General features: G+C 34.1%; 1 protein-coding gene across 1 annotated transcript; it reads right to left on the bottom strand.

The window, feature by feature from the left end:
• Positions 1-47842: 47842 nt before the first annotated feature.
• Positions 47843-71696, bottom strand: LOC147071722 (uncharacterized). The gene is made up of 29 exons (XM_085946387.1): positions 71342-71696; positions 68835-68914; positions 67721-67918; positions 66797-67021; positions 65416-65490; positions 64716-64826; positions 64484-64619; positions 64268-64392; positions 63486-63683; positions 63230-63346; positions 63050-63140; positions 62838-62935; positions 62362-62523; positions 62235-62279; positions 61935-62141; positions 59437-59688; positions 58310-58490; positions 56703-56845; positions 56241-56457; positions 55545-55705; positions 55198-55467; positions 54639-54800; positions 54280-54495; positions 53962-54197; positions 53617-53861; positions 50950-51131; positions 50749-50852; positions 49120-49237; positions 47843-48340 (listed from the first exon to the last, which is right to left on the bottom strand). The coding sequence occupies exons 1-29, from the start codon at positions 71655-71657 to the stop codon at positions 48197-48199; spliced, it is 4815 nt and encodes a 1604-aa protein (XP_085802513.1). The 5' UTR covers positions 71658-71696; the 3' UTR covers positions 47843-48196.
• Positions 71697-72089: the final 393 nt, after the last annotated feature.

Genomic DNA, 72089 nt, shown 5'->3' with positions numbered 1-72089 from the left:
TATATCAAAAGATCAAAACACGTACCTATCTAAATGAGATAAATAAACACGTAACTCCTCATCTACCTGTAAACTTTCATGTTTAAAAAATCATATATCTGGACGGTGAGAAACCTAATTCGCAAAGATACGCTGATTCAAACGGCAACAGAAATTCAATGGTTGTAGAGTTGATAATAGCGGATATTGACTCCACACCGAGATCCAAAATGATGATAACTCCACCTCAGAAGACGAGGTTTTGTACACTGGATCGTTGTTAATTTTCTTCCACTGTTAATTTCAGATGCGTATCCTTGCGAAATGATCTTATATCAATATGATTGAATACGCGTTAATACGGACAAATTTACAGAGTTCTTCTTTCGCGGCACACCTGTAACCTCACGCATATTATAGCGTAAGGCACACAGTTTGGCGGGCACTGAATTGGAAAAAAAATCTTACCGTTTTAACTTTATCATATTCAAAGACCCAATGGGTATGGAGTTTGTCTACGCCTTGATATTTTAATTAGTTAATTAATTTAATATTAAAAATTTTAATTTGAGATTAACCTCCCCATAACCTACTAAATTGATATTACAGGACGCCAAAAAATCTCACGAATGGATATATCACCACCATCATCAGCAGCAGCCTATATCTGCTGAATGAAGGCCTCTCCAAGCTGATTCCACTTCTCTCGGTCATGTGCGTTGCGTTGCCACGTACTTCCGTAAGAACTTTATCATTTCATCGATCCAGCGGCCTCTAGGTCTACCTTGCGGACGTTTTGTATCTCTTGGATACCACTGGGTGACTAAATTTTTCCAACGATTGTCCCTTCTTCGAGCTATATATAAGTATCTCACAATATCAGCAGTTTGGTTATCGGTTGAACAGCGATGACAATATTGCCAATATTATTTTGAAAACAAAATGACTGTAATTATTGCCAACAATATCGTGACATTGATCGATTTGGTGATCATAACCTTCGTATCGAGTAATTTTCGGGCGTCAGTATATTACTTTAACGAGCGGGCAGAAATAAAACCCAATCCGTTTTTTAATGCTGTCATTTTTTTTGACAAACTGTCGAAAATGTATGGAAAATAATCAAAACGAAAAAGAATATTATCTAATTGCGTTCTATTAATATTAATGTGAGAACATTTATGTTTCAAAGGGAAATATATTATAGTTTCGTTGTCAAAGACGCCGCATCTAAAACCGGTGTTTTTTGTATGTAATGCGTTGGTTGATGTTATTTTAAAAACCGACAAATAATCACGTTTAAAAAGCCATAATAATTTCATCCGATCCTCTTGTCCGGGTTAGAATGTTTAACGCAGTCTTTCCCAAACTTTTTTTAGCTACGGAGCATTTTTTTCTCACAAGCATTCACTCAGCACTGCATACAAATTCAGCGCATCTATTTTATACACATAAGACTGCTCTCGCCCGCTATTGGCAGCTATCGGGGGTAGTTTTGTACCAAAGTATTAGAATTTATTGTAACAATTACAATAAGTTAGTTGTAATTGTTACAATAAGTGCTATGTTTTAACAGGACCTCTCTTAGGTGTGCTAAATTTTAGAGCGAGTTTTGACAGAGGCTAACTTATTGTAACAATTATAATACTTCAATACAAACATATGAAAATCTACCCTCGATAACTGCGGATAGCAGTCTTGTATATAGAATAGATCCTCTGTATTAGTTTGTTTTGTGAGTGGTTTATTATGAACGACCGCCCATGATGGCCGAGTGGTAACGTGTCCGCCTGGGAAGTCGTGAAAATTCATATGTTGTTTTTCAATGTGTGCTAAAACACAGAGCATAATATATCTAATACGTTGAGCAAGTGGTTAACAACCATTTCTCGTAAAAAATGGGTGACCAAGATCTACATTGGGTTGTAGAGGTAGTAATAAAATAATTCTGAAAAAATGGCAGGTAGGGAGGAGGGGGGGATAACCTGTGTTGATATCTCATAAATCTGCCGATGGCTGCGTATAATGGTGACTCTTCAATTAAGATGCGCAGATACCATTTCATTCAGTTTATTGTCTATGGCCGCTATCACTGATAGTCTTTATATATTGTCTTGGTCGGCACCTCTTCTACATTTTCTTATTTTATGCTGAAACTATCGAATACTTCTACTTAATATGCAGGTAAAGAAATAAGTGTAGTACAACTTGGTATTGAGCTATGAATAAAAAAAAAAGAGTGAGCATAATATGTACAAATCCCGGCAATCAAAAAGGCCGGCAAATATGGCCGACATTGCGTGATACACAAACATAAAATACACAAAATTACACAACACATACGAAGTTTACGCACACGTACAGACCACGTGATATTTGTTTACGCAAAATCGTCGCTTTCCAAAATGGTGAATTTGGTTGTGCGTTTTTATACTGCAATGAATCAGTATGTTTCTTCCTTTCTTTTTATTCGTTGGTATGGAGAGACAGTGGCGCACCCAGGGGGGGGGGGGGGGGTGGCAAGGGGCCCTGGCACCCCCCAAAAATGAAAATTATCAGCATGATTTTAAACATTGAAATTGAAAGCCAATAAACTATACCTTTGGGCTTAGACAAATAAAAACACGGCAAAAAAATGATTTGTAATAATTCTACAGCACCCTTTTTAGAAAAATTTCTTAGATTTTAATTTCTAACACAAAATTTCGAAACACTAATGTCAGTTTTTTTTAGAAACACAATCCCTAATGGAACTGTCAAAAAATTCTCGGTGTCCACCCGAATTCCGGAGTGGTGTAGGCCATGGCTGGGGAGGGCTGACAAAGCTCTAGCCTGGGGGCCCGGGCTGTGGGGGGCCCGGTGTGTCGGGTTGACCAGATAAGTGAGATAAACACACATCATAAATTAGCTTTAATAGTAAAAAAAAGTCGCCTGCGGCGCTATTATACTTCATAGCCATGAACATTTTCAATTACTTATATAATTGTGCAATATATTTTTTGATTATTATGTAGCTCCATTATTAAAGTAGATATATTAAAAATCGCCAATAATTCACTGTATAAGTACCCTTAATTTGAACTGAAACACAATTTGAAGAACGTTAATGTAGTGTTTCACACTGCATTTAATCTTAGCGGTAGGTAGGGGGCCCGCCAAATATCCTAGCCTGAGGGCCCGTTTCAGGATGTGGGGACCATGGTGTAGGTACACCGAGTGCAATAGACAAAAGACCGATAAACGAGAAATTACGCTGTGAAGAAGAAAAATATCTTATGGGACTAATTTACATTCTCCTCCTTGGCCCCCCCCCCAATATATTATATTTGGGATATTGCATATTGGGGATAACGCACAGTAGCAAAAATAGAATAATTATATAAAGGAAAAGGTGGGTAAACGAATCAGCGTGGAAAAGTCTTCATCCTGGGGTGGATTGATCTAGGTGTATACTGGATAGTGATGATATTGATATACGTGCGTAGTGTTATAACTTATAATGATGTTTTTGATTTGACTAATGTATATTATATTATGTTTATGAAAATTATCAGTAATTATTGTACATAATAATTTGTGCGAATAGTGTGGCTTTTTATTGCTAAAACCGTTTACAGTAACCGACAAAATTACAGTAACCGTTTGTAATCGTATTTTTGCTTGATGGTCAAGTCATAAGTAATGTGTGAAAATTATTTCCGCTATGGTAGGTACACCATTGGTGTGACTTATTATTAATAAACATTTCAAAGTCGCAGAATTTTTAAAAACTTCATTTTAATATAAATAAAATTGAATACTTACCCATAAATTAAAATCGTAATAAGTAATTTCCAAAGATATAGAAAATGGGAAAAATTCAGCGCTAGAAATGGAATATTTTACGACCCGGAGCGCTCGATAATTTTACGAAAATATTAATATAGTTAGCACTCACCTGTATGTGTATTTTATAAAAATAAATGTGTTAGGTTTCTTTTTTATCATAATGGCATATCTAGCTTAGATAGATGGTCAAATTAATGTTTCCATGAGACCGAGCGATAATTTTGAGAATTTTATGAAACTGAACAGCGCTCTGGTGCGCTCCCGGAAAATTGCAAGATTGGCTAGTTGCTAACTTCATCCGTCAAGGGTCCACTTTTGCTTTATTTCCATACATGGATGCTCCGTTTGTAGAAGGTTTTCTTAGTATTGGGATATATGTGTCTAATATTTTTCGCCACGAACTTCCAATTTCGAAATATGTGCATTATTTGGTGATATAATATTTAAAAAAAAAATGAATGTTGTGTGGTGTTGTTGTTAAATTAATAAATAAATAAATAAAAAAGCCTTTTTATTTCTTACATACAAAAAAAGTAAATGACAGTGAATTGACTATATCTAATGTATATAATATGACCTATGATTATATCTATTATGTATATATAATCTATCTATGATTTTTTTTATATTTTATCTATGATATTTATATATATATATATATATTTTTTATAATACATATATATATATATTACGATTTTTATTTTGTATATAATACTAATAAATAATGTTTATATATTAAACAGTGCTATGTAACGTTTATAATATTAGTATATATTTTTGTATTTGTAACTTAAATAATATTTTTAATGCTAAGATACTAGTTTGTTTGGTTTGTAAGAACCCCTCTTCGGGTGAAGGCCTCCTCCAAAGAAAGAAGTCTCACTTTTCCCAGTTTTTATTCAAAGCTTTTAAAGCCAACGACAGAGTCCAGTGGGACTTCTTTCTTTGGAGGAGGCTGTTACATTATTAGTTATTAATTAAATTATACGCTCAAATGGGTGACGGTGGGTGCTTTCTTAAAATAATGAGGACTATTTGCAAACATGAAAAAAGTCCTACATCGCACTACATTTGCTCCCGTATGAGACAGTGCCGGTTAGATAGTATAGATTTTAATAATATTTACCTAATAATTTTGAATAACAACACTGTTAGACGAATTTAATTTTATTATGGCACTTTATTAATACTAATAAATAATAATTAGAGACATTTGATGCGTTACCCGAATACTTATGTTATGTTAGTATTGAATGCAATAATGCATACCTATCATATAACTGCCAGTGTTTACTAAATTGTAGTATGCGAAGAATTTGAAGTGGTACGTGATTGAATTTGAGCTATGGCATTAACGGATGAGTTGTATTCGACCATATTCACACATACGAAATTCGATTAAGTATAAACATACGACATAAACGTGTAGTGCGATAGTTTTGACAGAAAATATGACGTAGCTAGAGCGACGCCGAGCGAGAGAAAACGTACGAGCAGTTGGATACAATAAAATTAAATTTATCCTATGTAATTCGTGCGCAGTAGAAGAAATCGCAGTCTGCGCAATTTTAAGGCAATTTTATTCCAGTATACCGCGATAATTCATAGTAATGCACTTATTACAAATTTTGAAATAACAATTGGATAACTGACAGAAAGATTTTCGAATGTTTTTTTTTCTGAATAAAATTGCATATTTAAATGAAGTAGAAATAATTACTTCCTTCTGTTTAAATTATTTTTTAAAAGATAAATTAGTCAAGGCAATATTACATGTTACATGCATCAATATTTATGTGTCATTAAAAATCAAAAAAGGAATAAAACATACCTAGTGGGATTTAATTAATTATTATCTAACTGTGTCAAAGTTAGAATGATTAAATGCAAATAAAATTGTTATGCTAATTATAATCGTTTTATACATATGCAATTTACACCAAATAATACAAGATAAAAATAACTTTTTATATACAACGTTTTTAAATTTTCTGTTGAATCATATAAACTTGACTTGACTAGCTTAAACGATCAAAAAATTTGTACTTGATAGAAATAATACTGAAATGTCATTTTGACATATCATATTGATTTCCAAAGTAACGCACGTATATATTAATAATTAAGTTGCTAGGACCCCAGATCCCTAGCAACAAATAATAGTGGATTGGATTACGGATTTCTTTCGAAATAACTTTTCACACAAAACAGAATTAACTGAAAATGAATTCAATTCTACTTAAAGATGGCTAAAAGTACTAAAAAAATGCATTGGCATCGTCTTCATTTAAATGTCTAGCTAGTCGGGAAGTTAGTTAAAAATCGATTGCAAGATTTGTACTGGATAAACAACCACCGGACAAATAAGAATACGACCCAATAAAAACGTTGTAATAAATTCTTATCCTAATTCATTTCTCATATATAGTAAAAAAGTGATTTTTTTACAAGTTGTAGGTATTATATTATGTAGATACGTGAGAAGATCGAGCATAAAGCCTTGGATTTTTTTTATTAGGGACCTATATCATAATTATTTATATTTCAAAATGGTCTCGACATGAATCATTAAAACGGATAACTGTGACTGTAGCAAATGGTATTCAATTCATAAAATGGCATCTCATCAAATGAAAGTTATAATTGAAAATAATATACTCACATTAGAATAGAATGTTATTTGCTGCAAAAAAAAAAAACGTATCAGCTGGCTAGTACCCGAACCGAGTTACCGTTGGTTAATCAACTTTTTCAAACAATTTTGTACGTACTAATAATAACAACAAGGTAATTATTATTCGAATCTCTATCTAAAGAAATAACACACTCGCAAAAAAATCTTTTACGTTGTTGTTATATTATACGTAAGTACCTACTAGCTTATCTAGCATAAAAAACGAAGTTCGAATATTCGGTGTCAAGAATTTGAGCACATATTGTTGAGTTAATTGTATCCCATAGATTCACCATGGCTATTAAACACAGAAATATGCATAGTTAATTTTGTAGTGAATTTAGATTGGTGGCTTTGGGTAAACATCTCCTTTTTGCGAAACTTATTGTCAAATCTTGTATTGTTCACTTTTCTTGCCGTTTATTAAAATGTGCCGCATCTAAGCAGTGTATGTCCAGCCTACCATCATGGGACGTTACCGTATCGTTTGTTGTGTTAATTAGAAAACGAAATGCCTGTTCTATAATAATTTGTATATATGTCAATATAGTATTAATAGGTAATTTCAATTAAAAAAATAATGAAAGGAAGAGTATACGTTTTATAACACTTTTTTGCACTCTTTACTATATCTAATGATACGCCTTTTTGCCTGATTGATTACCTCGCATAAAATTAGATCAAATAATATTTACTTGTATTCATGTTATGCCGAATGTATGAAATTGTGTATTACATAAAATCGGCAAAATTTTGCTATTTCATGAAAAATGCAAGTCCGTTGCCTTATTCATTAAGTAGGCAAAATATCTGCCGAGTGCGTGAATTTGGCAGTAATTTCTCTGCTTAGTTCATGCATTGGGCAAATTAGATAGTAGCGCTACGGTGGTGTTCTTTGCAACTAAGCCAAATGTGTCAAATGCTCATGCATTGGTCAAAATAGATGGTCGCGCTACGGTGGTGTTTTTTTGCAACTAATCAAACTAACTAAATGTGTCAAACGTCATTGATTATATAAAAATATACCAATCAATAACTACAATGACGTTCACATCCATTTACTATGCCCAAAAAAAATCTAGAACATTAATATGATAACGGAAGAATTTTATTAAAAGGTATTTTCGCGGTTTGATTCGTGCTTGGGTCTCAGGCATTGGTCGATTGTTTGTTTGTGATAGTATGATTTGATAGTTTGTTGACACTTGTTAGCTAACCTCAAAATGGACATTCAGTTGAATTCAGAATTAAAAAACCTAACCTAACCTAACCTAATAATAATAATATTATATTATGTCCAACTATAACTAATAAAACCATCCGTATTAAATTTACTTTTTCTACTGTCATGTTTGACAGTTGAAGAATTCCATACCCTGCCAAATTCACGCACTCGGCAGATAAATTGCCTAATTCATGAATAATGCAAGCCCGTTACCTTATTCATGAATTAGGAAAAATATTACCGATTTCGTGTAATACGCAATTTCACACAGTCGGTGTAGCATTCATATATTATGTAGTAATAAATAAATATACAGATAATATAAGTATAAAATATTTTTAGAATATAAGTACCTATTATTACATCATTTTCATCTTAGAGTCAGAGTACAAAATTATGATAATGTCTAATAGGTTATCAGTATTTCCATGTTTTTATTTGATAGTATGACGCTGTTTTGAATCTTTCAAAATTTAAGCATTTTTGGCCTATCTCAGGGAAAATTATAATACTTATAACTATTTTTCATTTTTTTCGGAATCTAAAATATATAGTGTTGTACAATGTTTATAGTTCGGTTGTCAACACTGTAGATTATGCAGTTTTTTGAGTGGCTTAGTTGAGAATAGGTTTTCCCTCATTTTTCAGTAAATAATAAGCGAATAATTAATTGAAGAATTTATTTCAAATTAAACATAATAGTGGTATAAAATTGGAGAAGATTAATCGATTAAATGTTTAGTCCCACAGTCTGCCGGATTAACCAATAATATTGTTTTTAGAAACACGACTTGCAAGAAATAAATTCACAGTAAACAATACGATAGAATGTGTATTGTTATTATGCAATGTAGTTATTTATGATTTAATGCTATTTATTATGCAAAATTATGCGTATTAATAAAAAATATTCTTACTTTTATAATATTTACGTATGCAATAAATTATGTTTAGAAAAATGTCTTAAAAGAATTTATCGCTAATCTGTCAAAATGTTATCTAAAAATAATATTGTAGGCCGGTTGTATAAAAATGGTATAATGAATAATAATTATTATTAGACTTAATTGTATGCGTAGGCCTCAAAATTCTTCAATCGTGCGTGGGTGATAAGGTCCGTATCATCGGCTATAATAGCATAATAATAGTTTATGAAAGATAATGTTGTCCCTTTAATAGACAATGAGTGCGCCGAGAGGGAGAGTGTGAAAGGAAAATGAAACAAAGAGAAAATAATTGTGGAGACATACAAAAAGCGCGGGAACTCGCGCACGATTCTCTTCGGCGTTCCTTTTTAGAAGTCAAACAAATCAAGATGGTCGCTGTTCCATTGTTAACCACTAATTCAAGATGCGTTTCAAAACGTGACATGACGTCATTAACGCTTCTTGAATTGTTGTCGTTTTGACATTTCCTGTAGGTATGTAAGTTCATAACGTAAACATAAACTTTTTAAGTATGTTTTCTTTTATACACGTGCTGTAGATAATGGTCGTGTTCAATGTGCTCGTAAATCCCTCACCGGGAATAAAACGAATGTTTTTTTTCCGTACTATCCGCCACATTTCCATATGCATCGGGTTTATATTGTGCGGTAGAGAACGAGAAACGCCCGTTAAAATTGTGCTGAAGCTTCCTAGGAATAACCTTCAATACCTTGTATTCAACGAATAATTCACAAGATTTAAGAATGTAGATACTATTCTAATTATTGAACATACATAATTCTGAAAACACTAATAGTTAAAATTTGTCGCAATTAAGCATGGTAGCTGTAGGATAGTGGCAATACACAGGGCGTGAAACCCAAGAGACGTAGATTGGATCCTGCCGGGTGTCTTACTTTTTTCGAAAAAGATTTTTTCTATTGGCTATATTTTCTCATGTTTTCAGAATTATGTATGTTCAATACCTTGGTTGTGAATTGTGTGTAAGATCTACTTTGATTTATATTGTTATCATGGTTGAGTCTAAATGTGAAGAGACTTTTCTTGTGGTGCTACTCCCGGTTCACGTCCTGCGAATTTTATCGCGGCGACAAAAACCGCACGATAATTTTCTACCAAGCGGTTGTAATGGAGTGAAGCATTAAAGCTTTTACAGTAAACATCGGCGAATAATAGTCGCGATATTCGCTGCGTGTGAAACGGGGGTAAAGTAGAAAAATGCACTAGAAGCTACCTACTTATTATCCCCTCGTAGAATCGTTGATTATTGTAATTTAAGGTTGGGCAGGTTTGAGTAGGCCTGCTCTTCCAAATTCCATTAGGGGACACTCTCAGGAGACTTCTTGATTGGCATTTTGCAATTCGCCACATAAGCATGTGAAGGAATATAACAACAGTAATATCCCTGATGTTTTTGTGTCTATCATTCGCAGCCATTAATATATCTACAGGTTGCATCATTGACATTTTTCCCAAAAAAATGTTGAGTAATGTAGACAGCTGACAAAAATCCGTAAAAATGACCATAAGGGTCAATGCAATGAAGGTAGAGTTTAGTTTTAATATACAATATGTATTTCGGCTGGCTAATATAATACTAGCGTTCGGATACAGAATCGTTGTTAAAAAGCCATAATGACGTAAACGTCGTAAACATATAAATGCAGGTTGTAAAATGGTCATTATTACAATGCATATAGAGTTAATTTTTGTGTCACTTTCATTTGTATTAATCTATTTATTACGAAAGAATAAAACAAAAATGTCATGCTTGTTACAAACTAAACTTTAGATCTTGCCCAGATGGCGTGGTTTGACTCGCACGCACTCTAGGTACATGTGACCTCATAGAGCTGTCCACACGTTCTCGCGCCATGTCATTGGTCGCGCGACAAGCGCAAGCACTTGCTAGATTCTCGAGTACGCGCGTATTACGGGTGAGTCGAGGTACTATATGCGACAATAAATGCCGATAGTTGAAACTTTAATTTATTTAATTATTGTTGCGTCTCATTTTGAATACTATCTAGTACAGTGAACGTTATATGGATGCAGCACACATTTGGTACTCGCACATAAAGTGCGACGAGACACGCGCCGTCTGGACAAGGGCAGACTAAAACTTTGTAATCATTTTATTTTTCACTACATATTAATATGTCATGATTTGAGTTACCCCATCTCCACCCGTCATGTATATGTAGACGCAATTTGCTCACGGCCGCCTTCCATGACACTATAAACGAGTCAGAATGAAAATATTGTTGTGTGTCCCTTGACCCAAAACGAATCTGCATGGGAACAGAGGAGTCAGGAGTTGAATGTGATACATCTAAGGAGGGATCGGAATTATTCTGTCATGTATGTTTAGCAATCAACGGTAGAAGCATCTGACGCGAGTTGGGAGCAGTATCGATCTATAGAACAATGAATTATTGATAATTATTGTTCACTAGATCGAAAAATTGACTTTAAGGGATGGAATAAGCTCGAAGAGGCATTCATTCAGCAGTGGATTAAACTCATGATGTTTACAAATTTAGGTTTACCCAATATTAACACCAAGCTACAAGAATAGGTGTTATGTAAGTAAATTTGACGAAATGACATTGAGAGGTTACCTAATAATAATAATGGAAAATCGTAGGGGAAAGAATAATAGAAACTCTAAAATATAAATCATTGTATAAAATAAATATTTCTATACGGTAAATAATATAATAAATATATCATTCTACAATGCCCCATATGGAGTTTATATTCATTTTAGTATCATTCGACAGGCATGCCTAGCTGAATGGGCTTCCAGCAATTTGTTAGCATCAATTTTGAGATGTCTATAAATAATAGTTAATAATAATTTATATCAATACAGATTCACTGTATGACACAGATAAAAGACGCTGATTTGTGAGTAACTAAGTGCAGTAGGGTTTGATATTATTATTCAAGTGCATTTAAAACTCATTATATTTTATAAATTCTAACTCAGAAACTAAATATTGTTTATTACAATATACACTAAGCAATATAACTAAGTAATTGGCAGTATATTGGAGATTTGAAAAAAATGTTTTTAATTTGGCATGGTAGAACACTGTGGGGTCCTGTGGGGTTAGGCAGGGCATGCGATGCTTTGTAGCTATTTATTTATTGAAGTTTTTCCCATTTTTTGTCGCTTTACTAAGTACCTACTACATTTTGTGGATGAATAATTGTTTAAACTCGTTTGACGCGGAAGACACGGCTGCAGTGTCCCCGTTAAACGGCCATTACATATCCAATTAGCATGTTATTTAAATGTGGTAATTAAAAAATAATTAAAAGGTACGCAGTGATTGTGTTAATACACATAACTGATTTCGGTTGACGTATATTGTTTGATTGTTCAAATGCGACTGAAGTTACAATGAAATATTAGTAGAGATTATAATGCTAGGCGTTCGTAAAATTATTTTCCTTCGATGTTACTATAGTACACCCACGATGGCCGCGTGGCTTAAGCGTCGGACTATAGGTTCGGACTATAGGATCAGGTTCGAATCCTGGGTCTGGCAAGTATACATGTTGTTTTTAAATCCATGTATGAGTCTTATTATGGACCTATTAGGTTGAGCAAGTGACTGACATCCATTTATTTATTTATTTATTTATTTTATTTATTTATTTTAGGCAGATTATAAGGGGCGGCGAATGAACGAATGAAAACAAATTTTACAACTTATGAGAGCAGTGGCGGTTTTCAATGACATTTTAGTTTATAAAAAAATCTAAGCATAAAAAAATCTGACATTAATACTGTATTTTATATGAATACAAATTGGAATGGCAGTTTATCTTAATGGATTTTTTACAAACGGGTGCCTCCAAACTTGTCAGCGATACTAACCCACGTACCTACCTAAAACCGCACAGTTTGAGAGAAATTTTGTTTTGTGGAAATTCTTTAATTCTCAGTACACGGTGTCTATGTTAATTTAAATATTTTTGTTTATTAATTTTGTGTATTTAAAATAGCCGAAAATAAATAATAATATAGGTAAGTAGGTAGGTACCTACCTAACAATTTTTTAGATACCTAATTTGAAACAAAAAATGAAACGGGACGGCATTCTAAGTCTGCTTAAAAGCGGCACTTTGCCTAGGGACGTCAACTAGTTGTTCAGAAATTACTATAATTATTAAACTACATGGATTATACTAAAACATCGGAGGAAATTAATAATATAACGGCACTTACTCACTAAAGACTCCACCTAACCATAATTGTAATTAATGTAATTATTCTATCTTACCAACTTTTATAATTAAAATTATCTTTATTAATATATAACTTAAAAAAAATACACAACATGCAATTGAATTTAATTCATAATTAATATAGGATACATAATTTATGTACGTTCCATAACAAAATGTATCAAAAATAAAGTTTAGTTCCAATTTAAACATTATTCACTTATCAAACTATCATTGGTTTAATAGTTACTAACATAATCACATTGTAAGAAAAAACAAGGATATATATGTTCATAATATTTTAAAATATAAACTTATATATACTTACATGCATTTTATACAGTAACGTTAAAATCAAACAATTACCTACCTAATAAATGTGGCATTTACCTACAATGCAATGGAACTATTTGTTTATATAAAACTTACAGAACTATTAAGTATATTAATGATTGAAATAGTAAATAATGCTATGTAAGAAAATTGCTACAATCATTACAATAAAAATGGATAGTTATTTAGTAAAGTTCGAGCTTATTATAGGTAAAATAATAACAGATTGGTCCGCGTATAAAGTTGAGAGTCATAGCTTCAAATTCCGCATCCGGAAAAGTTAATCATACTGTATGTTTCAACGTGTGTTTGATTCTGAAGAAGGATACAGAAGGACCTTAATTTTTTCACTAACAATAATATAATGGTATTCTTCAGGCGCGCACAACGGGGACGGGTTCTCCTCTCGGCATTATACGACACGCAAAGTCTGTGACCATTATAATACCCTTGACACTCATGAATTGACATGTATCTGGGGCATCCAATGTTTGCTTTAAGATTTTGATGCCGCATGTCCAAAAGACAACACGGCGCGGACCGTTAAGTCACGCCTATTCCATAACCACATATGGACGTATGGTTGCGACAACTCGCAATAACTCGTACGTTAACACCCTTAGTTCTACCTGTAGGCCAAGTGTATATAACCACCAGTCTCAACGTGCGGAGTATCTGGGTATGGGGAATATATCTTAAAAGTGCGATTAAACCGACGAAATGCTATAAGTAATCGGCGGGGTAAGTCAGTGGCACCTGTTAAATTTTCACAACCGCTCCTTTCGCCTCTTAAATTTATAAAAAAATATTATGTCAAAATGGACCCCCTTACACCGTTTTTCTGTGTTGGCACCTGGTATTCTTATTTTTAACGTGTTACTTATTTGAAAGTCAGAGATCATTTTTGCGATACCCATCCTAGACCCAACTGCCGGGAGTGTGTTGCATTCAATTCAAAATAATAATATTGAATAATGGTTCCTGATTTATGTTTGATTTGACATCATATTTTATATTTGCACTGTGCCTATATAATAATCTATGGTTATTTTATAAAAGGTAATTTCGATTCCGTTTCCTGTTGTAAAATTCAAAAATAGAGTCATAATAAATTTCCCCAAAGTACTTTAAATGTGTTATACAAAACGTTTTTTCTATTGTTATGAATTCAATAGATTATGACATCGCCCCTCGAAGTAAAAGTGTTTCATTCTATACAATGCCAAAGAACATAAATTGTTGTGAAAATATATGCATTTAAGATGGCACTACATTCTCGGCCACCGGCGTGGATAACAAAAGATATCAAAACCCAATGGGGTAGGTAAGTCAGAGATTTCGTTCTTCCAAGGAATAAATTCATATGTGGTTGCCAAAACGTGGAATATTTAATTAATCGGTAAATTTTATTCTCAAGAGAAACTCTCAAAAGAATCATTAACACGGATACTAGGTTAATTATTATTTATTTTATGTTTGTGATTAAGTCACTCGAAAATGATTATCAATATCCTTCTTTTTTGACACAACACGGCGCATCCAAGAATCCTTGTCGCCTGTCAGTCCTCTTGCATCATTCCAGGTCATGCCAGCATCTCATCACACAGCTCTGCCAATTATAGTCTGTGGATGGTATCTGGTCGGCTTGAGGAACATGCAAGCTAGGTTCTCTTGAGGCATCCGCAGCACGTGGCCGATCCGGGTCCAACGTCGTATCTTTACTCTCAGCGTGATGAGATGCTGATTGGTCCACCCATATCTCCTCGTTACTCCTAAAGTTATACCACCACACATACAGTATCCGCTGCAAACATCTATTCTCGAAACTCAGTATACGGTTGCTCTGACCCATCACAAGTTGCCATGACTGCCGTAAAGCACCACCGTTAGAATGGCGTAATAATATTAATATATCACTAGTACTATGGCCATTATGTTTTTCATAGCTATTTGTGTTTCGAATCAGAGTATGGACCTGATATCTAGTTACCTAGTATAGAAAGTCTGTTAATACAAACCTCCACTCCGTGGAGGCCCATATGATCATATTAGGATCGAACATGGCAAAAAAAAAGAAATGTGATGGACATAATATCTAGATATTACATAAAGGATCCACGTTTTACGATTTGCATACACGAGCACTGGTAGCAGATATTGGTTGAATAATTTACGTTTTATGCACGATATGAGGTCACTTTAAAGGTACTATCCAAGCGGCCAAAGGCGCTCCATGCCGATTTGGAGTAATCTGGTCATGATATAGGTACCTATATCCGATCGATATTTCTTATAGACGCATTTGTTGATTCAAAGATTAATAGTTTACTGTGGCATGAGCATGTTGTCCATGAAAAAAAACCAATGGACACAGATGCAGATGAGAGTACGCGACGTTTTAGAAGTCGTCAGCTGCTGCAGTCATACAATCAGTGACGCCCCTAGACAAAATGCCGCAATATTTAAGAAATGTGGATACATTACTAACAAAATATATACCACTAAATGGCATCTCTACTTCAATAAATAATATTACGAGTCCACGATTTCAGATACATTTAAAAATACATTTGACAACTTTCAAAACTCGCGAGTGAATTACAAACATATTTGGATAAATTAATTACTAGGTAAGTACCTATGTACCTACCTATATTTCAAATATAATTTCCAAATCTGCACGTGTCATTGCTGGTCATCAAGGACGTGACGTCCAAGGTAAACGGAAGTAAACTAGACATCGCAAACCGGACAAAAAACACAGCCCTGTTAAACCTTTTATGTAAATTAATGTTTTGTTTCCAACCAGTGAGCTGATTTTTTTAATGAAAAGATATTTTCGTTATTAGGTTAGTTAGATTAGTTAATGTACACATTTCTATATAATATACCTAATGATTCTCATCGATTTGCCGCTCTTCGAGTAACCGCCGCCCCCAGGTGACGCTCAATCTGCCTACCCCCACGGGACGTCACTGCATGCAATGGTATCCAAGAGGCACTAAACGATGATACGGCCGCCTCAAAAACCGCCGGATACACTGAATAACTGCTGAAGGTAGGCCTTCCCTGGTTTCTCCCATTTGTTAAGTTGCTAGTAATTCGTTGTCTCGTACTTCTGCAGTCGAATGAGTCGAATCAATCTAGCGACAACGTTCGAAATAGAAAATTTTACGAAGCGAAGCGGTCGATAATTTTCAGAAAATAATAAAGTGTGTCCGTTTTTTGTTATATACCTACCTACCTTGGACGGACAAATGCAATATTTTTTTTTTAAATAAAAAATATATTGAAATAAAGATTTGGGAGGCAACGCTTTTCAGCGCTGTAGTTATCTTCCCCTGCGGTATTGTTATCTCATTATCTGCCTCATAATTCATTATAGGTTTCTTTTCTGGTCTTTCTGCGTTGTGTCCAACATATAGCTATTAATTAACTATTTTTTTTATTCAACGAATAATTCACAAGATTTAAGAATGTAACATTCTAATTATTGAACATACATAATTTTCTAAAGACGTCTGAGAAAATATACTATCACCAATAGAAATTTTTTTTTTGAAAAACGTAAGACCCCGTAGGAATCGAACCTGCATTTCTTGGGTTTCGCACCCACGCACATATACCACTATGCTTCATTTTTCAAAAAGATTTTTTCTATTGGTTATAATATATTTTCTCAGAAGTGTTTTCAAAATTATGTATGTTCAATAATTAGAACGTTACATTCTTAAATCTTGTGAATTATTCGTTAAATACAAAAAAAAATATTAGCAAGTTCAAGTAAATTACTATAAAAACTCTTGGAAGTGATCCGTGAAATCGGTTAGTAATTATAGTAATACCTACTTTGATTTAAAATACAAAATCCGATCGCCAATAGTAGCTCAATTTGGAAAACGCTTCAGAGAGTATTAAAAGCCATTAGTTAAAATTTGTAGTAATTAAGTATGGTACCTTTAGCATAGTGGTCTATGTGCGTGGGCGCAAAACCCGAGAGATGCAGGTTCGATTCCTTAGTCTTACGTTTTTCAAAAGATTTTTTCTATTGGTTATAATATATTTTCTCAGAAGTGTTTTCAAAATTATGTATGTTCATATACAGTTATATTATGTTATGTGCGCATAAGTGACAAGCCATGAAAAATATGATGATTAACAATGTGTGATAATAATATTATATTTTAGTAGCAGGGTGATATTAAACTTTAACTGGTACTTCTACAAATTATATTACAATGTATTCCGGATGAAACAAACCATACAAGCCCCTAATCCCCTAAGGCAGGTACCTTCATTTTAGAACCGCTGATATTTATTACGAGATTTAAGATATAGACATTAATAATATGAAAAAATTGTCATAATGTCTCTGCGGGATGCGGGTCGAAATACCCGTCATCATTTTTTTTCTCTCGTCTAAGGGTTGAATTATTGACGTGGGACTAAATTCGTGAAAGGTCGTTGGAGGGTTTTATCAAAGAGATAGCATTGTAAGTTTTTTGATTAATGACAATAAGATTTACGTGAATTAGATCCCGTATTTAAAAAAAACAGACCAGCATACAATGTACCATTAGTTTTACATTTAAATAAATGTATATTTAAGATTTAGATAATATGTACATTAGAAAAGTATCATTAATATAAATGATGTATCACTAGACCATACGTTCCTTACTATGTTTATATCAGTAGCGAAGGGTGGAGGTAGGCTGTTAAGATGCGCCATAAATAGTGCATATTAAACTTAGTCATACGTATTTGTTTTTATTGAACTAAGACTACAATTTACAGACGGTGTTTGTTAGTTTTTAAAAAGCAATTAAACCCTGCCTAACCAAACCATACTAGTTTTGGTAAGTATATTTTGGGCTACACGACAAAATTATGCACACTTTTTCATTCATAATTATTTATTTTCGTTGAATTAAAAATACATATTACATGTTGTTCGTTCATTTATTTTAATTCATTAAACCTTGCCTAAACCAAACTATAATACATAAAAAATAATATTCTATCTATAAAAAATCTAAGGTTATCTATGATTTAATTGCATAATTTTATATATTTTATAGATAGGCGAGTATTTTTTGACTATTATCTATTATGACATGGTTTTCGGAGGGTTCAATTGAATTTTAAGAACAAATCAACACCATCTGCAAATTGTAGTCTTATTTCAATGAAAACAAATACGTATGACTGACAAAGTTTAATGTGCATTATTTATGTGGGATCTTAACAGCCTACCTCCACCCTTCGCCACTGCTATAGACATTGTTCCATATTATTATGAGTGTTAATAATAAAAGTTTATTTTTATTTATTTATTTATTTAGAAAGCAGTATTATGGCATTACAGTTATAATTGTACATATTAAAATAAAGAGTTATACTGAGGTGAGTCTCTTTACGCTTGACAAAATAACAATAAAATCGAAAAACATGCATCTCATGGAAAGTATATCACGTACTGGGTGACGCATACATGCCATTGGGATATCCTTCTATCTTTCCGTCCTATCCTATCTATATGTTATATTGCAGATGGTTGATTTGAAATCCAGTCCCATCGTCGCAATTCGTATTAGCCATCAATCATTTTCACTTGAACGATTACCCGCTCTCCCCGAGAGAAATGTTTCGCATTACTTACATGCAGGGCTGCCGCAGGCAACAACTGTAAAAATATAATGATATTTTACGCAAGACAGATTCTCCTTTTTTTCGCTGACAGCATGGTAGATATTTCAGATAATACATCTTTATTTTTTTCTTTCTTGGTGGCGTCTTCTATCGAAGGTAGGCGACCAAATTGTAGTAAATATCCCCTGAGGCAATTACCAATGTCTATAAGAGCATACTTCAGTGAAACGGCAAATAATTTTCAACTATAGGTGCGACAAAATTTGGGACTCGCTGCCAATCGGAGAGCGAAAGTCGAGCTGTACGTCAATTTGTTTTGTGATGGCGTCGGGGAAATTAATTTTTATATCGTGTAAAGATGACTAAAAAACGTTATCCATTTATTTGAAAAAAAAAACATGTCAATGAATATATTATTATTATTACTAATATAACAATAAACATAACATTAAATGGACGTATGTTGAATTTTTTATGACAAATTATATTTTGTTCCGCTTTAGACCGTGCCCCAGCTGAAGTATAGCCTTAATATTAATCCACATACGTAGGTTGTGTAGTACAACGAAACTGTTTATGCCTACGCCTCTTCCACCTTTCTCTGTATTACAAGTCGCCGTGTAATGTAAAAATGGCTATTCACTTCTTCGCGCCACTAATGGAATGTCGCCGTTCGATTTTTGCCGTACGGTCAAAACCGTATAATGCGAAAGGAGCTTTAGTAAATCATAATTAAGTAGGCAACATTTCTGTGTTTATGTTTTCTTCTAACATTGACTCGTTTTGAAACTTTATCATTGGTAACGTAATCATTGATCAATTCAGGAAATCTTCATCGTACGCCGATACAGCCACATCTCGAAAGTCTCCAGTCTTTTGGTGATCCGTTCCGTTAAGGTCCAGGTTTCTAGCATGCATGAACTCCTCCTAAGATGAAATAATCCGATTTTTTAATTAATACAAGATATTACATCTAGGTCATAATAGTTAGTCTCTATCCTAGACTATACTACGCCCTGAGATCGATGCCCAGTCGATCAGGTCATTCTAGGTAAGAATAACATAATATAAATCAGGTCTCAAGAGATATACGAAAAAAATTAGCTGGAGAAGAGACTCTTGATAACTTTTAAAGTTCGTGATTTTCTTTTCTCAATATAATAGGTGACACTGGTAAAGACTGTGTGTTGGATGGAGGTGTATAAATGATTACAATAAACCGAAAGAATACCTATACAAGGTTAGTGACAAATGTGTTACTTACACTTAATATACCTAACTGCGCATCTACTCTATACACAAGACTGCTATCGGCAGCTATCGACGGTAGTTTTGTATCAAAGTATTAGCACCTATTGTAACAATTACAATAAGTTAGTTGTAATTGTTACAATAAGTGCTATTTTTTAACAATACCTCTCATGGGTATGCTAAATTTATAATACTTCGATACAAACATATAAAAAAAACTACCCTCGATAGCTGCCGGTAGCAGTCTTGTGTATAGAATAGATGCGCAGCAGTCTATAACAACATGCGGAAATGTATTTGATCATAATAAATTCGCCCAGGGAACTCAGTTCTCTCTTCGGTGTATGCGCCTTAAAATATGTATATATTTAGTTTATTTAAAATATTGTTTTGAATTGAAAATTATTATTAATTTGTATTTAAAACGCAGTGCTAAGTTCATAAAAATATGAGGTACGTACTAGATTAAAGACTCAATGGCGATAATTTGCCCAATTGTAAGTTTAGTATATACGGATGGAATAATTACATGTATGCTGATATTCATGGCCCCCACAAGGGGAGAGGGGCTGACAGGGCTCTAGCCTGCGGGCCCGGGCTCAGGAGGGGCCCGGCGAGGCAATTCGACCAGATAAGTGAGATAAACACACATCACAAATTTCCTTTAATAGTAATTGCTTTAAGCTTTAAGCTACGAGGGTGGGTCAATAAGTCCTTAGAAAAGCCGACAGGTGGCGCGACTAGTACTGTAAGCGGTTTGTTTTCATGCAGCGGCACTACCGATTCAGTATGCTGCGAAGTTTCAATCAGATTGGTCGGGTTGTTGTTTTTTATTTTCGTACATTTAAAAAAAAAATTTGCTTGTTTACAAAAATGGAGAAAATTGAGTTTAGAGCTGTTATTAAACATTTTAATATAAAAGGGTTAACAGCAAAGGAAATAAAAAATGAGTTGGATTTAGTTCACGGCATATCTGCTCCTTCACTTGCAACTATTTATAACTGGTTAAATGAATTTAAACGTGGTCGTACATCAACAAAGGATGAACCACGCTCAGGACGTCCTGTAGAGGTGACTACACCAGAAATGATCAATAAAATCCACGATATGGTGTTAAGTGACCGAAGATTAAAGTTGAGTGAGATAATTGAGGTTACAGGGATCTCAAAAGGTAGCGTCATTTCTATTTTACATGACAAATTGGGCATGAAAAAAGTTTCTGCAAGATGGGTGCCGCGTTTGCTCACAGTCGACAATAAACGCAATAGGGTGGTGGCCTCTAAAGCCCTGTTGTCGCTCATGCAACGCAATCCGGATGAATTTTTTCGTCGCTTTGTAACTGTAGATGAAACATGGATACACCACTATACTCCCGAGACGAAAGAACAGTCAAAGCAGTGGATTGCGAAAGGCGAACCATGTCCAAAGAAGGCGAAAACCGTAAAATCAGCTGGTAAGGTTATGGCTACTGTATTTTGGGATGCACGTGGAATTATTTTCGTTGACTATTTGGAAAAAGGAAAAACAATAACAGGGGATTATTATGCATTTTTATTGGACCAGCTAAAAAACGAAATTGAAGAAAAACGGCCTCATTTAAACAGGAAAAAAATCCTCTTTCATCAAGACAATGCCCGTGTTCACACATGTTTACGATCAATGGCTAAAATTGAAGAATTGAAGTTCGAATTGGTCGACCACCCACCGTATTCGCCAGATTTAGCCCCCAGTGACTTTTTCCTTTTCCCAAACTTAAAAAAATGGCTAAGTGGACAACGTTTTTTTTCAAATGAAGAAGTCATCGATCGGACAAATGCTTATTTTGAGGACCTTCCGAAAACTTATTTTTCTGACGGTTTAAAAAAAATTGAGAAACGTCTAACCAAGTGTATTGAGCTCCAAGGAGATTATGTTGAGAAATAAAAAAAAAATACAAAAATAAAAACTGTTTTAATGCTTTTTTCTAAGGAATTATTGACCCACCCTCGTATTTTCCGTCAATAATATAATTATTTAAAAATATGTGGTTGTACGATACAATTTTTATTTGTTTATCGATACTCGACAACTTCGTAATTCAAATGGATGTAATTTTTACCGCGTACACCTTTAGGAAAACACTTCTGTAGAGTGTCACACTGCCTTTATCCCTAGCGATAGGTAGGGGGCCTGCCAAAGATCCTAGCCTAGGGGCCCGCTTCAGGATATGGGGGCCATGCTGATATTATGTTATATGAGGAACCCTTCCGGAAAAGGGTTAACGTGGAGACGGAAGCGTTGGATCTGGAGGAGTGTAGAAGTCAATGATATTCTTCAATATCATAACATTATACAATTAATAATGGTCTGACAACGTGATGAAAATAAAGTTATGGAGTAGGTAAGCAGGTAACCCTAAATAAAAGTCGTTTAATCGTGACTTTATAAAATCCTTGCGGGAGAACATCGATAGGCAAAGACTCCTTTGTCTCTGGAATGGCGGGAAACAAGATGGCGGCGACGGCACGCACGACACAACAAATTCCCAGACATTAAACACAAATAAACAGGCCCTGGCTAATGGCCGTGTAATTCTCCTGTCAAAGGATGAGGGAACGCTGCGTTTCCTTTGCGCCGCGCATGACCGGACATCATGAAAGCTTGGCTACTCGTGTTGATCTTTTTCGAAGTCGAATTTGGTGGATAATCGGAAAGCGCGGGAATAAACAGCCGTAGAGAATTGAGGTGACGGATGACTGTGATTGGTGCCTTCCAAGATACATGCAAATGGTATGTGTACATTTCTTTTGATTGCAAATAATAATTATAATCACAGATATATATATCTATAATATATATAATCACAGATTGATAACATGTACCCTTATTGTGTTTGAGTAAAATTTTTATTATGCTAACACATAGAAATTATGGGATGAAGCGAGGTCAGTGCTAGTCTTTCGTTAAGCAGATGAAGGGGTTGTTTTGTTAGAAAGAAGTCCAGAGCACAGATCAATTGAAAATGCGGTAACTTTTAACCATGCCATTGGAATGGTCGTAAGACGGTTCGTCCCAGTTGAAAAAAAATAATATAATAGGGTGCGCGAGGTTTTCAGCACTGTTGATTCTTAGAATTGGCTAAAATTCTCTGGCAAACTATTTTATAGTAGTATGTCTGTATATCTATTTTTTTAACTTAGGTACATAATCTGAGATAAAAATTTAAAAAATATATACGTATTTTTCGCAATCTGAGTATAAAATAATCTTGGTTCATCAATGATGGTTTATACAAAACATATAAAACAAAATATTTAGTACCAACCACACTTAAGTTTAATACAAATCTGGACCGGTTTCATCCGCGTCAGAGTAATATTTTCAACTGAATAATCTTTGTGAAACAGGCATTTATAAAAACGAATTCAAAAGGCGACACAAATAATCTACGCACGACACATTGCATAATCCCTCTAACAATACTTTGTCAATAACAATAATTTAAATTAAAGAAATTGGATATTAATATTTCATACTATGTCGCCGAAACCGGTCCAGATTTATTTATTAAAAGTGGAAAAAGTTCTTTAAAAAAAATATGTTTTATTAAATTACATTAATAATACAATGCATTTCCACCATGAATTGACAGTAAAATACAAGACAATAAAATACATGTATAAATTAGTAAGGTTTTTAAGGTTGGCACTGCTTTTGTATGTCACTGTCATGGCCCCCACATCCTGAAGCGGGCCCCCAGGCTAAGATTTTTGGTTTGGATACCTATCGCTAAAGATAAAGGCAGTGTGATGATGATTAAATATGTCCATTTGAATTTTGGAGTTATCGAGTTTTGATACACAATTAAAAATTAAATCGTATAACCACATAATTTGAAATATTAACTGACTTTTTTTACTATTAGAGAGAATTTGTGATGTATGTTTATATCACTTATCTGGTCGACTCGCCACGCCGGGCCCTTCTTGAGCCCGGGCCCCCAGGCTAGAGCCCTGCCAACTCCCCCTTTGTGGGGGCCATGGTCACTGTATACTGTGTTATGTGTATTGTTTGTGTTTTTATTTACGTTTATGGACCCCCAAGTGTTCCAACAAACATAAACGATTTTAAATCACTGCTAATTTCATAAACTGTTTAAATAAGTACAAAAGTTAACTGAACCAATCCAACAGTATTTATTTTACGTGCATTTTAATATTTTTCCTGTGTGTGGGTAGATAGTCTTGTATTATTTTTTTTATCACGCTCTAGTAGTTTTTAGTAGCAAAATTACTATTAAACAAGCAATGGCCATTGAAACCGTTTAGTTTTACCAATTTATTTTATTATTGTCAGTTTAGCTTCTCGCATGAACGCGCAAGCATCTTCTTTATTTTTGCTCAATTATCAACGATCAATTTTATTTATATCGTGACAATAAGTTTCCTGGGAACCATTTCTATTATAACAGATTGAACTATCAGCATTTCTTTTGAAGCTAAATATTTACATACATACCCCACCCCAGTGTATAGTGCTAAATAAAATAATGCCCGGTAATTCTTCTTCGATGGCGCTACAGCTCAAGTCGAGCCCTGGCCTCCTCCAGCCGGTACGGTCCTCCGCACGTCTTTTCCAGTTCCTGATTTTTGTCAGCTGGTTGGCATCTTTTGTAACGTTATAACCCCATCGTGTGCGTGGCTTTCCCACTGGCCTTTTCCCCCCTGAGTTTCCTTCGAGGATCTTCTTCGGTATCCGTGACTCAAGCATGCGCTGGACATGGCCTGCCCAGTTTAGCCTCTGGAGTTTTATGAAGGTGGAGAGTTTTGAATCTTGGTATAAGCGGTATAGTTCCGTGTAGTACCTAATTCTCCACTCCCCACCATCATTCATGGGTCCGTATATCTGCCTCAGGATCTTTCTCTCAAAGCAGTCCACCATTTCAGCTGCTTTCATATTTAGCCCCGGGTAATTGATTGATTTTAATATTTTTAGTAAGTCTCCCCTCTTCATAAATTTACATTTTAACGTTTAATCGCTATTGCAAATTTTATAATATTCGATGGAGATATGAACAAAAAGAGATAATATGAGGATACTAATGATAAAGCAGAGAGCTGCGGGTATATTTTCATCCAAAGAAATCTTATCAGCTGTTCTGTGGTTTCATACATACATACATACAATACATCTAGCTTTATATTATCATTGCTATGTACCTACATTGCACAGGATTCAGGTTGAGGCAACCAAATACAATATGTACCGGATACTTTTCTAACTTTGACATGAAATAAAAACTTGTATTCCATAGTGAATAAAGATAATCCAAATTGAACACTGGGGTGGTCAAAATTTTTTTTATTGTCGGATTCAAACTGGTTCGTCTTTATTAAACTAAATGTTTTTATGCCCGCAGAGAAATAACTTTAAAGTTGTATCATGGGCCGTTTAAAATACTCATATAGTCACAAAAGCGATATTACAATATAGCATTCGAATACTATTATGTTATGGCAGTAAATTTATAAAAACAATGTTTTGTGTGTTTTAGGACTAGGAAACTGTTTTCCTCTTATATACCGAAGTAAGATAACTTAAAAATTATTATGAGCATTTATGTAATAATCAGTTTATTGACATGACAGAAAAATATTTCATTTGTTTCGAATGTTCTATATTTAAAATCGTGCGTTTACCTCAGAACCGAATACCTCCTCGCGCAGCATACAACCTTGATACTAAAAAATATTTAATGATAAATCAAATTGCTTTCAGACACTGCTTAAGAAATTTTATTTCCGTTCAAGAAAATGACCATTGACCATAATTTTTAATGCAAAACTAATTCTTATTAATATTACTTATTGTAGGTACTAAACAATTATTGTTAATAATATGATTGGTTGAATTATGTTTTTGAGGTTCATTAGTGTGAGTGGATTCATCACTGTACAGGCCAATAATTATTGTCGTAACTCTCATTTTTCACCAAAGTGACATTTTGGTGGTAATGTACTTATTGCAAACTCTTACACGAACTGGCCATGCCAAGTATCATAAATCCCAAAAAAATATTTCATATCAAAATAATTCAAAACTATTTTTTAAGCCATTTGTAACTTGACAAAAAATATTCCAGCCAAATGCTGTAACCCTCTAAACGTAAGCCACTGGTGTGTAAATAAAAGAAAATTCTCAATTTTTGTAATAAAATAATAAGTAAATCCAATGCCCACAGCTTTTTTCACTTCCTGAAAAATTTGATTTTTGAGGATTACGGCAATTGGCTTGGATAGTGACGATATATTGATAAATAAATATACCTAGTTATGTTGTGTATCTTGTTGCTTGTCTTTTGTTTTTGTGTTATAATTTATAATATGGAAACTATGGAAAATGTATTTATAATTTAAAAAAAATAAGTTGGTATGTTACTAACAACATAATTGTTTGTTATGTCATTCAATCTGTAACAGTAGCGAAGAGTGGAGGTAGGCTGTTAAGATCCGTCATAAATAGTGCACATTAAACTTTGTTAGTCATACGTATTTGTTTTTATTGAACCAATTCTTCAATTTACAGATAGTGCAAAAATCAATAAACCCTAACCAAGCCGTAATTGTTTTGGGCGATACGATAAAATTGTGCACATTTTTTCATTCATACTTATTATTTGTTTATATTACACATATTGTTGGTTCATTTTTTTAAATTCATTAAGTCCTGCCTAAGCCAAACTATAATAGATACAAAATATTATTCTATCTATAAAACATTCAAATTTATCTATGATTTAATTGCATAATTTTAGAAAATTTACTGTTAGACCAGTATTTTTTGACTATTATCTAGTATGGCATGGTTTTCGCAGGGTTTAATTTAATTTTAAAAACGAACCAACACTATCTGTAAATTATTGTAGTCGTATTTCAATGAAAACAAATACGTATGACCGACAAAGTTTCGTATGCACCATTTATGGCGAATCTTAACAGCCTACCTCTACCCTTCGCCACTGATGTTTACCATGTCTTTCCACCAAGAAATAATAATAATAAAAAAATATTAAGTTTTACTGCAATAATTTTCAACTAGCGTGGTTGTACTCGTATCTTTTCTCGTAGTGTTGTAATATCCACTCATAATTTTGTGAGTAAGCACTTATAAGACCTTATTTCAAACGTCAAATAATAATAGTAATAAAAAAATCCTACGCAATACGATCAACACAAAACACCCCCGGGGTTGAAGTAAGTTTTAAATTACATCCATTCCCGCGCTCTCGGGTCGACTTAAACGATAGTTAAACGGACAGGCAACATTTAAAATCGTAACATTACTTTTAAATGATGCGCCGGGCATGGGTTGTCTTTGTGGAACTATGACCTCGATATTCAGTTAGACTCCTATAAAATTGTTTGACCTAGCGCCCACTACCCGCTAACCGAATTTTGAAAAAGGAATGATTCAATTAATTGTGATTCTTTGTATTTTACAATCCAAGATCAGTGTTACTTCATCATACTTTAAATATATGCTTCAAAAATACGTATATCTCCCATATAATATACACATATTAATCAATATACTACATATACGTTTTAATTTAAACGATAGAATGTTCCGTGTGGGTCACTTGAAAATTATACTAGCAAAGGTATATTGTGGATACTGTGTTACTTAGTACAGAAAAATGGTATGGGGGGTCATCGCCTCAACCGCGGGCACTGCGTACATTCCACATGCCCAGATATTCTATAATTTTAGTGTAGCGATAAACACCTGGAATGCAACTTTAAAAAATATTGTCGCGCCCAAGAGTGGTTGCCGAATGTGCGTGATAAATAGATATATACGGGTGTTGAGGGGAGTTTCGCATGTATACTATGAGAGACGCAGCTTCTTTTATGATTCGTCTACCCGAGATGATAGTATACACAAAAACGCACAGTGCCAGTTTTGGAAGTGGTCGTGGATCTCACTCCTCACTCACTTATCTTGCTATTTCAAGGGCACCACGAAAGGGGCTCAGTTTTCTTATTTCTCTATGAGAGATATTGATCGCATCATATATACTAGGTATATAGGAAGTTAGCCATAAACAAACCACATTAGCACGTAGCTCGATAGTTTTGACAGAAAATATTATAGGTTTGATGTAAATGCAAGTTAGCAACTGTAAAAATAATCACATTCGCCCTGCCTAGGTGCGCACATTAATAAGTAAAATGTTCCACTATAGGTAGGTGTACTTTCTAAAATTAAAATGTAATCCAATGACCACGCTACAAAACAACAACATATTATTTAAATATATATTTTAAAATAATATTAGCTGCACGATATAATTATTATATTTATCTCGGAGATCTGCCTATTATGATGCCGACAACTTATTTCTGGATTCTTTTAAAATATCATTATACGAGTATGTTGTATGAGGCATTTTTTAATATTTAGGTACAGGTATGTAAATCTTTCCGTTTTTTATATTTCCCTCAGGCTAAACATCTGTCGCTCGGTCTTTAGGTTTAGTGATTAGTCCCTCTTCAAATTACACAATTCCTTTCTACCTTGGGAATAAGGTGGGATTTTTAAAAATATTAATCAGAATTCCAATTAGAGGGTTAAGAAATTATTATAATTTAGCTACAAACTGAATAGAAACTATGAAATTACATTATGTATTTTATTTTTCCATCCTACCTAAATATTATTTATAGGCATTACCTATAACTTTACTTTTATACCTCTTTGTGAAAGCCTTTTATTTGTGGTGTGGTATATTTACTAATTGGCAACATTATATATAAATTCGAAATTCAAATTACGTTTCCACAGAATTATTTCTGTGTTTCCTGTAGGTACGTTTCTACGGTAATGAAAAATTTCGATTGTATGCTACTAAATAAACTTTTATGATAATGTACGTACCTTCCATATTGCTTCTGAATCAGATTTTTAGTACAGCTCATTAATTATATGTTGAGCTTCACAAAATAGAAAACCTAAAATATATTATTCTAATTATAACTAATGTTAAGCTTGTCGGATAGCAAAACCGTTAAAACACCTGTACAAGTAGGTAACGTTTTTTTTTCTTGTATAACTCGATTTCAAAATAATCGTGACGGAAAGCCAAGTAGCCGAGGTTAGGATGAGAATCCGACACCCATTAGCAGATATACACTCCCAGAACTGTTCTCTCGAATCTAAAATATGTTTTTTTTTAATTAAAGTTATGCAAAGTTATATATTAGTTTTTTTTAAGTGAAACTTCACTTCTTCGCCGTATGTAAAGGATTTTATGAGACCAAAATTCATCACGAAATATTATACAGTATCATAGCAGCATTATTTGCGAGTAGGTATTCTATTCGGACGTAGTACGATTATGAATAAAAAATCGTTGTGTGTACTTATGTACGCGCGTTAGAAGTTATACTTCTTTGGCGTAACAAAACAAAATAAGCCGTTACCTGAGTTTATTAATATTACAGTGGATTAGATTGATGAAAACGTACGCGATTCATTTGTGTCTCATATAGCACACGATAATTGTAATTTAATTATTGTATTGGACCAAAACTCATCTTTGCCATACAGCGGTTATAATTGATACCCATGATGAATTAATAAAAAATCAAACTTAATATATTTTTTGAATTATTTACCAACTCAACATTCACAAAATTAATTTATTTATTGATATATAATTTTACTCATAAATAATACTTACATAAATATAGCCTCAAATCTTGATACACAATCTTTATAATGAAAAATAAATATACACTCCAATATAAATCTCTGTATATATAAAAATCTCGTGTCACGATGTTTGTGGTCGAACTCCTCCGAAATGGCTCGACCGATTTTTATGATTTTTTTTATGTATATTTGTTAGGTATGAGAATAGGTCAACAAGTATATTTCATACCGCTAGGTGATTAGGGTATCTCTATCCAGAAAAAATTTTCTTTTATTTTTTTTGACAATTGTTTTTTTGTTTTTTTTTTTATTATTTATCATAAAAAAATACCTATAACCCCAAATTTTAACCCTCCTACCCCCACCCTCCCATTTTTTAATCGCGATTTTATTATTTTTGTATGAACAAATTTAACCGTCGTTCGTATTTCAAACAGAACGAAATTATTTATGTTGTTGAATGACAGATGGCGCTACGTCCGAGAAGAATTCAAGAGAAGCGTCGCGTCATTTTGACATTTCATTCGGCAGAGTGTGCAAAATTTTGTACGATTTATTTTAATTTATCTATTTTTATGTGCGTGTATTACATTGCACAATGCCAGCAAGACGCAAGGGGGGCCATTTAGGCCGTCGAACGAATAAAGCAACAAACATGCGAAATAGTAGAGCAGAAAGAACAGACGAACAAATCCAACAAGATAACAAAAACGTGCGTGTAAGCATGTCGCAATTGCGTGCATCTCAATCATAAGAAGCACGAGCTGAACGAAATCAACAACGACAATTGGAACGGAGCCAAGCGCGCCGGTTCGTAGTTAACACACGCAGAGCAAATGACCGACAACGCCAACAAGTACATCTAACATTTACATCCGCTTCGTTCCTTCGTCTCGCATTCGAGTACGAGCCAGATATTGAATATTCCGCTCATCCGAAAGTGCTGATTGGTGCTATGGACAAAGAATGTCCCCATTGTCATGCGCTCAAATTCAAACATGAGTCAGCCGGGATGTGTTGCGCATCAGGAAAAGTGCAACTACCAGAAATTGAGATACCACCAGAACCATTGAACGGCTTGCTCATCGGCACGGTTCCAGATTCAAACCTGTTCCTGAAGTCCATTCGCACATTCAGTTCATGCTTCCAAATGACTTCGTTCGGAGCAACAGAAATAGTTCACAATACTGCGGCAAATGGTCAACAATTCCATTCTTCGTTCAAAATCAAAGGCCAAGTATACCACAAAGTAGGCTCATTGCTGCCAATGCCAAACGAACCACATACATTTTTACAAATCTACTTCATGGGCGGTGAGGACATCAATCATGTGGATGCACGTTACGGCTAAAATGGCCTCAATTCGCCTATTTCCAGGCGCATCGTCGGCAAACTGGATGCGCTGTTGAATGAGCACAATGAATTATTGAAATTCTTCAAAGCACACATGCACGAATTGCAAAGTGACAATCACGCTACTGTCATCAATCCTGATAAAACACCAGCTGGAGAGCACGTGCGTCGATTCAATGCACCTGTTGTTGACGACATTGCTGGAATCATGGTTGGCGACCGCACATCGACGCGAGAAATCGTGATTCGAAGAAGAAACAATAATCTGGAGTTCATCGCTGACACACACCGTTCATACGACGCTCTCCAATATCCGCTAATTTTCTGGAAGGGACAAGACGGATATTGCATAAACATTAAACAACGAGATCCTGTCACAGGTAATTCATTCATTATGAACATCATTAGTCATTTTGAATTGAGAAAATGAATGGTTGATGTTTTTTTTTTATCGGCGGTCATCGTCTACAGCGCTCTATTCCTCTTTCTGTCATAGATCCCATGCCCACACACTTACGATACATTCGTTATTTTTTATTTAACAACCAAAATATTCACTAGAAATAATTTATATGGCAGAACAACGTTTGCCGGGTCAGCTAGTAATAAATATAAATAAATATAAATTAACAGGGTAGAATGTTAGTCTCCAGCAATTTGATAATAAACATATATATTTATTATAACACACTATTGGTTATGTTAACAATACGTGCTGTTTACTTGGTTGTATTGAAAGACTAACTAAATGACACTATGCGCATGCGCATGTAGCCATGATACCGAAATGAATCACAAACGCGCCAAAAGAAGTATAAATTTTTAAAAAAAACTTTAAATATAGATCATTTGAAACAATGGATATGAATTTTCCTGGCAAATCTATAAATTGATTAAGGAAATCAAAAAAACATTATTCTATACAATATGCAACTTCTTATAGATTATGTAATTTTTTCTTCGTGTGACAAAAAAAACCAAATATTTTTTTAATCCTATGATTTTCTTTAGGTTAATAAATTTTATTACTATATATTGGGTAGTTTCACATGCACGTGAAATAAAATAAATCCAAAACTTACGAGTAGCGCAACGTGGTATGGAATGGTGCATATTTGGGTATAACGCGTAAAGATCTCAAAAGAAACCAATGGATAAGGAAGCAGACAAGAGTACGCGATGTTATAGAGGTCGCTAAGCAGATGAAATGGCAATGGGCTGAACATGTCGCTCAGTGAGTAGACGACCGCTGGACAAATGCCGTCATACAGTGGTACCCAAAGGGCACTAAACGCTTACAGGGACGTCTTAAAACCCGCTGGATAAAGTTGGGTATATGTACGTGGCAGCAAAGAACTAGGGACCGAGAAGAGTGGAGAGAGCTAGGGGAGGCCTTCATCCAACCGTGGATTAACCCCGGCTGATGATGAAAATGATACTGGGTACCGTGGTAATACCTACTTTTTAGAAAGCGCTTCAGTGAGTAAAAACCATTAGTTAAAATTTGTCGTAATTAAATACGACTCCTTTAGCATTGTGGTCAATGTGCGTGGGCGCGATACCCGAGAGATGCAGATTCGATTCCTGCGGGATGTCTTACTTTTTTCAAAAAGATTTTTTTCTATTTTTTGTAATATATTTCAGTTATCACCGACAGAAAAAATCTTTTTGAAAAACGTAAGACCCCGTAGAAATCGAACCTGCATTTCTCGGGTTTCGCACCCACGCACATATACCACTATGCTTTATTTTTCAAAAAGATTTTTTCTATTAGTTATAATATATTTTCCCAGAAGTGTTTTCAAAATAATGTATGTTCAATAATTAGAATGTTACATTCTTAAATCTTGTAAATTATTCGTTGAATAGAAAATGATAGTTCATTAAATATGAAATTTCAGTTTAAGTATGATTATAAAAATTTACTTTTGCCGCACGTGGAGGCAACATACAATTTTTAAAATCGGTTTGAAGTTTTTTTCCAAATGTATAAATCGTTCAAATTTAAATTATATATGACTAGGGGGTGGCCCAATTCAACTAGATAAATAAAGAAAAGTAAATAAGTGGGTAAAAGCTTTTTCTCGTATCTCGTATGCAGAGCTTAGCTTAAAAGAGCTTGCATATTTTTTCCTTAGTACTGACTATTGATTTGTAAATAACAATATAATATGTGTGTATATTGGGAAAGTTTTTTTTCCGATAACATCATTAATTTTATTTCAGTGTTGCTTATATTATTTTAAAAAAATATGTACATTTCTGTGTTCCCTGATGTATATGAACCAATTATTATTTATAGCGTATATTATATATGTTATGCGTAATATTATTGTATTATATGTAGTCAAATATAAAATAGGCATGTATTTTATCCCATACAACGCTATCATGTTGAAGGCGCACAAGAAGATAGTCAATGCAATTATTTTCCCACACCAGTCAATTTTGTATTATGAATTTATAATCTTATAACCAATCAATTATTACACGCTTCCATAATATATGAAACGTACCTATTTCGCAATTATTGTAGAATATATGGTGATACGTAATAAAACATTTTTAGAGTTGAGTTGATGAGTAAAAAAAATGTTTACTTTTAAAATGTTTTGCGTATTATCGTGCTCAGTGACGACCCGTGGGGGTAGGCAGATTGAGCGCCGCTTGGGGGCGGCAGTTACTCGAAGGGTGGCAAATCGAGGAGAATTATTTGGTATATAATATAGAAACAGCTACCTAAATTGATTACTTAATAAGTATCTTTCCTTTAAAAAATCAGTTCACTGGTTGGAAACAAAATGTATTAATTAACATAAAAGGTTTAACAGCACTAATTTTTTGTCTGGTTCCCGATGTCTAGTTTACTTCCGTTGCTCTTCGACATCCTTGGTGACCAGAAAAGACACGAGCACGGATGATAAAAAATATTATATAAAAAAATCACGCGGCATTGTGGCGCTGCTCAGGGGCGGCATTTTGTCTAGGGACGTCAGTGATCGTGCTGATCTTAACATACACCAATCAAACTCAGGTATCTAGGTATTTGGAAATAAAAATCACAATTTTGGTTCACAATGTGTTGTTTTTTTTCCGTTAGGCGCTTTTTACTAGAGTTAGCTTTTGCTAGATACACACTAAATCTATTGGGGATATATGCATGGATTTATGGCGCATAACGGCGCGTGTCAATTTTTCGAGTGACGCGACCGCATACAGTTACTGTAACATACATTTGGCCAAGTGGAAGGGGCGCGCAGGTCATTCAGTCAGAGAGACATAATGCAAACCACATCCTCTGGGAATGTCCGAGAATGTGCTCCGAGAGGGAAGAGTTACTCGAGTCAGTCCAACTAACTGTTGGGCCAATCAGGCCATCCGACCTGGCCGCCACAAAGGCCAATTATCTTGCATTTAATATAATATATACACATTATCTTTGCTGTCCGTATCTTCGTTTTTTTTGTTATATTTATTAAATTCCTTTCTTTTTTGTTAATTTCCTTGTGCCTTTGCTCTCCCCGGCACTTTGCATTATTGTAAAATCAGTAAACTCAGTCAAAGCTCACTTGAGAGCGTGGCTACCTCAGTCACGGGTAACTGCTCCTGGGACATTACCATGAGTAAACAATTGTACAGATGCTTCACATAAAGGTAGTGCCTCGTGTTACACTCGAATCTCGATTAAGACCGAGTGTGGTGCGGGGCGGGTTTGGTTTGGGGGCGTATTTGTGTAGGTCATTCAGTCTACGGCGCTAGACGCCTGGTCAATCGGCGAAGCCACTCAGGCCTATTTTTTGTTATCCGGTCTATCTCTCAGTGGTCACAGGCCTTCCGTTTCGTCGAGAAGACTGTTCGACAGTCAAATCGTCGGTGTCTTAATAGTCAGTCATGAGGTTCTGATGAAGAGGAAAAAGAAGTAATATTCCATTGACTGAATAGACTTGTCTGGTGGTACGACTTTAATAGAGATATGGACGAGAAGATACGGATCATGCAGTCTCTTGTCACTTCTAAGTTGAAGAAGTGATTTTTGACCTAGAGAGGTCTTGTGCTACGAATGCTTCAAAGTATTTCATTTTTTAAACCAAATTATATTTCGGCCTGCTGGAAGGGCGCTTAATATTATTTATAATATATTTAGAGATCATTGGATGCAACGCGTGTCCATATATTATGGTATGCCAAGGGTATGCCTAAAAAGTCAACGTGAGCAAAAAATAAAACAAAATATATGATAAATACAGTCGTGCTCCGTTATTACGACCACGGATATAGCGAGATCTCGGATGTATCGAGGAAACATTCGTTCACATTTTAGTTAGTACTCCATACGTTTATTCACTTTTAGAATGAGCTACTTATCGGATATACCGAGCTAAAATACTGTTCATGTGTCGATCATTTAAAAACATTTCGACCCTAAGCAATAAAATCCGACCGGACAGGATGCCACCGGGATCGAATTACGTTTATGACACTAGTTAAGTGTCTAAGTACCTACCTAATTGATGTTTTCGCCGACAATATTGAAAAGTTACCACGCATATGGTTGAAATTGCATGTAAAAAATCCAAGGTTTTTGAAGTCAGTAGGTACAGGTACCTAGGTAGGTCTACCAGTGTTCATTACGATAAACAACTTCTTTTGTAGTTTATGAATGCCATGCTTGTTTCGGGGAAAAATTATAATTGTGTATTTTTGTTTTAATTGCGACTTTTTGTGTTATGTGACCGCTCATTTAAATATACCCACTCTCTGATATAACGAGCAAATTCAGTCGGTCCCATCTTCCTCGTAATAACCAAGTTCGACTGTATAATAAATATAACTACAGACATGTTAGTATAAGGACTATCGAAATGCACACTGATTTTTAGTGTATAATAAATATAATAATATTATTAATGATGCTAATTATTTGGAGAGTGTTCGTGTTAAACTGCCATAAATAACAAAACTAATATTATATTACCGATATTATTGAAATGGAAGATAACTATTAATCATTTGAAATACAGTATGAAGCGGAAGATACACATTACATTCTACTGTAAGTACATTTAATCGTGATGATAATCGTTTCGTATGGGATGGTAAAAAAATATATGAAAGTATGGTGGTATAAAAAATTAGAACGAGATAATGAAATGAACAAAAAGATGAACATAATATAATGTAAATCCTAATAAATTACATATGATATTACACAATAATACTATTAAGTTAGCAGGAAGCATAGGGAAGATCGCATTAAGTTTGCCATAACAAAATAAAGCCACATTTAATAGACTTCAATATACAATTGGGTTATAGGCAGTGGCGAAGGGTGGAGGTAGGCTGTTAAGATCCGACATAGATAGTACACACTAAACTTTGTAAATTAAACGTATTTATTTTCATTGAACTAAAACTACAATGGGTAGATAGTGTTTGCAAATTTTAAATTTCAATTAAACCCTGTCAAATCTAAGCCATAGTGGATAAATAGTCAAAAAATATTCATTCATCTTACAGTGATGCCAACCGTACTATAATTATAGTACAATACTATAATTTTGATTTCGCAAAAAATGTAAAATACTATAATTTTACGCCAAATATACCAAAATACTATAATTTTAAAGGATTTGAGACAAAAAATGTTCCCGTACTATATATTTTTTAGAAATACTATATTTTTTACGCCTTTGTACTATAATCAGCATAGAAAATTATGGCAACACTGTTCATCTATTAAATATCTAAAATTATACCATCAAACCATATATAATTTTAAATATTTTATAGATAGAAGAACATTTTTTATCGATTATGGTTTGGTATAGGCACAAAACTAACACAAACTAACCAACACCATCTGTAATATGTATACTTAATTCATTGAAAATAAATAAGTATGACTGAGAAACTCTACACTATTTTTTTCGGATCGCCCATAATATATCTAAGCTATTATGGTTTGGTTTAGCAGGATATTGAATTTTAAAAACTAACCAGCACCATAAATGCAAATTGTATTCTTAATTCAATGAAAACAAATAAGTAAGACAGACAATGTTTAGTGTGCGCTATGTAGGTCGAATCTTAAATGCCTACCTCCACCCCTCGCCACTGTCTTATAGGTAGTATCGTCCCGTGAAGGTAAGAAATCCATATACTGCTTAAGACTGGCACATTCAAATAAATCATAATTCATGCATGTATACGTAAAGGAAAAAAAATGATCAGAATCGACGTAGATTGGTAAATTTCTCACATCAACAAAGATGTCTAAAAGTCAATCTTCTTTTCGCTCCACTGACAGATAGTGATTTTAGACTGATATTCCCTTCCTTTCACACGCAGAATTACGAGCTTTACAAATATCTAATTAGTAAATCGTGCTTTGTATTGTTCTCGTTCGAATTTCTAGAGTTTAACTCCAATGTCAGAAAATACAACATTTCACAAACTCGATGTAAAAAAATCAACCAAACATTAAGAATACCTGACAGCAAAATTTTTGGTAGGAAAATTAATAGAATTCAAATCTGTTGGTGCCTGAGTATCTAGAACTAGCTGTTGTGATCGAGAAATAAGCAAGAAAAGTCAATCTCGAATCAGGAATGGATTTTGAGAATTTTCGAGAATTCTCATTAAGTGAACTATGTAGGAAAAAAATAACGAAGGGAAAAGTTGAAAATAAAGCTGCCCGCAATTGGAATTATAAAAAGAACACCTAATTAAAAAAAATTAAACTTAAAAGCTTAAAAAAGTAAAATATATTTTCTACGTACATCCATGAATGGGCTTTTCGTCAAGTATTATATAAAATGTGCCAATGTACATACATAATGCCACAGCACTTTTGACAAATGAAGAAAATAAATATTATCTTTCATGATTTTATTTATATTATTATAAAGTTGAAAGAAAATTAAAAAAACAGCGTAAATATTAATATCTATAAGTTTATCTTTTGACTTGCGCCATTGATTTGCAATTTGCATAGTTACTGCAATAATAATGCATATTAAATTATATACATATATTTAAAATTCATAATAATCAAATGTATTAAATTAAAACAACTGAGGGTGTCAATGAAACATCAAACAAAAGACATACAGTAATAAATTGATTCATTCATACAGGGAAAATAGACTAATAATTGAGGTTTACCTACGAGCAAGGGAGCTGAAATTTGACAGGAATGTAGCTCGAGTTATAATTATTTACCTTATTTTTTTATTTATTATCGTAATTTTTTTTAGCCGAAAGCGCTATATAAAAAAAGATTCTCAGCGGATTTTTTTAAATATTTCGGTAAAAAAAATTGACCGGAAGAGGGGAAAAAATTTTGAATCTCGAGATATGAAATATTCTTGAATTTGAGAATTCTCGAATTTTCAGAAATTAAAAAAAAGTCAAGAAATCGCAAGCTTTGCCTGTAACTGCTACTATTTTTATGTGATTATCACTCATTTAGCGGCATTGATTTATTAGAGTTAAGCTCGTTTCAGACGGGACACCGGTGTCGCGCTCTATATAATATAGGAGGCCTTTGTATTCGAATAAAGGGGCCTTTATATTATGTTTATGAACGCCCCAGAGCTAATGAGTCAACGCGTGTCCGGTACACTTTTCCGTCGGCCGCTACATTCTCTAGCCGCCGATACACTTGTTTTTATCACCGCAGCCAGTTTTATGTTTAATTTATAACGCGAAATTATGCGTTGACTCATTAGCTCTGGGGCGTTCATAAACAGAATACAAAGACCATTTTATTCGAATACAAAGGCCTCCTTATTATATACGAGCGCGACACCGGTGTCCCGTCTGAAACCGGCCTTATATACGAGCGCGACACCGGTATCCCGTCTGAAACGGGGCTTAGAGTAGTTAGACCCTTCTCCTTTTTACGCACACATTTTTAAACATACATAAGTATTGAAATTGTTTTTTAAAATCCATTTTTTTACTTTTTCTTTCTAATATAATGTCTACCTGACCTGTCTAATTCAAGATCAAGTCGAGGATAAAAGCATTGTCTATGCCTCGAATTATCATATCATAATAAATTCATAATTCATAATCCTAGAGCCAAAATCATTATAGATTCGTTTGCTAATTTCAACAATAAACATTAGATAAACGAAGATCAAATTACGTTCTTTGATAATATATAATATATTATATGGAATGCAAAGAAAACAATTCGATTGTCTGTTATTATTACGTCTGTGGGAGTGGTCAGAAGTCGTGGGAATTACGGATGGATAAATGATTCAACCAGACAACAACTCACTCTAGAACGGTGGGAATTGGTCGAAGATTTTATTTTGATTATCTATTGTCTATTGCCAATTTACGCCATAATCATTAATTATTCAGTGGTGTTTTTGTTGCCTACTTTAAAAAATATAACTAAAGATTGCCTATATTGTTTACGGATGTAATAATAGAGAATTCCGCTGACATTTTTATTTATTTTACAAAAATACTAAACAATCTAAATTGAAGAGATCTTTTTTATAATTGAGTTAACTACCTAGTGCTTTTAAACATGTTTTGTTTCACGGTGCCCAAATAGTAGTATGACTAACTGTACTGAGAAAACCCGATTGTTTTTAGCCTTTATGAACTACCAATTGAATTTTTTCATTCAAAATCAAATTTAAGACACATTTTTAATTTTCCTAAGCTACCAATTGAAAGCAGTCCTACATAATGAACAATTTTATTCCGATACAGTATTTTTTTGGGTACCTAAGTATAACATTTCCATATTTCAAAATATCAATGTAATTAAAGTATGAATTTCGGATTAATATTAAAAAACAAATCATTTTTTTAGGAAATAAAAGTACTTATCTATAACTTGACATTATATTTATTTATGTCGAATTATTATTTAGATAATATGGCCACGATTTTATATAAATTAAAATACAGTTTAAAAATCGATGTTTTTTAAATTAAAAAAAATACATTAAAACCATGAATTCAAAAACACATTCGAGAGAATTTATGAAACTAATTTTAATGATAAAAATAACAAAAAAATAATAATATAGTGGAGCATCTTTATATTGATAAACCTACCTTAAAATTGCGCAGATTGAGATTTCTTCTACTGCGCACGAATTACACAGGGTAATTTTAATTATTGTTACAGATATTATTTCCGGACACTTCGGGTCTCACAACGTCATATTTTCTGTCAAAACTATCAAACTTTTTTTAAAGCACATTTTTTAACAGTTTTTCTAATATTGTTTACCATTTAAAAAACATATTTTCTTTTCAATGTTTTTAGATACGTTTTAATTATATAAAACACAGTGTATCACATTGCATCATTCATATTTTATCGCTGGATGCATCCAGTAAATTCACAGGCTGCCTTCGCATTTAGGTATGGTAATCATGGCCCCCACATCTGGAAGCGGGCCCCCAGACCAGGATGTTTGGTGGACCCCCTATCCATTGTTAAGGTGAAGGGCAGTTACATTAGTGTTCTCCAAATGGTATTTCGCGGAACCCCAGGGATCTTTGAGATCAAATTAAGGTGTTGATTTTTGTATTTTTTTAAGAAATCCAGTTGATTTTTTGAGTTCTTGACACTCAGCATCATATTATTATGAAGCACTAATCGAGACTCTTTTTGTGGTAGCCAAGTATTATGCGACCCTTTGACATATTATTATTGAATAAATGACCATTTTTAGTCAGGAAACACACTAAAAATAATAATAAAATAACATTTAACTATATCAACCTTCATATCACATCAAATTGCATCGCGCATTATATAAATATCTTCCACACATTATAATAGCGCCGCAGGCGATATTTTTACTATTAAGGCTAATTTGTGGTGTATGTTTATCTCACTTAACTGACCACACCAAGCCCCCCCCACCCAGGCTAGAGGAATGTCAGCCCCCCCCCCCTTGAGGCTTGTGGGGGCCATGGTGGTAATAATTGTCATAAATTAAAAATCATTTATTATCCCCTGTTTATTTGGTTCGGAGATCGCTTATTAAAATAACTACGTTGTATGTATTAGTTAGATATTATTATGACTTAGTATTGTTGTTGCCAGCCAGGTTATAAACAGATTGAAATAAATTTTCTATTAATAAATCCACCGGATTGTTGTTTTGCAGCTTTAAGGTGAAGCTCGTATTGGTAATGAACACTTTTCACAGTTTGGAAACCATTTTAGCTAGCGCATCGAGATTTTAAAGGTCAAGAAACTAAACCAACGACAGACCTTGGTCGGTCAATATTTCTGAGCAATATGATTTATTCTGACAACAACACAAAAGGAAGAAAAATATGATCTATTATTTTTGCCAAACTTTTTATACGGAAAAGAACCTTGTGGATCATAAACAAAGCTTCGATATTATAATGCAGAAAAAATATTAGTATTTAATTAGATAATTGCGAAAAATCTGCTTTCATTCTGCAATGAAAATATATTATGATTATTTATTAACGTTCTAATATATTTTAATAAAAGTAGTGCCTTTCAACTGAGTACCTCCCTGAGACAGCGAATAATCACAGACATCCAAAGAGGTGACGCTAGTCGCCGTCGCTATTTTAGGTCTTCTTGTATAGTCGAACAACATCTTCTTATCAACGTGTTAAAACTGTGAACTGACAAGCTCCTCCCATTTTTAACCGCAATTCCATTACAAACTAACAAGCTCCTCCCATTTAGTCGACAACAGCGCCTTCCGGCTTTTGCCTAAATATTCTTGTTGGAGAGTAGTCTGTAGTCCAGTGGACTGGAGGAGATATTTTATATATTTAGTGAAACTTTGTAGGTAGGTATATCAATAGTTTTATAATTATTATTTTATTGGTTTATATAAGTAGGGCTTCTGCCAAAAGTTGGTAGGTACCTATGTCTCAAAATCATTAATTGCAATATGAAAGTTCGAAATGCCCTCTTAAATCGGACATAATGCTAATTTATTTGTAGGTACTTTATATGCATGTTCTATATTTATAAATATCGGATGTCCTTGATTTTTTTCTAGCATACATATACCTACTATATAGAAATATAATCCGTTGTTAACTCTAAATATCCAAGTTATCGACTTACCAACTTTTGGCAGTAACTCTACACTATATATATTATGTAGGTAGTTACGAGTATATCGTTTAATTTTATATCTTTTGTCATTTACTTTGATTTACTCTTTTATTATTATTATTGTTTCTCTATATAATTTATTAATTCTCTGCCGGGTCCACATTGGTAACAGGTTGCTGGCAACCTCATTACATTTCACATTTAATTAATTTTAAATTTCACAGGCCTAATAAGTTGAGGAATAGTTAATAAACATTTCCAAACCTCTTTGAAAGGCGGCAAATATTCACATCTATGTGTTGAGCCGGTGATTTCTTTTTCTAACCTAGTAGCACGCTGAAGGAAACAAAGTAACTAGATATGTACCTATATATTGTTTAGTTTAGAAGATGGATTGTAGATACTCAGTGACGTCCCGTGGGGGTAGGCAGATTGAGCGTCTCTTGGGGGCGGCAGTTACACGAAGGGCGGCAAATCGAGGAGAATAATTGGGTATATAGAAATAACTGTACCTAAGCTTAGTTAAAACGGAAAATTTCCATTAAAAAATTCAACTCACTGGTTGGACAATTACTATAAAAGTTTTAATATGACTATAATTTTTGTTGAGTTCGCGATGTCTAGTTTACTTCCGTTGTCCTTGAAAGTCACGTCCTTAGTGAACAGCAATTATATTTGAATTAAGTACATAAGTAAGTACATATTTACTAATTTTGAAGTTATATATTTACTTACTTAACTCGCGAGTTTGCAAAGTTGTCAGGTGTATTTTTAAATGTATCTGAAACCGTGGACTCGCAATAGGTACCTATAGTCTATTGAAGCAGAGATTGCATTTAAATTAAATAATGTATAATAATAAGTAATGTACCTATCCGTACAACTAGGGAATCCAATCCCGAGCCAAAATTCTGATCCCGGGATTGGCATTTTTTTCCATTGTTTATATAAAATTTTTATATTTACAAATAACATTGATAAAATCGACCAAAAATAAATCTAGTATAATTCATTCTATTTAAGACATTTATTGTTAATATTGTATACGTTCAATCGTGGAAATACACAAGTTTAATGGAGTAAATAATATTGTAATATAAATAATAATATGAATTTAATATGAGATTGCTGTTTCTGATAGTAAAGAAATAATGAATGGATTAGCGAGATTGAAAATAGTAAAGCAAATAATCATGGCGTACTTATGGCCTTTCTACTTCATAAATCTAATTAATCAGCCAAATATGAAATTGCCGTAAAACGTATGATATCATGGTGGAATTACTTTGTTAAAAGTGCGAAGCATTGTTTTTTTCCAATCTTTCTCATTTTTAATAATTTATGTGAAAAAATAAAATGAATCGGCTACCTACACATGGGTATAACTCAAACTTCATTCAAACTCAGTTTATTTTTAATGTAGTTATTTTTTATTAAAAGTATTTTTTCTGTTATATTTTCGCTTTTATTTTATTTTCCATACAAATTGATAAAAAAAATCAATCCCGAAATCCCGGGATTATGTTTATCAATCCCGGGATTCATAGGTATCGAAAATAGCTCGGGATCCCGGGATTGGAATCCCTACGTACAACACATTTCTTAGATATTGGAGTCATGAAAGGATGATAAAAATACTCGGTAAAAAAATGTGGCAGCATTTTGGCGCTGCCTAGGGGCGGCATTTTGTCTAGGGACGTCACTGTAGATACTGATACCTATAATAGTTCCAATTTTTCATTGCCTACCCAAAATAAGCTTAAAACAAAGATTAGATCATATCCTATCTACGTCCACACATAAACCCATTTTTATTAAACGAAAATGCTTCCATTGCCACCGTCACAATTTGAGTAAACAAAGATAATATTGAAACAGATATAAGTTACTACTCCAGATAATAATATGAGTTAATATAAAATTGCCATATGCATAACGATTCTCGCAGTTTACCACAGACCTGAATATAATTACTGACGAAATTTTGTTTAGCGAGAAAGAATAACATAATTAGTACCTATTTAATTTGATCGAGAGCTTGTGATTTGAGAAAACATCACATCGCTGTGACCTTAAAAATGTGGAATATTTTAATATTATTAATTGTATATTCAATGAAATTTGAATCAGCAACATCAAGTAAGTATTTACTAAGTGCACGTACATAGTTAGACAAATATATTATGTTTCCGTGTTTTCCTAAATTATAATAATAATATTATGAACACACTAATTTGTTTTCCGATATATTGAATATTCTCACACTTTATAAAGCAGGCTCAGAATTACAATAAAACTATTTAATAAAATTATGAATAATTGTTATAACATCTTTAAACAATAATTGTGTTTTGACTTCTTTGATTCTCAAATAATAACGTTTAATAACGGTTACTAGTGAAGTCCCGTAAGTGCAGGCATACTTTTCGTCTCATAGGGGTTGCACAGGGTCTATTATTGTTCTATGGGATTGCATTTATTTGAAGAGCATAGAGTATGGACCTAATAGGTTGGGCAAGTGGCTAACATCCATTTCTTGTAAAAGCAAATCTTGTAACACAAACCTTCACTCGATGGTGGCCCATATGATTTTATTAGGATCGAACATGGTCAAAAAAAAAATTAGATACATACAACATACAAAAAATTCGGTCAATAAATTAAACATACATACTTACTGATTATTTTTAAATAATAGCCTGCGATTAATTACATTTACAAATCGTTAAATAGCGCACATATTTTTTAGAAATAAATTCATAATGACATTATGTATGTTTAGTCCAGTAAACAATAGAATAATAAAACAATATATTAACATTGTGGAGAAGGTTCAAAAATATCTAGATGCCGATGTTAACAGAGTTAGGGTCGGCTAGCATTTGTTTTATTGGGAGTTAGGGGCAGAGTTTTCAGTATGTATAGGGGCGGCAGTAGGGACGTCACTGATGATAACATAGATTGGAGTGGTTTATTTATAGTTTTAAATAACTTACCCTTAAGGCTATTTTTTTATAAATCAATCTTGACATCTATAAAGTAATCAAAGTATTTGTAAAAAAATGCTGAAATTAAAATATAAGATAGTATCTGTACATAAAAGGCAGTGTATTTTATGTACAATAAAAACACTTTCAGAATATTTTCAGTCGCTTGAGGTCTATATAGTGTTGCTTTTCTCGTTTTAGAATTTTCAGTTTTCTGTTATGAAGATGTTCAAAATTTGATTGGTTTTGTAAAGTGTCATACTTCAGGTAGGTATAAAATCTGCAAAATCGTACATACGGTACAATGGCTCTAAAATACAGGAGTCTACGACAAATCGTCCGTGCGGAGTGAGAAAATATACACCGGTTGGCTATTACAGCTTGCCTATTTAAGATAAAAATCAATTACGTTTAATGATTTAAAAGCTTTCCAGAAAATGTGCAGTGTACCATGTAATTAAGGTATAGTTTCATACCATTAGTGACATCTAGTGACAGAATTACGAGATACACAATAAAATTTACTGAAAAATTATTGGTTAGTTGAAAATGTCCCTCTGGCGTGGACGAAACCGGAAGAATTATTTAAAATAAAAAAGTGGATTCGGTACAAAAAACGTGTTTTATTAAAATTATTAAATAATCTGAAATTGCATGCTACGTATTTACCAGGCGGGACACTAAATGCCACTCGTGGTGAATAGGCGTTGGTGGGCTGAGCATTCAGCTTAAAGTTAACTAGTATTAGAAGTGTAGATTGAGTAAGTTTGCCTACTATTGCGGTTTTTTGAGTGTGTATAACAAAATTTCAGTTTATTGGATTATTCAATGTTAGACAGAAATATTTTTGGTACTGTTCGGTTATACGGAATACAGCGGAAAACACATTTTGAAAATAGCCGATAAACTGGATTATTTGTTAGATTAACCTAACCAAACCTAACCTAACCTAACCTAAACTAACCCAAACTAACAAATAATCCAGTATATCGGGTATTTTCAAAATGTGTTTTACGCTGTATTCCGTATAACCGAACAGTACCTACCATATTTTTTATATCATGATTTTATTTATAGATTCTCATCATTCCATGTACCAACAAAAGTTCAACTTGGACAGATCTCAAGAAATGCAGTGGGAGACTCTGGTGACGAATATTTCCGATCTTGAAGAATTATTATCCAGTAATCAAACCGATCGTCTCAATTGCCATCCGTTCCAAAGTCCGCTGAAAGATAAATTCCCGCGAAAGGCGCTAGATGACTATGTGTGTGAGAAAAAGGTGGTTTTCAAAAGTATTGCCAGATCGGTGGGATCTTCTTCTTATAAAGGGAAAACACAAGGAAAGCGTTTCAGTCTTATGATAATGATATTGGCATTCTCGGTCTGTGTATTTTTTGTATTTTCAATGTTTTGGATTGAAGGATAATATCATTTTATGAACATACAAATTTCAAAACTCCATAACTGTTTTCAACTTTCTCGTATTTGCATATTTTTATAGTGTCTCACAGTGAGGCAATGATAAGTATTAATGGAATATTGTTATTAAGTAGGTATTACAATATTGTTGCCACTGTAAAAATATGTTAACTGTATATTTACTAACAGAGTTAACGACGTGAAGAACATGTTAATTGTATATTTATGGCAAAAGCATGTTAACGTTGTAATTGAGCAAATTGGTCTTCGTACAAGACTGCAGTTAACATATTCAACACCTCATAGTTTCATATTTTGTTTCATATGTTAACAGTTAGTTCATTGGAAAGAGCATACGAAAATAAGTCTAGGACATACTATAACTCATTTCCGACAAAAATGTTAACATGTTCTTGCTTTGCGGTATTTAAGTATACATAAACACAACAAAATTTAATAAAATAAAATATTGATGAAATAACTAAGGTTTAATAATTTAATAAAAACAATTTAGTAATGCGGTATAAGTAATTGTATATTTTGGCCAAAATACAAATTATTACTAAGTATCTAATTTTTAAACATTAAAATTAATATATTATTAACAATTAATTAATATATACAAAACGAAGGGCCCCATCACAAACAAAATAATGTAAGTCTAAAATTCATAAATACCTAATAATACTTAAGTCGTAGACCTTAAATTATTCACATTTAATTGTAGGATCAGGTGTTTGTACAAAAAAACTTAACTTTTATTTCATTATATTACTTTAACCTGGGCATTAAAACTGTGTTTGTCTTGAAACTACAGAGATATAAAATAAAATATTTGAAAAAAGAACACATCTGGTATCAAACTATTTAAAAAAAAAATGGCATTGTTGACGAGCTTATCAGAAGATTGGGACATTTGCCATTAATTGTATTTGTTATAATTAAATAATCTAATAAATGCTTGTTATAAAAAAGAATTAATTTAAAATTAAATGAAAATTTACATGAAATGATTAACAGTCATTTTTGATATTTTGTTTTTTGAAATTATGACAAATATCATAGATCGGAGGTATATTATAATATTTAATCAATTTTGTAGTGTTTTTACCCAATTTATAAATGCAATATAGAATATAATAATATAATAGCACAATAGATTCAACTCAACTAATTTATTAATATTATATGTTTCAAATCTCAATACGCACATTGCCAATATTGTATATTTTTTTGTAAATAAAAAATAACTGAAAAATATCCTTATTGTGATTTAATTATGATATACAAAAAAATAATTTATCTGAAATAAAAAAAAATAAAAAAAATAAACACAAAATAATAAGCTGAAATTATATTTCTACATAACTGGCAATATGTTTTTGTAAAGTTGTGCTTGATTCGAAATTCAAAATTCATTCTCTTCTAATTAGCAAGATATTATCTGTAACAATATCATTAGAGAAAAATATTCATCATCCATTAGCATCTCCATTCGTCGTGTGTCAGGCAGATCATCTGAAGCAGACCGGTCCAATCTGGAATCCGAAGGCTTGGTTGTGTTTTCCGTAGTCTGTTGGCATGAAGTCGACAATGGGCAAGAAGTCTAATTTATCTGGTCTCACTTCGAATACCGTGCTACCCTTTACCTTCCCACTCTGAAATAAAATTAATTTAATGTTATTGGATTTTCTTATATTGTGAACGAGTGGAGTAGATTCTTGCACTTGGAATAGGATGATACGAAGTCTTAATCAAATCTACATCGTACATTTTTATACTACATATTTTATTAGGTGGAACTGGAAGCCATGGGATGCAATTATTGTTTTAGACTATTTTAGAGCGTGTTCAGAAAAAAATTCTTCTATATCTTTATTTTAATGTACTTATATAATTATTTTCCTTTTGAAAGCTTCTCATACGAGTATTTTCCGAATAACTTTCTTCAAGGCATGCTCGCCTTTCATTCTCTCGAAGCTCGTAGGTCACTTCTGTTCGTAAAGCATTTTCGCCTGATCTCACGTGGTATAGTTTCCAATCCTGATATTCTGGTAAATTTGAATTTTTATGCACCCGTCAATTACATGCGTGGTCACAGCCATGACCTATTTTAGGTGAAAGCTGTTTCCTCATGTCAAGCTCACCAGGCACCAATAGCGAGGGCTGTGCGGCTGGTCAATCCACTCGCTAGAGCTGTAGACATTTTTAGCGATGCATTATGCATTCTGTTTTTTAAATTATATTTAATTGATTAATTTGTATTTTTTTGTATGTTTTTTTAGTTGTTGTTTTTTTTCACTACCTTGTTTTTTCTCTAGTTGATTTACTTGTGCATTTTATTCTAAAGGTCATGTTGTGAACGCCTGGAATTAATAATTTGTTATGTACTCAACGTGTCTTTTTTAAATAAATAAATAATTATTATGCGACTTACCTTGCAGCCATCACTCAAGACCGTGGGTCTCATTTTGATCTTTTCATGCGAAAAGTCTGCAAAGTTGTGGCCCCTCAATTTGATTGCACGTTCATATCCAAATGACGCAGCGTTGTACCTATAAATAAAATAAATAAACAGTTAAGTAAGTATGATTAGTATAAAGATATTGCACTAATATTGCTTAAATCCCGTATCTGTCGTAATGTGATACTTTAGTACTATAAACATACCAAATAAACATGAAGTTCGATAGTTTTGACAGAAAATACGACGTAGTTAAAAGAAATCTATGCAATAGGATTCATGTAAGTCACAGTCGCAGTCGCAGTCGCAAGCAGTCGGAAATAATAATTGTAGATAACAATAATTAATTTTACACTCAGAATAATAATATAATAATTACAAGATAAAAAGAATTTTTTATGTACAACGTTTTTAAATTTTCTGTTGAATCATATAAACTTGACTTGACTAGCTGAAAAGATCAAAAAAATTTGTACTTGATAGAAATAATACTGAAATGTCATTTTGACATGTCATATTGATTTCCATAGTAACGCACGTATATATTAATAATTTATTTGCTAGGACCCCAGACCCCTCTAGCAACCAATAATGGTGTCGAAATAACTTTTCATACAAAACAGAATTAACTGAAAATGAATTCAATTCTACTTAAAGATGGGTAAAAGTATTTAAAAAATACATTGGTATCGTGTTCTGATATATTCTAAAAGTTTCAAATGTCTAGCTAGTCGGGAAGTTAGCTAAAAATCGATTGCAAGATTTGTACCGGACAAATAAGAATAAGAGCTAAGTAAAACGTTGTAAAAAGAGTGTGTATTGTTCGGCAAAATGAAGCCGTGTTTCTTGCATATAACGCACAGTAGAATGTCAATTTTATTATTATTAAATTAACTATGAACCGTTATACTATCATATTGCTACACAACATAGTTAACCATATTCTCTACTAAATTAATTTAAAATAATTACCACTAACTTTAAATTTAACACAAAAACAATAAATTTCAGTAATGCGTGCTCGCAGTTTTTGGATGAAAGGAGTGATTCGAACCACCACAAATCGGCGACGTGTACATAAATATTTAATTCAGCCGTACAAATTCTATGTTCTTCTCACACATGTTACGGAGATATAAGCGAGCCGAATGCTTTCTCATTCGCATTTATAGTTTGTTTTTGTATAGGCCCTAAACCTTATGTAATTCATGACATGCAGAAATTACAACCAGCGCAATTTCAAGGTTAAGTTGTTCCACTATCATAACATGGCCCATTATAGTCAGGACGTGACACTAAATTGTAAATTTCGATGGTAGTGCTATTTATTGCTCATATTTTGTATCCAATATGGTAAACTGTTTATAGAAAATTATGGTTATTGCATATTGAAATATAATATAGTAGTAATAATTTTAACGAAATATGCAATCGAACATTTTCTCTTCTCATATTTTTATTGCTTGCTTCTTAATTCCATCAGTAGTTGTGCCAAGTCACTACACTCCCCCCTAATGATGCTCAAGTCTTAGTTACCAATGAAAATAATTTATTATGATAATAATTATAATATACATATACATAAACAAAACAAAAACTCACCAAGCAACAGAATTCACGCAGTTATATGTAAAGTTTTGATGGGCTTCATCAGAAAGAATTCGCAAGAAGTTCATCTGGATGCCTCCAACTGATTCGTATGTTATCTGAAAATATTAGATAAAATTTATTCCATATCTCGCTGAACATTATCACCTTTTACGTATCGTGGAACCTGCGTAATTAACATGGTAAGTTCCCCACCTTAAAGCCGCCTCGAAGATTGGAGAACCACTCCTGCTCTCTGGTCCTCTGCCAAGGAATGTGGTGGATTTGTGCAGCATGAGCATCAGGATAGACACACGTTTGGCCTCCTCGGGTCATATTACAGTAGACATAGATTGCATCTCCGTTCATCCCAAGATTTGGATCAATCCAGTACCAGCCTAAACAAATTAAGGATCATAAATATTTATGGATGATGAATGAAATAACTAACACTAACTATCACATATGCGTGTGAAACATGGACCCTAAGTAAAAGAGAGATCCTGAAACTTAGAGTAACACAACGTGGTATGGAGAGTTGCATGCTGAGCATAACGCGAAAGAACAAAAAAAGGAATGAGTGGATAAGGAAGCAGACATGGGTTTGCGATGTAATAGAGTTTACTAAAAGCTTTAAATGGAGATGGCCTGGACACATAGCTCGAAGAAGAGAGAAGCGTTGGACAAATCTAGTCATCCAGTGGTATCCAAGAAGTATGTACGTAGTAGGTACGTCCGCAAGGTAGACCTAGAAGCCGCTGGATCGATGAAATGAAGGACTTCTGCGGAAGTACGTGGCAACGCAATGCACAGAACCGAGAGAAGTGGAAGCAGCTTGGAGAGGCCTTCATCCAGCAGTGGATAGATTCAGGGTGATGATGTTGATGAACTATCATACATAGCTAATTTGTTCTAATTTTTAGTATTTTTCTATTATGATATTATAAACTCAAGAAAGTATCGTCTTACGATATTATTAAGTTCGAATGTTCAGTGGAATGTCTCAGGATGAAACTTTTTGGGTTTATACTAATGTGGTCTTCGAAATTTGGTTGTATTGGAGTAGTCATCTCACGAACCCTCAAAATTCCCTGAACTAACTTACTGACAATTTGTCAACGTCTTCAAACGGATGAGATGAGACCAAAAAATGTTGTGTAGTATCGAAACCAGAAAACTATAGTACTTCGGCCACATTATGAGATGATTATAGTTTATCTGAACTCATTATCCAAGAAAAATCAACGGTAATCGTGGCAGAAGAAGACGATACATTTCTTGGCTTAAGGGGAAGGCTTGTACCCACAGAGGCACCTAGCTGAAAAATACGAAGCTTGCAATTTGAGACGTTTTTTTGATAATTTACAATTTCAACTGTATTAATTGATAAATATGTATCTGAAAACATTAAAAAGATTTTTTTATGTCAAAGATATTTTAATGGATTTCAAGTTATACACATTTATATTTTTTATAAAAATCGATGTTTTTTAAAATAAATATAAAACATATTAAAACTCTGAATTAGTCAAAAATCTCTATGTCAAAACATAGAAAACTTAATAAACTAAATTTTGATAATAAATATGACCATAAAATATAATGTAATGATAACATAACATAACTGTGGACATAAATATGTAACAAATTCAGATTTTTGTTACATTTTCTTTCCTTTTTATTGTTTTCAGATACTTACATATTTATTAATTAACCTATCACTGCCAGCCAATTTTTACTAGGTGGACACTTGTAGGCCAGCTATTTTCGGAATAAAACAAATCCTTTAAAAAATATGAAATAGGAACGGAATGATAAATATTTATGAAAACTTAGCAAGACAACATGTTTATCAAGTTTATCGTGAATATTTTCACTATAAAATGATAAATATTGTTTAGAAAATATACACAGAATGTTTATTCAGAAGTTATGACGTTTACAAGAACCCTCGAATATATTCGTCCGTGACTGACGCGACATATATGCTTTGGCGAGTTAATTCGTCCGTGGCACGGATCACTATCATGTTAATACAGTTTAAATTATTGTAAATTATCAAAAAATTGTCTCAATTTGCAAGCTTCGTATTTTTCCGCTAGGTGCCTCTGGTATGCAGAAGCATCCCCTTTAAGAACCTACCTGAATAGTAAAAGTACAAGCCTCACAAACTGTTCTTGATGACAGACAATAAAGCAAATACCACCCTGATGGTAGTCGACAGGGGTAGCAAGAAATAATAATAACGCGACATGGTGAAAGAAGAACGCGAAGTACTAAAAAAACTAGCATGTGATTATTATTTTTGTAGTGTTATGTCTTTTCTGTTCTTTTATTGTGTTGTCAATTCATGGTGGAAATGCATCATATTATTATTTAATTCGATAAAACGCGATTTTATAGTACTTTTTCCACTTATATTAATTCAATCAGCGCGTCCATTCTATAATACACAAGACTACTTTTCGGCCTCTACGGCAGGTAGGTATAGGGTAGGTTTGTATCGAAATATTAGCACTTATTGTAACAATTACAATAAATTAGTTATAACTGTTACAATAAGTGCTATGTTTTAACAGCACCCCTCTTGGCTGTGTTAACTTTAGTGCGAGATAGACAGTTTTGACTGTTTAAACGGCTAACTTATTGTAACAATTATAATACCTCAATACATAAATATGATAAAGTGATAATATTTATCAATTTAGCGGTCGATAAGTATGAAATAGACCCACTGGACCGGTTTCGTCCGCCTCAGTGGAAAAAGTACTATAAACATTTGCGTTTTATTATTAATAATAGTTACCTATGTATTTTTATAAAGAATTACAAACATTGAATTATAATTGTGTTTTAAATAATATTTCTGAAAATTATATTCACCATCTTTAAACTGTGGATGTCCATAGTGTAAATCTCTACAAGTCCTAACTGGATTTTCTCTGGTGCCAGATGGTTTTCGCATTCGTTCCATATCTTGCCTCATCGAATATATTGAGCTGTACATGTCCACGAATTTCGGATTATCATTGTCGGTATTTTCGCCGCCAGATTCAATAGAGCCAAAGTCCATTTTGGATAATGGAGCAAGTAAAGTATCCAGATCACGCTCATGAATATCAAACTCCCTGAATCATAAAACAATTAAAATTATAAAAATTTAAAAAAAAACCCTCATAGTCTGGCAATACAACAACAAAAAACAAGATATATCTAATATAGACTCACTCTTTATTATCTGCACTTCTCCTTGTTCTGACGCTTCCGTCTCCTCGGAAGAGCAACTCTGGTGGCAAAAGTGGCATTTCAGCTGGTGGTCCTGGTGGACCAGGGACTCCTGCTATTCCGGTTTCTCCGCGAGGACCATCCATTCCTGATACACCTTTGAGTCCAATTGGACCTTCAGGACCTTGACCACCTATTGGACCGTCAGCTCCTTTAGGACCTGGCGGACCTACCGGACCCTATAATTAATTATATAGTATATAATAATATGTTAGCCAAGTTTTTCTATACACAATTGTAATTAATGCTGTATTTTCTCACCGAATCGCCTTTAGGACCTTCGATGCCTTGAGGTCCAGGTAATCCCATTTCACCCTTCTCTCCTGTGAAACCAGGTTCTCCTGCATATCCAATCTCTCCCCGGTGTCCTTTGGGGCCCCGCCGACCTCGGTCTCCTTTTGGACCTCGTGCCCCCGAATCTCCGACTTTTCCTACGGCACCAGTTGGGCCTGTTTTACCTGATGGTCCAACTTCACCCTATAATAGTCAAAACATACGGTCAAGAACCAGGCAGACATGATGTTCGTTTGATATTAAGATTTAAATTCAGTTCAGTATTCCGACAGAATTCATGGTCTATTAGGTAGAGTATTTATAATTAATTAATCATATTATCATACCGCTGGCCCAGTTGCCCCTCTAAGACCTTGGGGTCCTAAGGGCCCAACTTCTCCGGGTAATCCAACTGGTCCTAGGTCCCCAGGTAGTCCCGCGGGTCCGATATCTCCCTTTTCTCCAGGTAGACCAGTACTGCCTTGTATGCCTGCTGGACCTTCGGGACCCTTAAATTAAAAAAAAAACGTACGGAATATATTATAAAATATCTACGTTCACAAGTAGGTAATAAAAACATAATATTATATAAGATACAGTGAGCAATTAAGTAAATTAGTGTAGAGCAGCTTCCTTCTAAATTCATCAACACGTAAATGGAATATATCAATATCCGAAGCAACACAGCTCTTTCCTTCTCAATTTAAATTGATATCATCAATAGGAGAAAGTGGATGGTGAATGGTTTTATCCACAGTAATAATTTAATTAATTGTCATGTTTGTGCTTTAATATTATTGAAATTACATGTATGAGTACGTATAATAATAAATGTATCTTAAATATATTTGAGGAAAATTGTCTTAATTATACTTAAGTGTATGTTATTGCCATTATAATCCTCACCGTTTTTCCTGGTAATCCAGTCTCTCCCTGCTTTCCTGGAGGGCCTTCTGAGCCTGGAAGTCCAGCATCACCCGGTCCTCCATCGGCTCCAGCAGAACCCACCTCGCCACGCAATCCTACGGCTCCCTGCTCGCCTTGCAAACCTGGTACACCCGGTGGACCCGGAGACCCCTTTGGACCTTCGGGACCGCCAACTCCACGAATACCTGCCTCACCTGTTGGCCCCGGTAATCCCTCTTCACCGCGAGGACCTGTTGCGCCACGTTCACCCTGTGTCAAAAATCAATTAAATGAGCAAAAAAATAACACGAAAACCAAAATATTTTTTTCACTTGTTGAGAGCTTACAGCCTTTCCAATTTCTCCTACGGGTCCTGGTGGTCCGGGTGGTCCGTCGGATCCTTGCAAACCTCTAGCACCTTCAGGTCCAAGTGGTCCTGGTCCTCCATCAGCACCTTTGGTTCCACGACGCCCCTGCTCGCCAGGAGTTCCCGCTGGTCCAATTGGCCCTAAATAGAAAAAAATGATTGTAAAAATAGCATGTAAGTACAGCATTCTATATAGAAGCGAATTATATTCACAAATATTGGTACTTTTTGGTTTCTATGTTTTACTACTTCTACTTTAACCGACACCCAATCGGGCTCCAGCATCGGAGCATAAGGAAAGTACAGGCTCGCACATTTTTCCTTCGTACATCGCCACGATCCCCGCTCCTTGCTATGTGATGCCTATATCACGTATATTGCCTTTATAGTCTTTGCATGATGAGTGGAGGAGGGCTAGCTATGGTGATGGAATTCTTGCTGCTAAACCACAAATGCACTCTTCGGTCACATGTCCTAGACGCGTGAAATGCCTCTTCATGATCACATACATCATCAAAGACTAATCCAGGACTGGAGAATTCGTAAACGGGCGTACCAGGATCTATGATGAAGTGGGAACATCGATTCTCAATCCTCAAAAGTTGAAACTCTTTGTTTATAACTATATAATTTTGCAATATATATGAAACGTTTGACTAAAATAAATTAAACCAACCTTTAGCTCCTTCGTCACCAGCTTCTCCTTTGCTTCCAGCTGTTCCCGGTAGTCCTTGAGCTCCTGCAGAACCAGGTGGTCCAGTTGCTCCACGAGGCCCCAATTCACCTTTTCCACCTTGTCGTCCTGCTTCACCAGGGGGTCCTCGTTCACCACTAGGACCCGCAGCACCGGGTGGGCCTCGGGGTCCGCCTGGACCTATAGATCCTATTGGCCCCTAAAGGAAAAGTAATTTATTGATTCAAAATATGTCGTTAATAAAATTAAACTCGAGTGTAAAAATTTCCTGATGAATAACCTATATTGAACTTAAATCGAATAACTACACTTGAGTTTCCCAAACGTAAACGTGGGATTCAAATCTACTATTCTATCCACTTTTTAGAGTCGGACGCCGATTAAGTAGGTATTATTTAATAAATATAAATATATATATTTTAAATAATAATTGTTATATTTTACCGTTTCACCCCGGCCGCCTTTAAATCCTTTTTCCCCTGGTGGTCCTAGATCGCCTTTGTCACCATCTTCTCCTGGTGGTCCTAAAGGTCCTGGTGGTCCAGGTAAGCCCCGAAGACCAGGAATACCATCCCGTCCAGAAGAACCTAGAATAATACAGTATAAATAAGTACAGTGTACTTAACAGTAGAGTGGTTGCGTAATTATGGCATTATAATAATCATATTTTATCTAAATGTAATAAGCAAAGCATATGGACCTCCTCAAAGTGAAGGTTGTAGATATATAAATAGAATTTTTAGGGTGAATTATTGATGATCTGGATTTCAACTGTTTTTTTTTTTAATTTGGGGACCCTACTTCTGCGCTCACTCAGAAAACATTTAAATCTACATCTGATCATAAAGCGTAGAAAAAAAATGACTGGCCACTTTACTAAAAAGAGTAGATTATCGCTGGAAAAATCTCACAGTTCAATGGTGCCCACGATATATTAAAGACTTACATGGCGTCCAAGAACCCGATATATCAATGAAATAATCAAGTCAGAATCACGTGGCAATAAAAGACTAAGCAAGGACTGCTACGAATGACGTCAGCAAGAAGATACCTTCACACAGCAGTGGATAACTATTAAATTTTACATATTCGAGTAGGTACCTACTGTAACTAATAGTTCATTTATTTCGTAAATATTCTTAGTTTAGTTATTCTGGTCTACATTAATTAATTCATCATCATCAGTATCTTAACAACTCCTTCAATAACTTTCTCCCTTATCCGTATCCTGGGCCAGTGTTCTTCAGGTAGCAGTAGCGAAGGGTGGAGGAAGGCAGTTAAGATCCACCATAAATAGTGTACATTAAACTTTGTTAGTTATACGTATTTGTTTTTATTGAACTAAGACTACAATTTACAGATGGTATTGGTTAGTTTTTAAATATCAATTAAACCCTGCCTAAACCAAACCATAATAGTTTTGGTATATTTTGCACTTTTTAATTTACGCTTGCTTGTTTTCGTTGGATTAAGAATACATATAACACATATTGTTAGTTCATTTTATAAATTCATTGAGCCCTGCCTAAACCAAAATATAATAGATAAATTTTTTTTTGACTATTATCTATTATGGCGTGGTTTTCGCAAGGTTTATTGAATTTTAAAAACTAATCAAAACCATCTGTAAAGTATAGTCTTATTTCAATGACAACAAATGCGTATAACTGACAAAGTTCAGTGTGCACTATTTATGGCGGATTTTAACAGCCTACCTCCATCCTTCGTCACTGTTAGGTAGGTATCAGCACCGGCCGATCTAGTAAATATCCTTGTTGAAACCATCCAACAACCAGAGTGTGGACCTGCCTGTCAACCCCCGACCGTCCGGTCTGCTTATCTTGGATGCTCCTCGGCGATTAGGCACTGTCCATTCTTAAGTTACCAAGTTTAAAGAATCTGGAGATCATGCGAAGAGGTTATAGCGCTCCGAGTTATAACATCTACGCCATTTTCTTCCTTCCAGTATGGGACCATATTATATCCTTCGCAGTACATTCCACTCTAATACATCGATTAATAAAATTGTACATCCTAGTTATAAAACATACCCGGTGGCCCATGTTCTCCTCTGTCTCCCTTCAAACCAGGGCCCCCTGGTGGTCCAATCAAACCCAATCTTCCTTCGAGTCCTGGCGGTCCTTCTTTTCCAGCTTCACCTTGTTGACCCTTGTCACCTGCGGCTCCTGCTGGGCCGGCTGGTCCAACATCACCTTTGAGACCTGGCATGCCCTAAGAGTGGTGATAAAAAAATACTATAGTAATTATTATTTTTACGTTTTTCTTGATTGAACTAATAATATTTACAAACATTCAATAACAAAACAATTTAGGTATTGCACAATTATTATAAGTACCCAATTCGTGCAGATGTCGAATCCATGTACATAATATACTACCTTATATAAGTATAAGTGGGAAGAAAATGCGAGACAGGCTATCATGAAAAGAGCTGAATCGTCGAATGGCTTCTCAATGCGAAACTCAATCGTAATAACATTATACACAAAAATCTATAATGGAAATGGGCTGGACACATAGCTCGAAGAAAGGACAATCATTGGACAAATTTAGTCATCCAGTGGTATCGAAGAGGTGCAAAACGTCCGTAAGGTAGACCTAGAGGCCGCTAAGTCGATGAAATGATAAAGTTCTGCGGAAGTACGTGGCAACGCAACGCACAGGATCGGGAGAAGTGGAATCAGCTTGGAGATTAGCGAGGCCTTCATCCAGCAGTGAATAGATTCAGGCTGGTGATGATGATAATGACATAATAAAATTGAAATGGAATCAACGTGGAGAGGCCTTCATCCAGCAGTGGATAGATTCAGGCTGATGATGATGATGAATAGGAAAGTTCACGGAATCATCAAAACAAGCGCAGATATTTAGATGAAAAATCACAAATATTATGTCAAACGCGTATGTCGTTCATATCAAAAACAAGCCATCATATTTTAATTCTAATTTGCCAACAATATGCTCTGCATACCAAATTTACCGCACTACAAATATTTCGTTTTAATACAAAAAATCTGTAATCAAACTCTTTGATAGTACCTTTACGATAATGTTATTTAGTTAGTAGGAAATGACAGAAATAAAGGGGGAAAATTCGATGGAAAAACGTTAGTAATATTAATTAAGTATGTACGAGTATATAAAAAGGACATCTTACGGGCAATCCAGTGTTTCCTCTCTCCCCTGGGAAACCAGGTAGACCCGAAGATCCGGGGGGTCCCATCCTTCCTTCAGCTCCCGCGGGTCCTTGTATTCCAGTTCTTCCTGCATCGCCAGGAGGTCCTTGATCTCCAGCAGATCCCGGGGGACCAGGTGGTCCAGGCGTACCAGAAGCTCCTGCTTCTCCAGCCTGGCCTACGGGGCCTACTACTCCAGGAAGCCCCGTTATGCCTATCGGACCGTTTTCACCCTGTTTTGATTATGTAGTTTTGAATTAATTGCAGGCAACAGTTTTTATAAAATTTGTTAATATTTAAATTTAATAACAAGGTTTACAACTAGCATAATATTTTTTGTAACATATAAAATAATGTAATATAATGTCGATGGTGACATAATATAATCATTAAGGATTTATTATTGTAACAAGAGTGATCTACGAATCGCGAATCGATTCAATTCAGGTAGACAATAAGTAATCGATTCATCAAAATTTCAAATATCATTAATTTATTATATAGGTAATTAATAGTAAATCAATCACCAGTCATCACAAAAAATAATATTCTTATTTCGATCTTTTCAAATACCTACTAAACTTGTCGAAAATAACACGAAAACTTTATATTATATGTAAAAAATGTGTAAAGCCCTTTTATAAGATTTAAAAAAAGTTTTTTTTTCTATTATCATACTTTTCAAAGAACTTCGATTAAACCAAGACAAAAAATTAATTGAGGCGCCGAGTGCCAAAGGAGCTCAAGCGCCAACTTTACGATTTTTGACATTTGAATGTAGGTTTTTTCTATAAATCGATATGTATCATGCCACAAAGTCTTATCGCTCAAATAATTATAGATATTTTACAATAGAGATTTATTTTCTGTGGCATAATTGTTTTGGTCTTTATGTCAGCACGCCACAGAAGCTTATCCGCCATTATTCTATGGAGAGCGCGAGACCAAAACAGCTGTCAGATTTGTCTTATTGAATATACGTTCTCAACAGTGAAAATAACTAAAAATGAGCTCAAGAAGGATTAGAAAAATAGTTTCGATGTGTGTTTAACCTGTAAACGAAGAAAATCACGGTAAGTTTAACATGTTTTATCCGTTTTTCTTTGTTGTTTAAAATATATTAGATTACTTTTGAAATATGGTTATTAACGTCATTTTAGTAATTATGTCCACTAAACTTTTACTTCCATGAACGAAAATAACTCTTATTTCTAATTTCATCTTATTTTATATCCAATTACTATTGATATACACTAAAAAAAGTATTTAAAAAATCACCTGAATCCTTGAGGAAAAATGATGGTGTTAAATTTGAATAATGATTTTGTTATTTTGGCCAGTTTGGACTAACGATTTGATTTAGTATTATTAATAATATTGTGTATATAGACGGTTATTACAAAAAAAAAAAACAATCCAAAAGCTTTGAAATCATTGCTGTAATGGCAAAAACGTATTTAATATTATAAGGCAAAGTTTATGCCAAACAAACTCATGTAACAATCATAACAAATTTGACCATTTTTTTCAGTGTATATTTGGCATAATAAAATTTGTTTATATCAAAATGTTTTTTTATTGCTATCCAAACCCTTACATTAAAACATTGTTTTTAAATGATTTATTTTTTAAAATTAATGCCATTATTTGAGTTTGAAAATTTTAATGCCACAGAAGCTTATGTAACAAAAAAAAGTATCAAGTGCCACCTTTTTTCATTTTTCTATATGCCAAAGAGGCTCAAACAGCATTTTTTTGGAATCTAATAGATATTTTTCATGAAATATTATTGCAAATAATACTTCAATTTTTTTAAATTTGCTTTGCTTAGAAAATAATTGTCCATTTCAACATTCAAGTTTAAAATTAATAAAATAAATTCACTGAAAACTTGTCGGCCATTTTGTAGCACTTTTGTTAAATGGTGCTTGAGCTCCTTTGCCTCTCGGCGCCTCAATTTCAAACTCACATTCCATACATTATTATAATATCATGAATGCTTTGCGTATAATTTATATAATATTTTAAAGCTATTGGTTTCAACTTTCAAAGCAGTAACCTCCATATTCCGTCATTTTTAAATAATCGCAGTAAAACCCTATAGAACATATTTTAGAACTGCAATACCACTTTATTTTTGCAAACATATTAGTAATCAATTAGAAAAGTCGAATAGAGAAATAAAATATTCTTAACGTCATGAAAATTAATTATAAATCATGTTTAAAGTTTAAATGGCGAACAATGAGTTTGGAATAATTAACCCCTAACATTTTTTTAAAAATATATATACATATATTGAAAAAGTACTTACATTGAATTAACAAAAATATCAAAAGAGTAAAAATGGAAGCAACTGGCTTTTCAACCACTACCGTCATTTGTATGTAAAATTATCATTACTAGTTAATTTATTGCATTGGATTATGCTACTCTCTATTATTAAAATATTGACAAATAGTAAGTTGTAGTAACATACAGGTGGTCCTCTTTCCCCTGGAGGTCCAGGAGTTCCATCTTTTCCAGAAGGACCAGGTGTGCCTTGCAATCCCAATAAACCCTGTGGACCTTCAGGGCCTTGCGTGCCTTGTTCACCTCTAGCTCCCGAAGCACCCGGCTGACCTGTGTCACCCTTCGCTCCCGCTGTTCCTTCGGGACCACGGCGGCCTCGAGTACCACGGAATCCCTATACGTACATAAAATACAGTTTTATTATGTATAAGTATATCCATAACTAATCAATCAATTTCATTAGGTAACTAAATATATATACACTTACTCTTGGTCCAACCTCCCCACGTTCTCCTTGAAGACCTGGGTGACCCTAAAATTAAATTAATTAAATCAATTAGTTTTAAAATAAAATAAATAGTAAATGAAATAACATAGTGTAAACTGTGGCTTACCGGTTCTCCCTTGTCTCCATTGGAACCCGTACGACCATTAGAGCCTTTATCTCCTTTGTCTCCTGGCCCCCCAGGATAACCGACAGGGCCTGGTGGACCAGGTTTTCCTTTCTCGCCAGAAGCTCCAAGAGAGCCAGTTTCTCCACGTGGTCCTTCGAATCCCTAATGATAAGAATACAATTTATTACTAAAATAATTTTGAGAAAATGTATATTTTCATATACATAATTTGGAACACCCATCACAAAAATATCTATTAATTTCCGTTCAGTGTATTTATTAATTAAGCAATACCCACAATACTAGTCAGGTCGAAATTGACTAACAACTATCCATTCGAGGTATTGTCTTAATTTAATAGAAAATACTTTATTTAAGAAGTATAATATAAATTTTCATATTTTTTGTAATTCACATATGAATGTTTTTTATTCATGCACAAGGTTTTTTAACATATAGTAAAATAAAGTAAATACCTTTGGTCCTTCGGGTCCTTCTACGCCCGGAATACCCATGGGACCCAACGAACCTTTATCGCCCTTTGATCCCATTTCTCCACGCTCGCCATCCATTCCTTAAATAGTAAGTTATTTTTAAATTCATTAATATGAGGATGCCGCATACCATATAGGAAATGTGCAGGTTTTATAAAATAATTAAAACGCGATAAAGTATGTCCAAAATTTACCTCTCAATCCTCTGTCTCCTTTATCACCCAATGGACCTCTTGGACCATCGTCTCCTTTGGGACCTCTACCTCCTGGGAATCCAACTGTACCCTAATAAGCAGAACGGTTTTTTTTATATTACTGATATAACATAATTTTTGGAACCAATAAAACAATATTTATATTTAGTATATTATTACCTGATGTCCACGCTGGCCCTCATCTCCCTTTGCACCAGATTGCCCGGGATTACCGGCATTTCCTGGAGCACCATCTGTACCTGGAAGTCCTGGAAGACCAGGTTTACCGGGAGGTCCCTGAAACATTTATTTATTATGTACCTTCTCCCGCACATTTAATGTATGGAGATTTTTATTTAAAAAAAAAAAGAAAAAACATTGCGTAAGTACTTCGAATAATTATTTATTGTGATATTTGTTAACAAAATTAATTTACCTGAATTCCTGTTGGACCTAACTGTCCCATGGGACCTGGCGGCCCTACTGGTCCTGACGGTCCATTTTGCCCGGGAGCTCCAGGTTGACCTTGTGGACCTGGGCTACCTTTCGGCCCAACTGGGCCTTCTCCTCCAGGTATTCCAGGATTTCCTTGTAATCCTGGAAAGCCTCGAGGTCCAATAAAACCTCTCGGACCCTGAAAGTATTACACAATTTTAAACCAAGCTTATGGTCACTTCTTCTGTTAGCAAACAGTGGTTGGAATTATTTATCATTACATTTATGTACTTCTTCAAAAAGTATGTAAATCACATTTATCTAAGAATTTAATATTATGTTATGAAATATTATAAATACGCATGACCGAATTTACGCTTCAAGGGGCCCCGGGGCCAGGCTTACTACATATTGCCGGATTGCCTCCCTTCCACCCGGAAATATAATAGTTTTTTAATAATATTCGTACACATTTGATTTTTTGTTCATCAAGTCACTTATTGTTTCAATAAATTCTATTATAATATTTGCTATTTCCGACTCTGTTTAGTTGCGTTAGAGCACTTTAGTGAACTCGATTTGGCTCATTTTTTTTAAGTCATGACAATATGGAAAATGACCATTGCAGTGGCAATTAGTTTCAGGTACTTAAACCGAAAAAAATCATATTGATACGAATTTATGGAAAGCTCCAGGAACCCTATCAATTCGGGGACCCTGGGCTATAGCCATTATTGCGCGATGGAAAAAAAACAAATCCTAGAAATAGTTATAGACACTTACGAGTTCTCCGGGTAACCCAGGTAATCCTGGAGCGCCATCTTCTCCTTGTGGGCCTTCGTGTCCAGGTTGTCCTTGTTCTCCTGATGCACCTTGGTATCCTCGTTCCCCTTTCTCACCAGGGAGACCTATACATAAATTAATTACACAAGTTTTATTAAACAAATTGAAAGGAAAATTAATAAATTATGCTTTTATAGACAAGACAAATATAATTACCCATCAGTCCTGGGTATCCAACTTCTCCTTTATTTCCTGGCATTCCAGTTAGTCCTCTTTGCCCATCGCGTCCAGGCTTACCTCTTCGACCTTCACGGCCAAGAAGTCCTTGTGGACCGTGCGGGCCTGAAGGACCCTATAATTTAAATATATATGTTTATTTTTAAATTAAACTATAGTATATGTAATATGTATTTAATGTTTTGTACGTTGTTTATTAAAAAATGATTACCGGTTCTCCAGTATCCCCAGATTCTCCCTTGCTACCATCACTGCCAGAAGGTCCAACAGATCCTGGTGGGCCAGTTAGACCCATTGGCCCCTGAGCTCCTCTCATTGAACTCTGTAAACAATATTATCTGTTTTTCAACATGTAGCTAGTGATATACAATAATTACAAGATAAAAAGAAATTTTTATATACCACGTTTTTAAATTTTCTGTTGAATCATATAAAATTGACAATTCTATCTATTAATAATTTAGGACAAATGAGGCAATTGTCAACAAATCATTTTTTTGCTATTTTGCAACAAACAAACAAATATAGAATACTGAAATGTCATTTTGATTTCCATAGTAACGCACGTATATGTTAATAATTTAGTTGCTAGGACCACCCCCTAGCAACCAATAATAGTGGATTGGATTACAGATTTCTTCCAAAATAACTTTTCATACGAAACAGAATTAACTGAAAATGAATTCAATGCATTGGCATCGTGTTCTGATATATTCTAAAAGTTTCAAATATCTAGCTAATCGGGAAGTTAGTTAAAAATCGATTGCAAGATTTGTCATTTGACAACCACTGGACAAACAAGAATACGAGCTAAGAAAAACGTGGTAAAATTAAGCACACAGATATTATCTTAATCAGTTTTTTTAAATTTCATATTTTTTATAAGTTTAAGTTTTTGTGTAGATACGTACTATGTGTTGAGAAAGCATCTGCTGTAGTGCTTCTGGTTGTCCATCGGGGCCTTTATCATTGCCTTGATGATTAAGCTGGAATATAAAAAAATACAATCAAGATGAAAATTATATATGGCAAGTGACCATTGTTTTTTTTTATTTGACTGATTTTCAGGACAATACTAATGCTAATATGCTTTTGAGATGCGTGATAAAAGCTTGCCCAGGTGGCGCGTGTCTCGCAGCGCTTTACGCGTCAGTACCAAATTCAATGTGTGCTGCGTCCAAAAAACGCGTTCCATAGCGTGAGTTTATTGTTAACTAGACAGTATTCAACATGTAGACGCAATAATAATTGTTGCAACTATCGGAAATTATTATCGCCATAGTACTCCGACTCAAACTGTTAAGTACCTAATGCGGAAGGTGGGGCATTGACGAAGGGTGGAGGTGGGCTGTTTAGACACGAAATAAATAGTGCACACTAAGCTTTGTCAGTGATACTTATTTGTTTTCATTGACCTAATCATACAAATTGCAGATAATGCTGTTTAGTTTTTAAAATTCAATTAAACCCTGCCTACACCAAACCATAATAGTGAAGGTATGCTGTGAAGATCCGACAAAAATAGCGAAACTTTGTCATTCATACTTAATTGTTTTCATTGAATGAAGAGTACCAACTGTTAACGGTGTTGGTTAGTTTTTTTTTAAATTCATGTTACCCCCCTGCCTAATCCAAACCACAATAGATAAATATTATTGTTATATCTATGAAATATCGAAAATTTTATGTATTATTTAAATGGCATAGTTTAAGATATTTTATATAATATAGAAACATTTTAAACAGGATCTATCTTACCTTAGCAATTGGTTCTAAAAATACTTACAATACAATAAGATAATATGGAAAATGGATTCAAGATTTGAGAGAAATCTGATTAGCTGCAGTGACGTCCCTAAAATGAATCGCGATACTAATATCTACCCTCTGTATATTATGTATATTAGAATTTTAATAAATAAAGCATAATTTGAGCCTAACAATAATACGGGGCGGCAATTTTAGTCTACTTAAGGGTATATTGATTTTAAGGTTTGAGAAACTACGTGATAAACAGTCCCATCCCACTAGGAAAGTTTAGAAACAACTGGCGTTCAGAATCTAGTTCAGAATGTTATGGGTCTCTTAATATTTTCAGCCATCTGCTGGAGACGCATAAAACTAGAACATTTGATAGGCGTAACCATCATTAACACTAAGTGAAACGAAATCGATGAACAATGATGGCCTATCTATTCAAAATGGCATGTCAATATTTTTATAATATAATAGTAATGAGTCAGGTAAAAATAGTAATTCATTCAACATAAGTTGTTTGATTCTAATACTTACCGGAATGAGAAAAACATGACCAGGTGAACCCTGTATACCATCAGTCCCAGACGCACCGTCTCTGCCAGGATCTCCGCGAGGTCCCGGTGTCCCCTGTGACCCAGGAGGGCCTGGGTACCCACGGACGCCCGGTGGGCCCCTTCTTGGGTCTGGTGGGCCGTAGTAACTAGGGCTCGGTGGTAAAGTTGTGGTAGAAAAATTGCTATCAATGTTGATGGTGGTCTCCTAAAAAAAAAATATATATATATATATATAGGTAGGTACATAATAGAACTGAATAAACACAAAAAATATATTGGTAGCGTAGGTACGAGCACCTGGTTAGAATATGTTCAAAGCCAACTATAGTCAGGCCTTGACACGAAACTGTAAACTTTGATGGTAGTGCTACAGTGGAACAACTTAACTTTGAAATTGTACTGATTGCAATTTCTTCTACTGCGCACAAATTGCAGGATAAATTCATTAATTGTGACCGTTATTATTTCCGACTGCTCTTATATGAAGCCTATTGCATCGTTTTTTTCACTCGGTGTCGCTCTAACTACGTTATATTATTTTCTGTCAAAAATATCGAACTTCATACTTACGTGGTATGTTTATAGGTTATTAATATTGCTAATACTTTGAATGTAATATGGTAAACTTTTTGTAAAAAGGATTATTGTTAAATATTGAAATAAATTAATGGTAGGTAGTAGTTTTAACGAAATATGCAATCGAATACCTTCATTTTATTGCAAACGGGTTACCGTATTGCACTCGTAATTCGCAATACAGTGCCTCAGCCTGAATATAATCGACCTTAGAACATATTATTTGTTTCCAGAAGTCTATTAGGTACCTACCTAATGAAATTGATTATCACCGTCGTGTTTTTTAAGACTGCACAATTAAAATAATATATGCTGGTTTGAATCTCACCACCTCTTCCTCCACTGGATTTGGTGTCACAGGATTGATTACGATAGCATTTTCATCGTAATCTTCAGAAGTGGATTCCGGTTCTGGAGTAGCAGGCTGAGCAGTTGGAGTAGGCCTCGTTGCTCCATAGTCAGGCCTCGTTGGATAAAATCCCGATGAACTCGGCCGTCCAATGCCAGCGTTGCTACTGTCAATGCGCTGCAAATCAAAACATGTTTTATTCAATCTTGTAATCTTCAAATCTTTTTTACGAAGATGATCTTTCAACTTCAGTCCATATTAAAAAAAAAAATAATGCAGGTAATTAAATGTGTGGAGGAATGTATGAATGAAACGAACCCAGAGCTTTCTCATCAACGCTAATACCATAACGACCAATCAGCCACGTTGGTTGACAGTATCCTATATTATGATGGTTTACATGCGAGACTATAATAAATTACTAGTAAATTATGATCAATGGTATTGTTATCAACATATATATGTATGTATATGGATGTAGGTATGTATACGTGTGTGTATATGTATTAGGTGGGTTTATTTGTAGATTTGTTATATTATTTAAAAAAGTATCATGTAAGAATATTATTTAATATTAATTGTTTAACTAATAACTGTTAAAGACTGATTATAATAGATATATCTCATTAGTTAACTCCATTAATTCCCAATACGTTACCATTGTTCTCAGAATGGACGATTTTACACCTCTTGGGCGTAGTATTTTTGTTATTTATAATTACTAATGATCTGTTATTAGATTTTGACGATTTATATATTATGCTGATCGAGTGTATTTATTATTGGTAACGTAGGGGTTTTTTTACAAACACTTCAACTATTCGTAATGTGTTTGTTATATATTTTTTTATTGACTTCATAGGTAGATGATAAAGTTTTTACCTACTTTATTGTATTGATTTGTTATATACCTAAGTTAGAGTTAATTTTATTCGTTGTCAGTATATTATATTGCCTTTTGGTTAGTGTACATAGTGCCTGAAGATGCCGAAAGGCGAAACCCGGGTCGCAAAAAATGACTCAAATGGAATAGTACAAAACTTAAATTCATTAGAATTTTATAATCTTGATGTTTAATGTTAGTATTACTTACATCTGTCACTGTTGTGGATGGTCCCCGAGGAGGCAGCGGAGGCCTTACATTCTCAGGCGTTCTCAAGAGATAGTCGTTTCCTATACTCAATAAAAAATTTAATCTTTAATTAATTATTAACTTATAATATATTATATATATTCAGTTCTAGTTTAACGACCATATCGCAGTATATCAGCGAAAGCCTAAATCCTGAAAGCCGAAATCCCGTATACCGAAATCCCGAACGCTGAAATCCCGAATGGCCGGAATCCTGAAGGCCGAAATCCCGAAAAATAAAAAAAATACGAACAACAATAATTGCGCAATCTTAACACTTATCTTGAATTGCAGAAATTTTACAAGAGAGACAAAAAACCATTTTTTTGTGGAAAAATGTGGATTTCGGCCATTCGAAATTTAGGCTTTCGGGATTTCGGCCTTCGGGATTTTAGCCTTCGGGATTTCATCCGGCACCCGATTCCAACGTTTACTGCACCGTCAAGTATGAATCTCTTGGTCTTGGTATATTATTGCTAAATTTAATATTCTTAAGCAAATAAATGTGCCTTCTCCCTGAAGTTCTGTTATCCTGATCATTCATTGTATTATTAATTGGAGCATTTTGTATTTCGGATTCACTGTTAATGTAGAGAAAACGAAATATATGATTCTATCCAGAGGACTGGACAGAACTTGTAAAACAGTCAAAGCGCACAACAGCGCTTTAGTCTAATGAAGATGCTACGAAGGCCAGTTGTTATGTATGACTTGGAAACTCGATGCATAACCAAAAACATGGAAAGAGTGATGGGCTTATTAGAGCATTGCTGACTGCGCGGTACCTTCGGACCCATTGTGCATTGTAAATTTGACCACGAAGGCCACCTAACCAAACCCGAAATAACAAATTACATAAAAAATCAAAGTACTTTAATCGCAAAACTTTGCTCTTATCCAGGTCTTGGTACGAGTACCATACTAGATACCAGTGGCAAAGGGTGGAGGTAGCCTTATAAGATCCGCCATGAATAGTGCACACTAAAATTTGTCAGTCAAAAGTATTTGTTTTCATTGAACTAATACTACAATGTGTATATAGAGTTGTGGTTAGTTTTTAAAATTCAATGAAAACCAAGCCATAATAGATAATAGCCAAAAATACTCGTCTATCTATAAAATTTCTAAAATGATGCAATTATATCATACATAACTTTAAATATTTTATAGATAGAATAACATTTGTATATATTACAGTTTGGTTTAGGTAGGGCTTAATGAATTAAAAAAAAATGAGCCAACAATATGTGTAATATGTATCTTAATCCAACGAAAACAAATAATAATTATGAATGTAAACAGTGTGCATAATTTTGTCTTATCGCTCAAAGTATACCAAAACTATTATGGTTTGGTTTAGGTAGGGCTAAATTTATTTTTAAAAACTAACCAACATCATCCGAAAATTGTAGTCTTAGTTCAAAAAATACAAATACGTGTGACTAACAAAGTTTAATGTTCACTATTTATGGCGGATCTTAACAGCCTACCTATACCCTTCGCTACTGCTAGATACATGTATCATCCACAACCTGTCATTGAACTACAAAACTATTGATCTAGAATAGTGGTCTCCAAACTCAATAAGTATGCGAGGTACTTTTAAAATTTAAGTCGTGTGGCGACATGCACATACACGATGTATTTCAGATACAGAAATTATTGATCAATTTGGGTAGGGGGGCATTCAGATTGTGTTAAGGTTTGTCAGTCACATCGTACTTGAACTACCAACAATGCTGTAACTCGTGAGCGATGGTTTGTTAACTAAACTCAATATTAGAGCTCGTAAAAATAGTACTGGATCATCGATTATGTTCGGTGTTTTAAAAAAATTTGGCGTTTGCGGGCGACAGGTAAGCGGGGCGCGAAAAGGGCACATTGTACACCCTTCCTTTGAAGTGTGTGATAGATGTGACAGAAGTACCTACGTGATAATATAATAATTATTTTTATTGATTTTATGATTCCATAAAAATAGATATTAGTGTTCATTGATTTTTATATTTATTTAATGATGTGAAACTAGGCTATTATTTATTTTTAGAATTTGATTAGTGATTGTATCATTTAATGATTTAACGTTTGTTAAATAACCTTTTCAACTTATTAGGACATAATAGGTTGAGCAAGTGGCTGATATCCATTACTCGTAAAAATAAAAATCTGTTAATACTAACCTCCACACTGTGGAGGCCCATATGTTCTAATTGACATGGTCAAAAAAAAGCCTACTACATAAATTTTTTTTTTTAATTTAATAAATACAGGTGAATATAACAATATTTTTCTATTTTTGTGCATGAATATTTCCTGTTTCTTCCTTTGTCATCACAAGCTTTCGGTTGACCTTCGTAGCCGAAGGTCTGCCGAACGTAGCCGATTTGCCAGGACTATTCTTATGATTTATATACTGTATAACTATGCTGTTTTTATAGTAGCACGAGTTAATTCCGAAAAAATATTACCTCGATAAACAGTTCCACCAACTGCCGACCCAGACCCAGTCCCAATCCCATAACCACCAGCTGTGTAATCATTTCCATTACCAGAATCATTTCTAACCGGTGGGTATTCACTATCAAATTCTTCTTCGTCATAAGATCCATAATGAGATTCATCATCATAGCCAGCGTCTTCGTTCCCATTATAAATGGGCCCACTGGCAATTATAGGATTATTGGGATTGTAGTTGTATCCTGTTGTTTCGAAGCTCGTCCTGTTTGGTCTTCCATACGAGTAGCTTGGCGAAGACCCTGGATAAGTTTGTCTCCTGTCACCCATTGGGCTATTTCCCAAATCATTTGACGTGGAATTGTCTGCGTCTGTAGGGGTTAATGCTATAAAATTTGATTCTGCAGGCGTTGCGCCGCAATTCGGTATAATCGATTTACACATGTCGTATGCTACGTCTGGAGTGTTGGCAATGCGAGCCAGTTGTATATCTCCCTGTAAAAATAATATATTCTTTACAAACAATCGCGGCAATTTTCGAGTATTCGGTACATTCAGAGGTCCTCTAATTTCTCGTCTCGAGAATTCTCAAAAAATAATGAGAACAGATGATTCTCGAATATAGAGAATTAAATTTAAGAAATTTCTCGAAAATTTTCGAGAATATGCTAAATAGTTAACTACAAAAGTATCAAAGGAAATTTTAAACGCGAAAAAATAGCTGCTGACTTTGATATGAAATAGCATTTTAGGCAATAACAC

This window comes from Rhyacophila brunnea, unplaced genomic scaffold (genome assembly GCF_057557595.1).
Source record: "Rhyacophila brunnea isolate RB1 unplaced genomic scaffold, BYU_Rbru_1.0 scaffold_2, whole genome shotgun sequence".
In the NCBI taxonomy this organism is placed as follows: Eukaryota; Metazoa; Arthropoda; class Insecta; order Trichoptera; family Rhyacophilidae; genus Rhyacophila; species Rhyacophila brunnea.
Note: the sequence above shows the minus strand (reverse complement) of the source record. Positions and strands in the feature narration are given on the sequence as shown.

Bases quoted from the DNA above. Each gene is read 5' to 3' on its own strand.
- LOC147071722 (XM_085946387.1), bottom strand. From the start codon at position 71,657: ATGGGTGACAGGAGACAAACTTATCCAGGGTCTTCGCCAAGCTACTCG. The intron at 54,801-55,197 runs GTGAGGATTATA...TTTTAATTTAAG, and splicing joins CTGGATTACCAGGAAAAACG to GGTCCCGAAGGTCCAGCAGG. The intron at 50,853-50,949 runs GTGGGGAACTTA...TAATATTTTCAG, and splicing joins ATCTTCGAGGCGGCTTTAAG to ATAACATACGAATCAGTTGG.